This window comes from Bubalus kerabau, chromosome 1 (genome assembly GCF_029407905.1).
Source record: "Bubalus kerabau isolate K-KA32 ecotype Philippines breed swamp buffalo chromosome 1, PCC_UOA_SB_1v2, whole genome shotgun sequence".
Classification (NCBI taxonomy): Eukaryota; Metazoa; Chordata; class Mammalia; order Artiodactyla; family Bovidae; genus Bubalus; species Bubalus kerabau.
In genome coordinates, this window is record NC_073624.1 from 18272408 (window position 1) to 18334369 (window position 61962).

The 61962-nt window shown below is 42.1% G+C and overlaps 1 pseudogene; it reads right to left on the reverse strand.

The window, feature by feature from the left end:
• Positions 1-6663: 6663 nt before the first annotated feature.
• Positions 6664-49801, reverse strand: LOC129644261 (antigen WC1.1-like; annotated as a pseudogene).
• Between the last annotated feature and the right edge of the window lie 12161 nt (positions 49802-61962).

Here is a 61962-nt window from a genome sequence, read left to right on the forward strand (position 1 = left end):
CGCCGGCGGCTCAGTGTGAGTGCAGGTGACACTGCGTGCTTTGTAAAGACCAAGGCAACTTGCATTTACCGTCCTGCGCTTCCTCTGCATGTAATCTCCTCCTAGTCATCCTCTGTACTCTTACCCCTGATCCCTTCCAAAACACTTTCAATATGTCTGCTGTTACGTACTGTTTCACCTATAAAGCAACATATATATTAAAAACAGATTTGTTTGCAACCAAAAAAAGTGCTTAAAACCATCTTATGCAACTGTTTTCACTTCATTTTCAACCAAAAAAAAAAAAAATCAAACACATTTGGGTTTATGAATAATACTGAAAAAAAAAAAAAAAAACAGTGAATCTGATTATTCTCATAGATGTATTTAAAAAATGTGCCTTTATTCCCCATGTTAACTTACAGTAACTGACTCATTTCCATACCTTAATGAGTTGAACTCTTGCTTGGAAAATATAGAAGGTACAAATATACAGAACTTTTAGGATTAAAAAATTTTCTGAATATAAAAATGCTTTCTATGTTTCAAAAATAACACTTTTGGATTCTCATTGTAGTTTTGGGTTTGGTAACTTAACTGTTAAGTACCCAAGGGTTTTTTTAAAAAATAACATGGTTTTAAATACAAAGTTATCCAAGAACCACTCATATCTGTGGATCAGCCCCATGAAAAGTTTAGTTTCTCAACAAGAAAACCCCAAATATTCTCGTCATAAAACAAAATTCCATTATCAAAAAATAGCTTAAAATAGAAAACTGTATGCCTTAGTGATTGTGACCTTCTTTGTCTCTTTTCACAGCCTTTGTTTTAAAGTCTATTTTATCTGATATGAGTATTGCTACTCCTGCTTTCTTTTGGTCCCTATTTACATGGAAAATCTTTTTCCAGCTCTTCACTCTCAGTCTGTATGTGGCCCCTGTTTTGAGGTGGGTCTCTTGTAGACAACATATGTAGGGGCCTTGTTTTTGTATCCATTCAGCCAGTCTTTCTCTTTTGGTTGGGGCATTCAACCCATTTACATTTAAGATAATTATTGATAAGTATGATCCCATTGCCATTTACTTTATTGTTTTGGGTTCGAATTTATACACCCTTTTTGTGTTTCCTGTCTAGAGAATATCCTTTAGTATTTGTTGGAGAGCTGGTTTGGTGGTGCTGAATTCTCTCAGCTTTTGCTTGTCTGTAAAACTTTTTATTTCTCCTTCATTTTTAAATGAGATCCTTGCTGGGTACAATAATCTGGGCTAGGTTATTTTCTTTCATTGCTTTAAATATGTCTTGCCATTCCCTCCTGGCTTGAAGAGTTTCTATTGAAAGATCAGCTGTTATCCTTATGGGAATTCCCTTGTGTGTTATTTGTTGTTTTTCCCTTGCTGCTTTTAATATTTGTTCTTTGTGTTTGATCTTTGTTAATTTGATTAATATGTGTCCTGAGGTGTTCTGTCTTGGGGTTATCCTGTTTGGGACTCTCTGGGTTTCTTGGACTTGAGTGATTATTTCCTTCCCCATTTTAGGGAAGTTTTCAACTATTATCTCCTCAAGTATTTTCTCATGGTCTCTCTTTTTGTCTTCTTCTTCTGGGACCCCTATGATTCAAATGTTGTAGCATTTAATATTGTCCTGGAGGTCTCTGAGATTGTCCTCATTTCTTTTAATTCGTTTTTCTTTTTTCCTCTCTGATTCATTTATTTCTACCATTCTATCTTCTAATTCACTAATCCTATCTTCTGCCTCTGTTATTCTACTCTTTGTTGCCTCCAGAGTGTTTTTGATCTCATTTATTGCAGTATTCATTATATATTGACTCTTTTTTATTTCTTCTAGGTCCTTGTTAAACCTTTCTTGCATCTTCTCAAACCTTGTCTCCAGGCTATTTATCTGTGATTCCATTTTGATTTCAAGATTTTGGATCAATTTCACTATCATTATTTGGAATTCTTTATCAGGTAGATTCCCTATCTCTTCCTCTTTTATTTGGTTTGGTGGGCATTTATCCTGTTCCTTTACCTGCTGGGTATTCCTCTGTCTCTTCATCTTGTTTAAATTGCCGAGTTTGGGGTGTCCTTTCTGTATTCTGGCAGTTTGTGGAGTTCTCTTTATTGTGGCATTTCCTCACTGTGTATGGGTTTGTACAGGTGGCTTGTCAAGGTTTCTTGGTTAGGGAAGCTTGTGTCGGTGTTCTGGTGGGTGGAGCTGGATTTCTTCTCTCTGGAGTGCAATGAAGTGTCCAGTAATGAGTTATGAGATGTCTATGGTTTTGGAGTGACTTTGGGCAGCCTGTATATTGGAGCTCAGGGCTGTGCTCCTGTGTTGCTGGAGAATTTGCATGGTATGTCTTGCCCTGGAACTTGTTAGCCCTTGTGTGGTGCTTGGTTTCAGTGTAGGTATGGAGGCGTTTGATGAGCTCCTGTCAATTAATATTCCCTGGAGTCAGGAGTTCCCTGGAGTCAGGGTTTGGACTTAAGCCTCCTGCTTCCAGTTATCGGTCTTATTTTTACAGTAGTCTCAAAACTTCTCCTTCTATACAGCACCATTGATAAAACATCTCGTTGAAGCCCAATGCCACAGAAGTAGCTGCAGGTTCTTTGGAGTCAAAAAGGTACAGTCACTGGCTAAGGAAACTTTTTAGTCCTCTGGTTATATGTGAAAGCAACTGAAGAGCCCATAGGTTTAAGTTTCATTTGCTGCAAAAAGTATTTTCCTCCTTGACTGCAGAGTTCTCAAAATTTGATTTTCAAAAAGAAGGTGCATATCACCACCAGATACATCACAACAAACTCTGAAAATCTCTCTCTCTAAGGATACACAAGACAAACCACAACACACTCACATGTCTTCTTAGAGGAGACAGGGTATTGGGATGATTTATCATTTGGCAGTTTTTCAATTAAAACCACACAGGAATGTCACAGGATGAAAATTTGCAATTAAAAAAGTACAGCTGCACCATCTATATGATATAAGGAAGGAGATGAGGTGCAGAAAGATTTCTTTGGCTTATATAACAGACAGACTAATTAGTTTTTCACTTTGTGAAAGGAGAGTCCTCTGGGGCTGATCTTAAAGGATGCTGTAGAGAGCAGGACAACTCAACTGTTCTGTACAACAGTTAAAACTGTGAACTGATGATTTTGGATAATGATGTGCTTTGATTTTTTTCTCTTTACTTTTTGTGAATCTACTGTAGGTTTTTACATTTTTATTGCCACATGGTTCACATAAAATATCTTATAGATACAGTAGTCTCTATTACACTGATAACAAATTAATTTCAGTCACATAAAAAAGCTCTACCTTTTGATCCCCTCCCTACACTTTCTGTTTTTGATGTCAGAATTTACCTCTCTTTATATTGTATATCACTAACAAAATATTTTTCTCTATAGTTATTTTATTCTTCCCCCTAGACTAGAGCTAACTGGTTAACACACTACCATATTCAGTGTTAGAGTACTCTGTATTGGATTACACATTTACATTTACAACTCTGTTGTAAAATTTCACTTCTTTCATATAATGATTAACATCCTTCATTTAGCTTGAAGAACTCCCTTCAGCAATCTTATAAGACAAACCTGTGTTGGTGAACTCCCTCAACTGTTGTTTGTTTGGGAAAGTCTTTATCTCATCTTCATTTCTGAAAGACAACCTTCCTGAAAAAAAGTATTCTTGGCTGGCAGGTTTACTTTCATCAGTTTGAATATATAATCCCTTTCTCTCCTGGCTTGACAGGTTTCTTCTCAGAAGTCCACTGATATTCTTAAGGGAATTCCTTTTTTGTGAGCATTTGCTTTTATCTTGATGCTTCTAAAATTCTCTCTTTGTCTTGATTATAAATGATGTGTCTTGGAGACGATCATTTTGAGTGAACTCTGAGGGGTGACCTATTAGTTACATGAACTTGGAGGCCTAAGTCTCATCAAATGTGTAACTTATCTGGTGTTATTTCTTGAAGTACAATCCCTGTCTCCTCCTTCTGGGACTCCAATAATGTGCAGGTTGTTACTGTGAATGTTATCCCAAAGTTCGCACAGGTTCTTTCACACCTTTTCATTCTTTTTGCTTCTTTGTCCTCTGGCTGGCTAATTTCAATTTTCTTGTCTTGTGCCTCAAAGATTTTTCTGCTGTTGCTGATGCTGTCTGTAGCATTTTTTATTTTGTTGCATTTCATTCATTGTAACCTTAAGCAACAGAATTTCTGTTTGGTTCCTTCTCTTTTTGTGCCTCATTGCACAGCTTGAGGGATCTCTTTTTTTGCCTCATTGCACAGTTGCCTGACCAGGATAGAATACAAGCACAGCAGTGAAAGCATCGAATCCTAACCACTAAACCATCAGCAAACTCCCTGTTTGCTTCCATTTTTATGATTTCAGTCTCTGTACAGAAAAAAAAAAAAAACTGAATTTATTCTGCAGAGCAACTCAGAGCCTGTGCACCACTACTCTGTGCTCTAGGACCCGCAAAGTGCTAATAGGAGCCAGCATGCTACAAGTACTGAAGCCTGTGCACCTAGAGCCTATGCTCCACAACAGGAGAAGCCCCCATACAGTGAGGCCTGCTGTCCACAAAGAAGAGTAGTGCCTGCAAGCCGCAACTAGAGAAAGCCCATGTGTGTCAACAAAGACCCAGTGAAGCCAAAAATTGAAAACAATAATAATAATAAATAATTTTTTAGTCTTATTTTGTTCACATATTCTTTCCCTGGATTTGATTGTTTATCTGCATTTTTTGGAGCTCCCTGAGCTTCTTGGTGGGTATACTTTATTTCTTTCATCATATGTCATTTATTTCATCACTTCCCAGTGGTGAATAGCCATGTGAGCTGCCCTGGGAGAAGTCCTGGGCATCTTCCCATCCCCAAGCACAGCCTAGAACTATGAAGACTGCAAGCGTGACTGTAGGTCGGAGCCCTGGACACCATGCAGAGCCATCCGCCAGGAACTGGGTGGGTTCAACTCACAACCAGGCCATCACTCTCAGGTCTTAGATTAGTTCAGCAGCCTCTCCACATGTCCACAGTGGAATTGGGGGGGAGGGGGGTGTTGTGAAATGTAATCTTTACTTGGCCACTCCTACGTGACAGCTCTCTCTACCCTGAAGAATCACAGCAGGATCACGTTTACTTTTTCAGTAGTAACCATATTAAAGAAACATTGAAACAGTATGTCTTCAGAGGAGCCCATTAGTCTGAAATACTTCCTTTAAGAATTCAGTCATATCAGACCCCTCCATCCACATCTTTGAAATGTAAATAGACAAAGGTACCTGATTTTCACATCTATCCCTTCTTCTGGATCCCCTCTGTCTAGGTCTCACTTTCTTGCCCTCTTGCCCCACGTGGATGCAGGGTGTGGGTGAGCACAAATTTGCCATCCATCAACTAGAGAGAGATATGAGCTGATATAATTTGCTCAGAAGGATAGCTAATTGGACAGACGAGAAATGACAATGTTCTGAAGAAATAGTAGGCAGGGATGGGAAGAATGGATTCATAAGGATTTGATAACCAACTAGACATGGGAGAAGAGCAAGGAGGAAACTATATCTGCTTGAGGAATAAACAGATAAATTAACCTAGGGAATGAGAGATGAAAAGGCAGAGGTAGTTACCTAGAGTTAGAGTTTTAATTGACCCATGAACACTTAAGCAGGATAAGGAAAGCTGTATCCATTCTCTCCCACCAGCAAATTCCTGCTTTGAAACCCACACCCAAGTCTGGTGCCCAAGAATAGGTTAAAAACAGGTGATGTGACATTTCAGGGAAGAACATACAGGAATGTTCAGGATTGAGTTTTTTCCCTGAGTTTGCGAAATGAAAATATCTCCTGCCATATCAATAAACAAGAAATATCACAGCCATCAATGATTTCTGGTCTCCAGTTGTGACGGAGGGCTCCCAAAACTGGTCCAGGGGATACTGCCACCCCCCATGGTGACGGCTGAGGAGCTGGGGGATGCAAGAAGCAGCCATCTGCTGCTTCTTAAGGTGAACAGGGAAACAGGGTTGGCCCCAGATAGCTGAGCTGCATATGAAAGGAATGAATCCAGTGAGACCAGAGGCTTGCATCTTCCCATACATAGAACGCTACATTCCTTAACTTGGTACCTGATCTTTGATGTTCACATTCCCTGCCCCCTTTGCTGCAAACTTGTATACAGCCTGACTACTCCTGCTGCCTCTTTGGAGCAGTTTTCTCAGAAATACTGAGATGCTATATCTCCAGGGCTTCAAGTCTTAAGCATTCCCACCAAATAAAATAACTCTACCAGGTTCTGACTATACTTTTTGGCCAACAAAGTCATCTTGCTAGGAAGGAGGGTGTGAATGTGGACCAAGTTTAGATACTTTTTCTAAGCCAGAGTGACCTGGAGCATCTGTGATCTCGAACAAATTCATGCCCTCATTAGCCTTTGAAGAAGGTGAGAAAACAGGGCAGTGCACTCATCGTGTATTTCCTTTGAGGAAAATGGTGTTTGAGGACCAATCCTCTAAAAGCATTTGACATGGAATGTGGTAATTATTAACAAAGCAAAAAAAAAAATTTACTTTATTCAGAATATTTCATTTTGAGCAATTTCCATATAACACAGAGGTCAGCACTATTCTATTGAGATACAGGCAATTAGAATATCTGTGGCATGATCTTGTATTTAATACAACATCATGGAAAAGTCACTGTGGATGCTCCCAGGGCACTTAGTTCAACATCATCATACCCAGGGTCCCCTTTCTCCCCCTGGAGCAGCCAGGGGCTCTCTCCTCCTTCCCCAGGATCAGCTTCCTCTGTAAAGATGTTTAGAGAAGAGCCTGAAAGAGGAAAGAGAGGTATGATTTAGAACAGAGACAAGGGGGCCAGACAGTGAGGAGGAAGCTAGTTAAGCAAGTGGTGATGAAAAAGCATCCCTGGGACCCAGGGGTGGGCAGGGAGGCTCAGACTATTTCATATCAGCTACAGTGAGGATGGATCCCAGCTGTCCTCCCAGGTCCAGTCCATTTACTCTCTGGGGCCTCAGCTCATGTGGAAACCCTGCCTCACAGGAGACCTGTGCTCACACAGGAGCTCTGAGAAGACCTGCCTCCAGGCAGTGAAGTGCTAGTTATTCAGTTGTGTCTGACTCTTTGCATCCCTATGAACTGTAGCCTGCCAGGCTCCTCTATCCATGGGATTCTCCAGGCAAGAATACTGGAGTGGGTAGCCATTCCCTTCTCCAGGGGATCTTCTTGCTCGAGGGATCAAACCCCAGTCTACTGCATTGCAGGCAGATTCTTTACCATCTGAGCCACCAGGGAAGCCCATCAAATGCATGAGATTACCCATGTTTTGAAACTGTAGAAAGGTTTGGCATTGAGGAGCTCAAATTCACCCTTTCCTGGACAGAGACCAAAGATTACAGGGGATCAGCTAATCCCCACTCACCTGTCTGAGACCTCATCCCATCTTCTTTCTTTGGGAGCCCTTCCTCCCTGCTCCCCTGAGAGGCAGGAGGAGCCCCAGACACTGGTACTTCTTCAGCATCATCATAATCCTCACCAGGGGCATCAGTCCTTTGATCTGGGGCTTCTGAGGGCAGAGCAGGGATCAGATGAAACCACAGTAAGTGGGTTGATCTGGGAAATACCTAAGATCCCTTCTGACCCAGAGTTTCTGAGCTGCTAAATAGAGGCACCAGTCACTCCTTGTTTCAAATGATTTTTTTATCTGAGACCATGTTTCATTTTGATGTGTCCATAAACCAAAACATGATTTTACATATCTTAATATTTCCTGACTGAAAATATATATGTCAAAGCAACTCTCCCACCTTTGAGCATTATTAAATACTTTGACAAACTGTGCTTTACAGATGTTATTTTTAAAACCAGCATGTGTCACTTGTGATTCTGAACACAGAGAGCCCAGCCCCAAATGTGCAACATCACAGAATAGCCAGAGAAGGAGAAGGACAGACCAGATCCGGACACAAGGGATCCCTCTGGTCCATTCAAGGAAGACTGTAGAGGAAGACTTCCCTTACATCTCCTCTCTGTGAGGAGGGAAACTGTCCTCTGCAACACTCAGCTGAAGCAGGTCCACCTCTATTACCTGGAGCAGATCTGGAGTCAATTTTGTCCTCACCATCTGACAGGAAGCCTAAAGTGGAGACAAACATCACACAACACACAGAATGACCCTCCCACACCCACGGGACCAGTGTTCAGGCTGAGAAGGGATGGGTCTGGCTCTTGCAGTGTAGACAGAGGCTGGGGCTCACGGGGCTGTAAGAGGCCATCCTGCCACTTTGGAGAGCTGCCTCTGTGAGCCTGGGGAATGTGTGGGGTCTGCAGATGCTGAGAAAATGCACACACCCAGTGGGTGTGACAACCAGAGGTCCCAGGAGGGCAGACAGAGACACCCACCTGGGCTGCCAAGAAGACCCTCCTTCTGAGTCACAAGGTGATCAAGCTCCTCATACATGGCTTCAGCAAGAGCATCTTCATAGCTGGATAAGGCTGAGAGATCCCCAAGCAGGTCAGATGCTGCCCCAGACACCCTGGTCCAGCAGGCCCACCCTTTATCTCCCTGATGTTCACACAGAGGCTGCCTGGACCTCAGGAGCATCTCCCACCCCGTGCACCATGTCAGCACCTTCTTTCCTCGTCTGACCTGAATTCACAGCTCAGCCCCGACTCTCTGGTCTCATAGGAGAGGCTATGACTTATAAAAGTTCACACCCCAGTCCTAAGAACCTCTGTCTACTCACCCCTTAGAGCGCAGCACGGAGCGCATGGAGTTCTTCAGACTCACAACAGAGACCTGGCCTAGGTTCTCCTCCTCACACCTGCCCCATCTCCTGCTGCCACACATTCTCCCTGGTCACTGGTTCCCCCTGAAGCCCACCTCTGCACTCTGCTCTCCATCTGAACACCTGAGTCACCAGGATGATGAGGACCAGGAAGAGAAGGGACCCCAGGATGAGGCAGAGGTCCCCAGGCAAGGAGAAGATGCCAGGGAGAGGACTTGACACTGGTCTGGACCCTAAAGAGAACAAGGCAACAGGGTTGGGAGAAGGTCCTTGGCACAGAGAAACCCCCTGTGCCAGCATTTCCAGGGGCTCCAGACAGTGGCGTCCCAGCCTCAGGCACAAGTGCACTGACAGTGACCTGGCTCCCCCAGGTCTCATCCTGAGATGCGTCAACTCCACTCCGGCCAGTGTGGCCCCGAGGCAGAGCCGGGGATTGTCAGGGAGCTGCCCTGCCAGGACAGCCTCTGAGGACCCGGCTCATCTCTTCTCCTTGGACTTCAGGAGACAGAGCATCAAACGGTCCTGGGACCCGCACCTCAATGATGAGGAGCAACACTCAGGGGCAGGTGGGAGAACCTTAGATTCTGCAACACAGGAACCAGTCTCCCTTGGACCCCAGTCATGAGAAAAATGCGGCCCCAGGAACCAAGGCAGAGGAGTTCCCCAACATAATGCCCCAGGCTCCTCCCCAACAGCCAGGGCTCCTCAGGGTCTTTCCTCTCCTGAGCTGTCAGAGGGCCCACAGAACAGGTCCCCAGACCTGAGTATTCTCTCCTGCCCATGGGTGTTCACAGTACCTGCGGCAGTTGGGGGCAATGTTTTCCTTACACCTAAAGAGAAAAACAGCAGTATGAGGAAAAGAAATTGGCCAGAAAGCAGGGCAAACCCATTTTTCCCTCCTGAGCCTGAAATCAGACCTCAGTCTCCACAACACCAGTGTCCGTCCTCCCAGCTCCCCCGTCCTAGATGAGAGCCCCAGGACCTGGACACTGTCTGAATACAAACTCCCCACCACCGCCGGCCCAGCCCACTGTCCTTGTGCTGCCCCAGCTCACCCAGGGTGGACCCCGAGCGCCTCACTCACCAGAGCACCTCACACCAGCATCCTCCTCGTGCTTGCAGTCACTCTGACCCCAGGGCTCCGCAGCACAGTTCCACAGGGAGGACTCCCGGCCCCCGCACCGCACCTCATCCAGCCAGATGCTCGCATTTCCAGGACCAAATGCCGCGGCCTGCACAGCTTCCAGGGCCTGGCCACAGCCCAGCTGCTAACACACCACCTCGGCCTCTGCCAGGCTCCAGGAGTCATCACACACGGTGCCCCAGAGGCCACTGTGCCAGACCTCCACCCGCCCTGAGCACTTGCTGTCTCCTCCCCTGAGCCGGAGCTTCTCTCTGTCTGAAAAGGCAGCAGCCCCTCCTGTGACTGCCCTGGTGGGAGGAAGGAGCCCCTGGGAGCCACAGGGGAGGGGGAGGGGCTGACATACCTGTGCAGGGGGCAGCAGTTGGACAGCTCTTGGGTCTTCTTCCTGCACACAACGGGGAAACAGTGGATCAGGGACAGCTGGGGGTGATCTTGTCCCCAAATAAGATTATCTAAGGTCCATGGCTCAGTGCAAATGACACATGAAAACACAGGCTCATTCATTAACTCCTGGGCTGAAACTTTCACTGCATCTGATCACAGCTGAAATTACTTAAATATTTACTTGTTTATCAGTCTTCACATCCCACAGCAAATATAAACATGGACATCTACAAATGTACACATCAGTTCAGTTCAGTCGCTCAGTCGTGTCCGACTCTTTGCGACCCCATGAATCGCAGCACACCAGGCCTCCCTGTCCATCACCAACTCCCGGAGTTCACTCAGACTCATGTCCATCGAGTCAGTGATGCCATCCAGCCATCTCATCCTCTGTCACCCCCTTCTCCTCCTGCCCCCAATCCCTCCCAGCATCAGAGTCTTTTCCAATGAGTCAACTCTTCGCATGAGGTGGCCAAACTCTTAATGAAAGTTCCATTAGAAGAAGGACATTGTATATCTTATATGTGCCATGTTTCTGCTATTAGGACAGTGCCTGCACATTGTATGCACTCATTCAACAAATATGTATGGAAAACCTTTTCTAAATGCCTAGATAAGGGCTTCATAGTTATTGAATGAATGGATGAATAAAATTCAGTAAAATAAAACTTTAAATTCACACTAATCAGTGAAATAGTAACCAAATATAAGTGCATGGTAATAGTCTATGATAATAGCTCATATTAAAAATAATCAGTCCAGAAGCACAGAGTTAATTTATACTCAAAATCTCACATACGTAATTTTAATGGAAAATTATTAGATAGATTATAAGCTACTCTTACCTACTATTCAGTGTGACAAGTGGGCAAGTGAAGACTACTGTTGTAAAAGGAAACGCTTTTTTAAATTTATTTTTAATTGGAAGATAATTGATCTACAATGCAGTGTTGGTTGTGTGTGTGTGTGTTAGTCGCTCAGTCGTGTCTGACTGTTTGTGACCTATGGAATGCAGCCCACCAGGCTACACTGTCCATAGGATTTTCCAGGCAAGAATACTGGAGTAGATTGCTATTCCTTTCTCCACTGGATCTTCCCTATCCAGAAATCGAACCCAGGTCTCCTGCACTGCAGGTAGTTTCTTTGCTGTCTGAGCCACCAGAAAAGCCCATAGTGTTGGTTAGGAATCTCTTCAAAAAGAAATATACAGGAAAGACTTAGTAGAATTCTAAGAAGATATATGTACACATATATGTACACACTGAGTAAGGCAGAAATTTTTGCAATAGAGTAAAAAAAAAAAAAAAAAAACCTGCTGAGAAAAATTTGCATTGAGAAGATGCGGAAATAACAAACAAAAGACTGAAAAGTATATATAAAAGAATTGAAGCTGAGAGAAATAAATACAAATTCAAAGCAACACAAAAAACCAGAAGGGTAAATAGTACCTGTCATAAAGTATCAAAATTTGTGTATTCTTTCCAGATCATCCTATCAAACCTCATACCCACTCTATGCAGAGAACCTCTGAGAAAATGATGGCAGGACCTTTGTGAGCATGTTGCTCATTTTCATGGTCAAAGACTTTACCACCTCTCAATTCTCAGTGTTTAATTATAGGAAAAATATCATCAATGAAAGGTCTAATAGTTTAATGCCTCTTTGGCCTCAAATGGAAAAGACAAAGAGATGAAAAAAGAGGCAAGGAAGGGAGTGAGCCTCTGCTTTTGAAATATCTCTTGCCACAGTCTTAGCTGTGGGTTTCAGGCAACATTCAGCGTACCATTCAAGGTGTACCTGAATGGGGGGTATGTGTTTGTGTATGTGGAGGGGGAGGGAAGGAGAGAGAAAAACAGAGAGAGAAATGTTGAAGGAAGTAAGGTGCTATGGTTTAACTATTTGTCGCCCTCCCCAACATTTATTTATTTCATTCAACATTTATTTTCAAAATCCCAGTTCCCAATGTAACAATATTTAGTGGTGGGGCCTTCTCAAACTCTTCTAAAAACAGAAGAAAGAAACACTTCCAAACTCATTTTATGAGGCCAACATTATTCTGATACCAAAACTAGATAAGGACACCACAAGAAAATAAAATTACAGGCTAATACTCTGATAAATACAGGTGCAAGAATCCTCAACAAAATATTAGAAAACTGAATTTGAGAATACACTAAAAGAATCATACACCATGATCAAGTGATGTTTGTTCCAAGGATGCAAAGATAATTCAACATTCATAAATTAATCAATGTGATACACCAAATAAAGAAAATGAAGGTAAAAGTCATATCTCAAAGGATGAAGAAAAAATGTTGACAAATTCAAAATCCATTTATGATAAAAACTCTTTTACAAAGTAGTTATAGAAGGATTGCATCTCAATATAATTAAGGACATATGAGAAGTTCACAGCTAACATCATATTTGACTGTAAAAAAACAAAAGCTTTCCCTCTGAAATCAGACACAAGACAAAATTATCTACTCTCACCACTTTTATTCAACTTAGTTTTGGTAGTCCTATCCAGATCCATCAGGCAATAAAAAGAAAATCAAGACAACCAAATCTGAAAGGAAGAGGCAAAACTGACACTATTTTCACATTGAAAAGTGAAAGTGTTAGTCGCTCAGTCATGTCTGACTCTTCACAACCCCAAGGACTGCAGCCTGCCAGGCTCCTCTGCCCATCGGGATTCTCCAGGCAAGAATACTGGAGTGGATTGCCATTCCCTCGTCCAGGGGACCTTCCCAACCCAGGGATCAAACCCGGGTCTCTTGCATTGCAGATGGATTCTTTACCATCAGAGTCATGAGAAAGGAGACTCCCTTACATGATACTATATATAGAAAACCCTAAAGACTTCACCAAAAATATGAGAACTAATACACTCAGTAAAGTTGTAGAATGAAAAATCTATATACAAAAATCAGTTGCATTTCTATGCACTAACAACAAACTGCCATGAGGAGAAACTGAGAAAACAATTCTATTTACATTTGCATGAAAATGAATAAAATATCTAGGAATAAATTTAACCAAGGAGGTGAAAGACCTGTACACTGAAAACTATTAGATACTGATGAAAGATACTGAAGATGACTCAAGTAAATGGAAAGATATTCTGTGCTCGTGGAGTGGAAGATCTAATATTATTAACATGCCCATACTACCCAAAGCAATCTACAGATTCACTGCAATCCTTACCAAAATGTCAATGGAAATTTTCACAGATACAGACAAACAATCCTAAAATTTGCATGGAACCACAAAAGACGCTGAATACCAAAGCAATCTTGAGAAAGAGTAATAAAGCTGGAAGTGTCATACTTCCTGTTTTCAAACTATATTACAAAGCTATATTAATCAAAACAGTATGTTGTTGGTATAAAAATGGACACAGAGATCAATGGAACAGAATAGAGAGCCCAGAAATAAACCCATATTTGTATGGTCAATTAATTTTTGACAAAGAAGCCAAGAAGATACAATGAGGAAAGGACAGTTTTTTCAGTAAATGGCATTGGGAAAACTGGACAGCCGCATGCAAAAGAATGAAACTGAACCACTATCTTACACCACACAAAAATCAACTCAAAGTAGATTAAAGACTTGATCACAAGTCCTGAAGCCATAAAATTTCTACAGGAAAAAACAGAAAATAAAATCGTTGACATCAGTCTTCATGAGGATTTTTTGGATTTGACACCAAAATCAAAGGGAACAAGAGTAAAAACAAGCATTTGGGACCACATAAGGCTACAAAGCTTCTGCCCAATTAAGGAAACCATCACCAAAATGAAAAAGCAACCTATGGAACTGGAGAAAATATTTACATATTATATTTCTGATAAAGATTATTATCCTAAATATGCAAGGAACTCACACAACTCAGTAGCAAAAATCAAACAATACAACTTTCAAACAATGGGCAGAGAAACTGATAAATATTTTTTTAAAGAATACATACAACTTGACAATAGGTACATGAAAATGTGCTCAACACTACTAATCATCAGAACATACAAATCAAAACCACAATGAGATATCACCTCATATCCTCTAGAAAGGCTTTTATCAAAAAGAAGAAAGAACAGGAGTTAAGGAGAATGTGAAGAGACAGGAAAGCTTTTGCACAATTAGAGGGAATGTAAGTTGACGCAGCCCCTATGGAAAAAGTATTGAGGTGCATCAAAAATTAAAAATAGAATTGCCATACGATTTAGCAATTTCACTTTGGGGCATTTGGGGCTGAAGGAAACACTAACTTGAAAACCCAATGTTCAATGCAGCAATATTTGTTCGGTTGCTAGGTTGTGTCTGACTTTTTGCAACCCCATGGAGTGCAGCATGCCAGGTTCTTCTGTCCTTCACTATCTCCCAAAGTTTGCTCAAATTCATGTCCACTGAATTGGTGATGCTAACTATCTCATCCTCCGTGGCCCACTTCTCCTTTTGCCTTCAGTCTTTCTCAGCATCGGGGTATTTTCCAATGAGTCAGCTCTTCTCATCAGGTGGCAGAAGTACTGGAGCTTCAGCTTCAGCATCAGTCCTTCCAATGAATATTCAGAGTTGATTTCCTGAATGGACTGGTTGGATCTCCTTGCTGTCCAAGGGACTCGCAATTCATTTGTGGCATCCAAGCACCACAATTCAAAAGCATCAACTCTTTGGCACTCAGCTTCTTTATAATCCAACTCTCACATCCATACATGACTACTGAAATAAACATAACTTTGACTATATGGACCTTTGTCAGCAAAGTGATGTCTCTGCTTTTTAATACTCTGTGTAGGTGTGTCATAGCTTTCCTTCCAGGGAGCGAGCCTCTTTTAATCTCATGGCTACCATCACCACCAGCAGTGATTTTGGAGCCCAAGAAAAGAAAATCTGTCTGTATCCACTTTCTCCCTTTTTATTTGCCATGAAGTGATGGGGCCAGATGCCATGATCTTAATTTTTAGAATGTTGAATGTTGAGCTTTATGCCAACTTTTTCACTCTCCTCTTTCACCCTCAAAAAGAAGCTCTTTAGTTCCTCTTCTCTTTCTTCCAATAGAGTAGTATCATCTGCATATCTGAGGTTGTTGATATCTCTCACGGCAATCTTGATTCCAGCTTGTGATTCATTCAGCCTGGCATTTCCCATGATGTATTCTACATATAATTTAAATAAACAGGGTGACAATATACAGCCTTGACGAATTCCTTTCCCAATTTTGAACAAGTCAGTTGTTTATATTCAGTTTCAACTGTTGCTTCCTGACCTGCATACAGGTTTCTCAGGAGGTAGGTAAGGTGGTCTGGTGAATTTTCCACAGTTTGTTGTGATCCACATAGTCAAAGGCTTTAGTCTAGTCAATGAAGCAGATATTTTTCTGGAATTCTCTTGCTTACTCTATGATCCAACAAATGTTGGCAATTTGATCTCTGGTTCCTCTGCCTTTTCTAAACCCAGCTTGTACATCTTGGAAGTTCTCAGTTCACTTATTGCTGAAACCTAGCTTGAAAGACTTTGAGCATAACCTTGCTAGCATGTGAAATGAGCACAACTGTGCAGTAGTTTGAACATTCTTTGGCACTGCCCTTCTTCAGGATTGGAATGAAAATTGACCTTCTCCAGTCCTGTGGCCACTGATGAATTTTCCAAATTTGCTGATATATTGACTGCAGCACTTTAACAGCATTACTTTTTAGTATTTTATAGCAATATATACAAGAGCCAAACAAGGTAAGTCTTCACTGATGGATGAATGGATAAAGAAAATGTAATATAGACATATATCCACCCATAAAAAAGGAGAAATTTTGCCAGTTTCAACAAGGATGGACCTTGAGGGCATTATGCTAGGTGAAACAAATCAGACAGAGAAAGAAAAATACCATAAAATCTCATTTATATGTGTAACCTTAAAACAAAAAGCAAGTTCAGAGATGTGAGTAGTTGGTGGCTGCCAGAGGTGGGGAATTTGGTGTGGCAAATGTAGTCAAAAGGTATAAACTTGAGTTGTAAAATTAATAGGTGAAGAGATATAACATACAGCATGGTGACTATAGTGAATACCATACTGTCTATTTGAAAGATGATGAGAAAATACATCTTAAACATCCTCATCATATAAGAAAAATATTTAACTATATATATATGGTTATGGATATAACTAGACTTACTCTAGTGATCATTTATCAATATATAAGCATTATGTTGTACACAGCAAACAATTATATCAATTAAAAACTTTTAATAAAGCAAGTTTGGAACATGTGGATTAAATTAGCTCCATCATTTTAGAAACTCAATTTAAACGTATCACTTAGATTTTAAAATATCAAATCTCAATACTATCCTACAGGGTTGGGACAGACACAGAAACAGATAGTAAGTCACCTGCACATGAGATGTAGGCTTCCTCCTTTGGAGAGCAGGAACTGTATTTCCAAGGGTCAGAAGGACACTGCCAGAGAGAGGTATCAGTTTTCCGACATTGGATTAAATCTACCCACTGGGGTCTAGAACCTTCCCTGAGACTAACAGAAGAGTTGAGGGTTCCACTGTCCCACAGCCAAGCTGTCTGCAGATCACGGACACAGTGATGTCTTCCATGGGGCTGCGGCAGACACTGCCCCAGGTCCCGTTGTAGAAAACTTCCAGCCACCCAGCACACTGCTGGTCCTCGTTCACCATCCTGAGGGCCAGGAACTCTGAGATTGAAAGGGAGGAGATGGGACACAGTGAGCACCCCACTCAGTGCTCTGGGTTTTCCTCTCTCCCCAGAATTGTGAACACTCATCTCTGACTCAGCTGAGGAAGCAAATCCACTAGATGACCAGAGTGAAATCTGTCTCCTTTTTATCTGATTTTGTCCATCTGTGTCTGTCTTTCTAAATATTTCTACCACCATGATGTAGTGGTTATGAACTGAGAGGAAGACCAACCTGGACACCTTCAGGGAGTGGAAGCTGATACCTGCTTCCTGACAAAACATCAAAAAGAGTGTATGAAAGGGGTGTGATGTGGACAGTGTGGAGGCAGATAGAATAATGGACCTGTGGCTGCTTCCTTATCTGGCAAAAGGGACTTTACAGATGTGATAAAGGTAAGGACCTTGAGATTACCCTGAAATATGATGGATTAACCACCTGAGCACAATCTAATCACAATCTTAGACTCACTATCCTTTAGAGTGGAATACTTTTCCTCGTTCTGGTTAGAGGGAGATGTGAATATAACAGTTAGAGATGTGGAGTGTTGCTGGTCTGATGATGAACAGAAGCAGGTTATGAACAAAAGCAGGCAGGCAGTTTTTAGAAGCTTGAAAAGACAAGAAACAGATTATTTCCCAGAGGCTGAGAGGTGATGTGACTCTACTGAAACCTTGATCCCCATCCTGTGAGATTCCTGCTGGACATCTAAGCTACAGAAGTGTAAGGAAGTACATGTGTTGTTTTAAACCATTAACTATGTGGAAATTTGATACAAAACAAAAAAACTAGCACCTTGGCTTTAAGACTTCTCTACCATATGTACCAGAAGAGTGAGCCCTGATTTCAAGGAAAACTGAGAAAAGGCTCTGCCAGCAAACACTGCTGAGGAGAAAGGACCAGAATCTCAGCTGCTGCAGGAGGCAGTGAAAGCACCTCGTCTTCACGTCTGCTGGAAAGACAGGTTCTATGGGAGGAAGCCTCCTTCTCTGATGCTTTCAGCATCTCTCCCTCAGGGATCAGACCCCCGTCCTCCTGGGCCCTCCCCTCCCCTAGTCGGTGGACAGTGTGGAGTGCTGACCCGGAGCAGATGACCCCCGCGTCCTCCTTGTGTCTGCAGTCGTGCCGCCCCCAGCCCCGGGAAGGGCACCTCCACACGTGGGACTTCTTTCCTGTGCAGTTCAGGTCGTCCAGCCAGATGGGCCCTGATTCTGCCCCGAAGTGAGCAGACCCCGAGGGCTTGTCCACAGCCCAGGTGCCTGCACACCACGCGGGCATCGTCCAGGTCCCAGTTGTCATCATAGATGGTGCCCCAGGAGCCCTGGTCAAGGATCTCCACTCTCCCGGCGCAGGGACCGCCCCCATCCACCAGGCGGAGTTGTCTGCTATCTGAGGAGAGAGAAATGGGACAATGAGGCGTTGACCTGGGGAATGAAATGGTCTTCTGTCCTGTGGGACCTTCACCTGAGCAGTAGGGGGCGCTCTGCTCTGAGGCTGCAGACCCTGCTTGTTCAGACAGGGAGTCATTGCACTGGGGCAGCACCTGGGTGCGGTTTCCTGAAAAAAGAGCGATGATTAGAGGGTTGGGAGGGTTGAAGAGCAGGAAATTCAGTTAAGCAAAATAATTTTTAGGAGGGGAGGGGAGTTTGGGGGGAAACAGTCCCTGGCTGTTCACCTGAAACTGTAATAACATTGTTAATCGGCTAAACCCAATACAAAGTAAAAAGTTCAAAATAAAATAATAATAATAATAATGACCTAGTGATGGAGCTGAGATGAAAGCTGTAACATACCAGTAAAGTTACCATAATCTTAGTGTTTCCTTTCTCTATGAACAGCCCTGGTCCTGACAATGCCACGATTCCTGCTTTAAGCCAAGCTTTGCCCTAAGAATGAGTTAAATTAGTTGCTCTATCCTTAATCTACCCCTAAATAGAAGAAGCAAAACAAAATCCTTTCTGAAGGGTTTGTTCAATTTTTTTATCTACAATGTTTGTGATTTTAAAAATACTTCTATAAAAGAGATCTCAAAAAATAAAAATAAAAGAGCTCTCATGGAAAACAAAAGGAAAAAGAAACATTAAAAAAATTTCCCAGGGTATTTGGCTCTTAAAGTTACCTGACAGAGAGTTTATTTTATTTATTTTTATTAATTTTTATTTGAGCATAATTGCTTTACAACGTTGTGGATGCTTCTGCTGTACAGCAAATTCAATACATTATATATACATGTAAGGGTTTCCTAGGTGACTCAGTGGTAAAAAAATCTGCCTGCCAAATAGGAGACCAGGGTTCCATCCCTAGTTGGGAAGATCCTCTGGGGAAAGAAATGGCAACCCACTCCAGTATTCTTGCCTGGGAAATCCTATGGACAAAGGAGTGTCGCAGGCTACATCCATGAGGTCACAAAAGAGTCAGACAAAACTCAGCGACCAAACAGCAATCACACACACACACACACACACACACACACACACATATATATATATATATCTTCTTTCTTGGATTTACTTCCTATTTAGGTCACCAGAGAGCACTGAGGAGAGTTCCCTGTGCTATACAATAGGTTATTATTTATCTATTTTAAGTGTTCAGTTCAGTCTCTCAGTAGTGTCCGACTTTTTGTGACCCCATGAACCGCAGCACACCAGGCCTCCCTGTCCATCACCAACTCCCAGAGTTCACCCAAACCCATGTCCATCGAGTCGATGATGCCGTCCAACCATCTCATCCTCTGTCGTCCCCTTCTCCTCCTACCGTCAATCTTTCCCAGCATCAGTGTCTTTTCCAATGAGTCAGCTCTTCACATCAGGTGGCCAAAGTATTGGAGTTTCAGCTTGAACATCAGTCCTTCCAATGAACACCCAGAACTGATTTCCTTTAGGATGGACTGGTTGGCTCTCTTTGCAGTCGAAGGGACTCTCAAGAGTCTTCTCCAACACCACCGTTCAAAAGCATCAATTCTTTGGTGCTCAGCTTTCTTTATAGTCCAACTCTCACATCCATACATGACCACTGGAAAAACCATAGCCTTGACTAGATAGACCTTTGTTGGCAAAGTTTATGTGTGCGTGCATGCTAAGTCACTTCAGTCGTGTCTGACTCTGTGACACTATGGATTGTAGCCCATCAGGCTCCATGTCTACGGGATTCTCCAGGCAATATCTATTTTATACTTAGTATCAATAGTGTAGGGCTTCTGAGTCTGGTGGCTGAGGCAGTAAAGAATCCACCTGCTGTGCAAGAGACCTGAGGTGATCCTTGGGTTGGGAAGATCCCCTGGAGGAGGGTATGGCAACCCACTCCACAATTCATTCCTGGAGAATCCCCATGGACAGAGGAGCCTGGCAGGCTACAGTCCATGGGGTTGCAGAGTCAGATACAACTAAGTGCACAGCACAGCACATCAATAGTGTCTATATGTCATATATGTCAATCTCAATGTCCCAATTCATCCCACTCTTCATTTCCCCTCTTAGTATCCATATGATGTTCTCTATGTTGGTGTTGTCTCTATTTCTGCTTTGCAGTAAGTTCATCTCTATCATTTTTCTAGATTCCACATATAAGTGATGTTATACAGTATTTGTTTTACTCTTTCTGATTTACTTCATTCTACATAACAATCCTATTTCAAACCCTAAAGATGATGCTGTGAAAGTGCTGCACGCAATATGCCAGAAAATTTGGAAAACTCAGCAATGGCCACAGGACTGGAAAAGGTCAGTTATCATTCCAATCCCAAAGAAAGACAATGCCAAGAATGCACAAACTACCACACAATTGCACTCATCTCACTAGCAAAGTAATGCTCAAAATTCTCCAAGCCAAGCTTCAACAACACGTGAACCGTGAACTTCCAGATGTTCAAGCAGGTTTTACAAAAGGCAGAGGAACCAGAGATCAAATTGCCAACATCCACTGGATCATCAAAAAAGCAAGAAAGTTCCAGAAAAACATCTTTTTCTGCTTTATTGGCTATGCCAAAGCCTTTGACTGTGTGCATTACAATAAACTGTGGAAAATTCTAAAAGAGATGAGAATACCAGGGCACCTGAACTGCCTCTTGAGAAATTTGTACGCAGGTCAGGAAGCAGCAGTTAGAACTGTACATGTAACAACAGACTGGCTGCAAACAGGAAAAGGAGTACGTCAAGGCTGTATTTGTCACCCTCCTTATTTAACTTCTATGCAGAGTACATTATGAGAAATGCTGGGCTGGATGAAGCACAAGCTGGAATCAAGATTGCTGGGAGAAATATCAATAACCTCAGATATGGAGATGACACCACCCTTATGGCAGAAAGTGAAGAGGAATTAAAGAGCCTCTTGGTGAAAGTGAAAGAGGAGAGTGAAAAAGTTGGCTTAAAGCTCAACATTCAGAAAACAAAGATCATGGCATCCAGTCCCATCACTTCATGGGAAACAGATGGGGAAACAGTGGCTGACTTTATTTTTTTTGAGCTCCAAAATCGCTGTAGATGGTGACTGCAGCCATGAAATTAAAAGATGCTTACTCCTTGGAAGAAAAGTTATGACCAACCTAGACAGCATATTAAAAAGCAGAGACATTACTTTGCCAACAAAGGTCCTACTAATCAAGGCTATGGTTTTTCCAGTAATCATGTATGGATACGAGAGTTGGACTATAAAGAAAGCTGAGCACCAAAGAATTGATGCTTTTGAACTGGGGTGTTGGAGAAGACTCTTGAGAGTCCCTTGGACTGCAAGGAGATCCAACCAGTCCATCCTAAAGGAAATCAGTGCTGAGTATTCACTGGAAGGACTGATGCTGAGGTTGAAGCTCTAATACTTTGGCCACATGATGTGAAGAACTGACTCATTTGAAAAGCCCCTGATGCTGAGAAAGATTGAAGGCGAGAGGAGGCGGGGACGACAGAGGATGAGACGGTTGGATGGCATCACCAACTCAGTGAACATGAGTTTGAGTAATCTCTGGGAGTTGGTGATGGACAGGGAGCCCCCTTGTGCTACAGTCAATGGGGTCGCAAAGAGTCGGACATGACGAGCGACTGAACTGAACTAAACCGAACATAACAATCTCTAGGTCTATCCATGTCTCTGCAAATTTCACAACTTTATTCTTTTATAGCTGAGTAATATTCCATTTTATATATGTACAACTTCTTCTCTATCCATTCCTCCTGTGAGGACATTTAGGTTGCTTCTGTGTCCTGGATGTTGTAAATAGTGCTTCAGTGAACATTAGGATGAATGTGTCTTTTTGAATGATGATTCTCTCCAGGTATGTGCCCAGGAGTGGGATTGCTGAGTCATACGATAGTTCTATTTTTAGTTTTTTGAGGAACTTCCAGACTGTTCTCCATAGTAGTTGTGCCAATTTACATACCCATATGTAGGAGGTTTCCCTTTTCTGCACATTCTCTTCAACATTTATTGTTCGTAGATTTTTTTAATGATAGACATTCTGACTGGTGTGAAGTAATACCTGACTGCAGTTTTGCATCTCTCTAGTAATTAGTGATGTTGAACATCTTTTCATGTATTTGTTAGCCATCTGTATGTCTGGAGAAATGTCTGTTTAGGTCTTTTCCCATTTTTCAACTGGGTTGTTTGGTTTGTTGATATTGAGTTGTTCGTGCATTTTGAAGATCAGTTGCTTGTTAGTTGTTTCATTTTAGTTGCAAATATTTTCTCCCATTCTGACAGTTGTCTTTTTGTTCTGTTTATGGTTTCCTTTGCTATGCAAAACCTTTTAAGTTTAATCAGGTCCTATTTGTTTATTTTTGTTTTTATTTTCTTTACTCTAGAAGGTTGGTCAAAAAAGATCTTGTTGCAATTTATGTCAAAGAATCTTCTGCCTATGTTTTCCCCCAAGAGTTTTATAGTCTGACAGAGAATTTAAATAGCCATGATTAAAGTCCTCAAAGAATTAATTAACAAGATGTGTGTCTTGGCAGAAAAACGATAATAAAAACAAGTGAAAATTCTACAGATGAAAAAGTTAACAGCTGAAATTAAGAACTAGAGAATTAGTCTATCAGCACATTAGATCAATATAAAGTAGAAATAGTAAAATGGAAGATGAGAGGATAAATATTCCTCTATATAGAAAAGCTAGTTACATGGTAAGTGCCTGGTTAAACAATACTGTATAACAAAGTTTCCCCCCAAATTTAGCAGCTGAAGGAATTTTTTTTTTTTAATTTTGATCATAATTTCCTGGTCAGTAATTTGGGAAAGAATCAACTTGGCAGTTCTATCTTTGGGGTCTCTCATGTGGTTGCACTTAGATGTTATCTGGGGCTGATATCTCTAAAGGTTTGATTGAACTGTGGTTATGTAAGGAAATTTCCTGAAGTATTTTTTTGGTTGGGGATTAGGAGGGATAAAGGAGCATCCTGTCTGCAACTTAATCCAGAAAGATTTTACATACTCAAGGGTAAATGGGGCAGGAGAGGGACAAAGGAGGAGAGAGAGGGAAAGCTAGAACAAGACAGAGAAAGAGAGAGAAAACTAGAGAGAGAGAGAGGGGACAGAGAAAGAGAGAGAAAACTAGAGAGAGAGAGGGGGGGAGAGAAAATAAAGAAAGAAAGAAGAATTAAAGCAAAATACTAACCTAACATTTGGGGAATCCAGATAAAGTTCAGAGAGAATTCACTCCTAGAAAACCTTCACTAAAGGAAATACTAGTAACATCAAACCCATGAAATGCCTAGGAGAAAACCTAGGTAAAGATGTGCAAAACATCGGAGAGAAATTCAAGACCAAATTGAATGAAGGGATATATTTTGCCAATGATTTGGGACACTCAATGTTGTCAAAATAAATCATTCTCAAATTTATATACAGATTAAAGCTAACCTCAATAAAATTCCCTGATGCTTTTGTGTGTGTGAAACATGACAAGATGATTCAAAGTTTATGTTGTTCAGTCACTCAGTCATGTCTGACTCTTTGCAACCCCATGGACTGCAGCACGCCAGGCTTCCCTATCCATCACCAACTCCCAGCGTTTACCCAAACTCATGTCCATTGAGTCAGTGAGGCCATCCAAATATCTCATCTTCTGTTGTCCCCTTCTCCTCCTGCCTTCAATCTTTCCAAGCATCAGGGTCTTTTCTAATGAGTCAGCTCTTCACATCAGGTGGCAAAGTATCGGAGCTTCAACTCAAAAATGTATACAAAATACAAAAACCAAGAATGACCAAGGCAGTTAGGAAGAACAGCAACAACATAACTTCTTAAAGTTACCCAGACTTACTATGTGTTTTTAGTCACTCAGTCATTTCTGATTCTTTGTGATCCAGTGGACCATAGCCCAGCAAGCTACTCCCTCCATGGGGACTCTCCAGGCAAGAATACTGGAGTGGGTTGCCATGCACTTCTCCAGGGGAATCTTCCCAACCCAGGGATCAAACCCAGGTCTCCTGCCTTACAGACAGATTCTTTACCATCTGAGCCACAATGGAAGGTTCAAGATTTACTATAAAATTACAATAATTAAGAAAATGTGGTACAGGTGGAAGGATAGACAAATGACACAGTAGAAGTACACCATACCATTAAGAAAATTAAAATATAAGACAGAATTAAACACAAAAAATAATAATAAATATTTATTCCAAAAGTCATCATCATGGTAATTTGCACCTTTGTATTTGTAATAGTCAAAACCTGGCAACAAACTCAAATTTCTGCCACTAGTTGAATGGATCAATGCATGGTCATGTGATCATTCAAAGGAATACTCTATAGTAATAAAATTGAATACAATGTTGCCATAAACAACATCAGGAGTGAGAAATTAGACATGAAAGAAAACATTCTGTATGGTTACACATAAAGTTCAAAAACTGGGAAAATATTCTATGGCAGTACAAGTCTTAGGTAAGCGGTCTTCCCTGGAGAGGAGGAGAACACATCTATTGGGAGGCGATAGTGATTCTGTGGTGCTGTGCATGTTCTCTTTGTAGATCTGGATTGGGGAACATGACCCTAGGTATACACTTATTGTTTGTACTTTGTTCTCTATTATTGTCCTTAAATAATAATGTTTCATAAAAATATTATTCATCTAAGCATTTCTTTCCTGACATAGCACTTCTTAGCATTTCTTAGCACTTCTTTCCCCTGAAAAAAAATGAGTAAACAATGAGAATGCTATGGAGCAGGACCTTACGGAGCCTTCTCAGGACAGACCACCCTCATGTCCTGCACCTGCTTCTGTCTGTAGAAAAGCCTTAGCCAAAGAATAAATTTAATCACAGAAATGAAAAATTTTCAGAAACATAGGAAAACAGTCAAATAGGATAAAATAATAATAGTTTAGCCCTAAACAAAGTCAAGGATTTTTAGTTCCTCCTCATGGGCTATAGCTAACATTCTGAGCCATATCCTTTGAGTTGTTTTGCAGATGCTGAAATCCCAACCAGGAGGTAGAAGTAAATTACATGATGACCAGACTAGTGGGGTGCCATTTTCTTCTCTAGGGGATCTTCCCACCCCAGGGATCAAACCTGAGTCTCTTGCATTGCAAGCAGATTCTTTACCATCTGAGTCAACAGGGAAGCCCATAATCTTCTTCATCTTGCACAATTCCAAGAATTGGCCTCAAGGAAATGGGAACAGATCAACACTAGAACTGATGATTAACTGTATTTCAAATAATAAAGGTGACACTGATCAGACCTATTTCAAGATGACTGTCGGGGCTAGCTGTGCTATTCTGTAGGTAGCCTGTCCCCTACCTCCACCTGTGCACTCCTAAAATTCCCATTTAAAAACTCTTGTCCCTGATCAGCAAGGGAGAGCTGGTTCTTTGGTACATTAGTCATCTGTCTCCCCAGACCTGCTGGTTTACTCAACAAAGCTATCTTTAATTTTACCCCACGCTTGTCTCTCAGTATTGGATTCTTGAGTAATGAGCAGTTGAAACCTGAGTTCAATAATTTCACTACATAATATCTTCCTTTTGAAGCCTGTTTTCGCTTATTCTCTGCTCTGGGGAAATTTCACTCCAGGAGCATCCTAAGTATAGTAGCCTTTCCCTGTCTTACCTGAGCAGATCACAGAGGCCATGTTGCCATGGGAACAGTCAGGATCACCCAGGGCAGTCACAGGGCATTTCCACAGGAAGGACTCAGTCCCTGAGCAGTGAAATCGGGCTTTCCAGAGTTGATCACTTCCTTCTGCTCCATTTGGGGTGGAGATGGTGACTCCACAGCCAAGTTGACGACAGACAACATTGGCATTGGCCAGACTCCAGTGGGAGGCACAGAGTGCTCTCCATTGTCCAGAAATATACATCTCCACCTGCCCCATACACTGAGAGGTGTCATTTTTCATAAGCCGGACTTCTGTGTACACTGATAGAAAAAGACAGGATTTCAGCACAATCTGATTTCTTTTTTAGCTTGAACTGAGTGTACACGGAGGTTAAGTCCTGATGTGCATCTCAACTGAACAGACAACCTGAGCAGCTCCACTGTGGTGACAAGTGCCCCCTGGACAGGGCACTTTGGGGCAGGACCAGAGCTCAGGCTCCTCCCCCTTACACCTGAACGCTTCAGCCCAGACCTGGTGATCTGACTCTCTGAATGGCACATGTCCCAGGACAGACACAGCCTTACCACATCCCAGCTCTGCACAGATAACCTGGGCAGTGAGGAGTGTGAAGTTTCCATCCGACACTAGGGTCCAGGCTTCTCCAGAATGCACTTCTACTCACCTTGAGCAGGGTCATCCCCTCAAGCCAGACACACAAAACCTAACAGAAACAAAGAACAATAAACACAGTGAGTGTTCATGAACCTGGCTTGACAATTGGAAACAACATTCACAGGCATGAGATGGAGTGAAAGCTTTTCTTTCCAACAGTGGAATAAGAGGGGACAAGAAGAGAGAATTTGACTATCATTGTCAAACTGCATTTTCATGAGCAAGTTTCTGAAGAGATATCCAGAAGGATTGAAGGATCAGTTCGGAATGGCTGAATCCCGAGAATATATATCGGTTAGGATTGTTAATTCCTATCTGGGGCATGGAAACTACAGTGCCCAAAGAAACCGCACAGTGGTAGTCATTCAAACGTGGGTGCAGAGCTGAAGTGAGAGTGAAAAAGGTCCATGGGGTTCAAGAGCTTACAGGCCTAAGAGCCAGAGAAGTTTAGAAGTTTAGAGGACCATCCTGAGATTTCTGGGGCTAAACTTCTGGCCAGTTTTCTCTCAGAGCCAATATTCAAGTCACTGAGGACAGGGAATATCACACGGGCTGGATCTGAGTGCAGGTATTATAATCTAATTGTGAAAGAAGTTGTCCACAGGTAAGTTTAGAAATGACAAAAGCTCAGAGAGTCATAGGAGAGGGAGGGAATGGCCCTAGCCATATTTCTTAAAAACCTAGGATTTATCAAGACACCTAGGAGAAAGTGAGGTCTCAGTGGGATTATGCAAGACATTTGAGTTAGTTGATTACTTCATACTAGACATGAGATTCTCAACAAATGTGAAAGAGTAATGATAATTTAATGTATTCTAACCTTATCTATATGCTAATTGCATATGCCTTTCCTATTTGGATTTTTGAGATAAGAAGCCAGCAACCTATAAAAAAGGAAAATGAAAGGAAGAGAGCAGACAGCAAACAACCCAATATACTTTCAGTTCAGCCACTCAGTCGTGTCCGACTCTTTGCGACCCCATGAATCGCAGCATGTCAGGCCTCCCTGTCCATCACCAACTCCCAGATTTCACCCAAACTCGTGTACATCGAGTCGGTGATGCCATCCAGCCATCTCATCCTCTGTCGTTCCCTTCTCCTCCTGCCCCCAGTCCCGCCCAGCATCAGGATCTTTTCCAATGAGTCATCAGGGTCTTTTTGCATGAGGTGGCCTAAGTATTGGAGTTTCAGCCTCAGCATCAGTCCTTCCAATGAACATCCAAGACTGGTCTGCTTTATAATGGTCTGGTTGGATCTCCTTGCAGTCCAAGGGACTCACAAGAGTCTTCTCCAGCACCACAGTTCAAAAGCATCAATTTTTCAGCGCTCAGCTTTCTTCACAGTCCAACTCTCACATCCATACACGACCACTGGAAAAACCATAGGCTTGACTAGATGGACTTTTGTTGGCCAAGTAATATCTCTGCTTTTTAATATGCTTTCTAGGTTGGTTACTAGGTTGCTGTCTAGGAAGATTACTTTCCTTCCAAGGAGTTAACATCTTTTAATATATACTTTAGAGATTTCTAAATTGCAAAAGCCTCAATAGGAATGAAACATAAAAAGATTTGGGGGAAAAAAGACTTGTTCAACAAGATTTTAACACTTTTTATCCCCTGTGCTCCTCCCATTTACCACATAACCCTGCTACCCTTTCTGATTTCTCCCAATGCAGAAAAGAAAAAACAAGCTTAAGAGCTACAAATAGATGGCAAGGAGACTCCAAAAGGAAAGAACTTCTGTAGGGAGTGAGGTGGAGTGAGTGGCAGGTTAAATGGGGAGTGGATGGAGTATGAGAGAGAGAGACCAAAAAAAGACTGATGATAATGATTTCATCCTTCAGAGACCATATTTTGGATAGAGAAAAGGTAATCCAATAAGAAAAAAACCAGCACATCATAAAGAACAACTTTTTAAATAATTTTTCTGGTTTCTGAGCGTGTTCATAATTATTTATGTACATGGTGGAATTTGTTCTGGTGAAGGACTCTGATTGCATAAGTTTGTGAACTTGAAGTCTCAAAAAGAATGATGTAACAGAATAAAAATCTACTATAGAGAGCAGGTGGAGAAGGCAATGGCAATCCACTCCGGTGTGCTTGCCTGGACAATCCCAGGGACAGCAGAGCCTGGTAGGCTGCCGTCTATGGGGTCGCACAGAGTCAGAGATGACTGACGTGACTTAGCAGCAGCAGCAGCAGCAGCATAGAGAGCAGGAGAGAACAGAAAAGGCACTGCAGAAATTAAAGAATTGAAGGGTTAGCTTGACCACTCATACAAGAATGAATGATGAGAGAGAGGATGATCTGCTTGCCTTTTATTATTTATCCATTTCCATCTCCCCAGAGAGGCCCAGGTTAAGCCCCCTAATCTATTCTGGCTGGTAGTTTGGTCACAGGCTACACATCCTAGATAAACCATTTTCATTTAACTGGTTGTTGTTGTTGTTGTTGCTCAGCCACTCAGTCGTGTATGACTCTTTGCTACCCCATGGACTGAAGAATGACAGGCTTCCCTGTCCTTCACTATCTCCCTGAGTTTGCTCAAACTCATGTCCATCAAGTCGGTGATACCATCTAATTATCTCATCTTCTGTCGTCCCTTTCTCCACCAGCCTCCAATCTTTCCCAGCATCAGGGTCTTTTCCAGTGAATCCGTTCTTCATATCAGGTGGCCAAAGTATTGGAGCTTCAGCTTCAGCATCAGTCCTTTTAGGGAATATTCAGGGTTGATTTCATTTAGAATTGAGTGGTTTGATCTCCTTGCAGTGCAAGGGACTCTCAAGAGTCTACTCCAACACCACAGTTGAAAAGCATCAGTTTTTCAGTGTTCAGCCTTCTTTATGGTCCAACTCTCACATCCATACATGACTATTGAAAAAAACCATAGCTTTGACTAGATGGACCTTTGTCTCAAAGTAATGTCTCTGTTTTTTAATATACTGTCTAGGTTTGTCAGCTTTTCTTCCAAAGAGCAAGCATCTTTTAATTTCATGATTGCAGTCACTGTCCACAGTGATTTTGGAGCCCAAGAAAAAAAAGTCTGTCACGGTTTCCATTTTTCCCCCATCTGTTTGCCATGAAATGATGGGACAGGATGCCATGATCTTAGTTTTCTGAATGCTGAGTTTCAAGTCAGCTTTTTCACTCTCCTCTTTCACTTTCATCAAGAGGCACTTTAGTTCCTCTTCACTTTCTGCCATTTAGGGTGATGTAATCTGCATATCTGAGGTTGTTGATATTATATTAATTCCATGAGATTAAAGATTTAGAATAACAAAGAGAGAAGTATTTCTTGTATTCTGTTTTATATACCCTGATAAAAGTTACATATTCAAATATGTGCTGGATAATCAATAAAGTCTTCGGACATATTAAGATAGAGACTTCTGAGATATCTTATTTCTTTTTTATTTTCTACTTGATTTTAAAATTTACATAGAAGAATAAGTGTGTGAAAATTCTAAGAAAATTATTAAATAGAAGGCTGAATAGGAAAAGGAGTACATCAAGGCTGTATAATGTCCCCCTGCTTATTTAACTTATATGCAGAGTACATCACGAGATATTCTGGGCTGGAAGAAGCACAAGCTGGACTCAAGATTGCTGGGAGAAATATCAATAACCTCAGATATGCAGATGACACCACCCTTATGGCAGAAAGTGAAGAGGAACTAAAAAGCCTCTTGATGAAAGTGGAAGAGGAGAGTGAAAAAGTTGGCTTAAAGCTCAACATTAAGAAAACTAAGATCATGGCATCTGGTCCCATCACTTCATGGGAAATAGATGGGAAACAGTGGAAACAGTGGCTGACTTTATTTTGGAGGCTCCAAAATCACTGCAGATGGTGATTGCGGCCATGAAATTAAAAGACACTTACTCCTTGGAAGGAAAGTTATGATCAACCTAGATAGTATATTCAAAAGCGGAGCCATTACTTTGCCGGCAAAGGTCCGTCTAGTCAAGCCTATGGTTTTTCCAGTAGTCGTGTATGGATGTGAAAGAAGGACTATGAAGAAAGCTGAGCGCTGAAAAAATTGATGCTTTTGAGCTGTGGTGTTGGAGAAGACTCTTGAGAGTCCCTTGGACTGCAAGAAGATCCAACCAGTCCATTCTGAAGGAGATCAGCCCTGGGATTTCTTTGGAAGGAATGATGCTAAAGCTGAAACTCCAGTACTTTGGCCACCTCATGCGAAGAGTTGATTCATTGGAAAAGACTCTGATGCTGGGAGGGATTGGGGGCAAGAGGAGAAGGGGACGACAGAGGATAAGATGGCTAGATGGCATCTCATGGCTAGATGGCAACTCAATGGACGTGAGTTTGAGTGAATTCCGGGAGTTGGTGATGGACAGGGAGGCCTGGCATGCTTCGATTCATGGGGTCGCAAAGAGTTGGACACAACTGAGTGACTGAACTGAACTGAACTGAACTGAACTGAAATGTATTCAACATTTGTTGACACAACATGACTAAATATGCTAAAATTCTAGAGTGGAGATTATTTCAATGTTAGCCAAGGATCTACAGCTTCTTTTTCACTGGGAATTTGCTGATTCATTGCATAATTTAATGATTCAGAATCTGGGCTTGGGCAAGCAGAGGACTATTGGGACAGGAAGCCAGCATAATTTGGGGGTTACCTGGTGCTGGAGTGACAAAATTAGAGTCTTGAGAGCCTTTCTCACACAGCATGTTTTCTCCTCAAATATCTGCCCATTATATAAGCTGTGAAAGATAGGAGGCTAAAGAACTATATAAAAAGACTTGGAAAGCAGAGTCTTTCTCATTCTCTTGGGTACTGAGCTACCATAGAATCTAAGCTCTGAACTGAACTCTCTGAAAGCCCCTGTCATAGGGACAGAAAAATCAGAGGTGGACTCAGTGCTACCAAAACTGCAACCTACACTTATTACAGCTCAGTTTTAGGTTATATTTAGATGTTTGAGTGATATACACCCCTTCCCCCTATCTGCCTAGCAAATCAAAGGGTAAATCCTTTCAGGTATTAGAAAATGTATCAGGAGTATCTTACTTTTTCATATATAATTTATAGCATTCAATAAAACATGACATGATATTTGACAAGTTAGGATAACATGACAAATGACCAAGGTGAAAAAAAGAGATAAGAGAATGCAGAGACACACATGATAGAAATGCATAAGGATTTTAACTATGATCAGTGTATTTAGGGGAAAGGAGAGAAGGGGAGAATATACAGATAAAAAGATGAAAAAATTAACAAATAATCATAAACAAATAAAAATAGCAATAGAACCATTGCCAACCTAAAATAAAATATCTAGGTTTTAAAAGTGAATGAATACATCAAACACATTTTAGATAGAACTTAGCATATAGTGATTTACAGGAGTCCTAAAGATGAGAGATGAGAAGGAAAATAAAGAGTAGGAGAGGGAGAACAGATACAGAGACCGAGAGGCAGAACTACTTGAAGATGTAATAATAGAGAATTTTTTAATTATAAACTAAAGAGTATGAAAAGCCCCACTCCTAGTAAAGCTGCTGAAAATCAAAAGGAAAAAGGAAAATCTGAAATAATAACAGATTTATTTAATACTAAAGGAAGGGAAAAAAAGGGAGAGAAAAAGGAACATAAAGCATGTGGATCAATTAAAAGCAAATGGCAGATACCAACACATCAATATCAGTAATTGCATTTACAGTGAATGGGTTAAGATAAAACAAAACTGATGCAAATGTTACTTGCAAAATGATCACCTTATATTATGAAAACAAAGAAAGGTTGAAAGTAAAATGATGGAAAAAATGTACTAACTATAAGAAAACTCGAGTAGCTTTATCGATGTCCCAGAAAGGAGACTTTAAGAAAAGATATACTAATTGACAGTAGTGCTGAGAGGGCATCAGAGGGCAGACAGACTGAAACCACAATCACAGAAACTAGCCAACCTGATCACATGGACCACAGCCTTGTCTAACTCAATGAAACTAAGCCATGCCATGTAGGGCCAACCAAGATGGACGGTTATGGTGGAGAGTTCTGACAAAATGTGGTCCACTGGAGAAGGGAATGGCAAACCACTCTAGTATTCTTGCCTTGAAAAACCCCATGAACAGTATGAAAAGGCAAAAAGATAGGACACTGAAAGATGAACTCCCCAGGTCAGTAGGTGCCCAATATGTTACTGGAAATCAGTGGAGAAATAACTCCAGAAAGAATGAAGGTAGGGAGCCAAGGCAAAAACAATACCCAGTTGTGGATGTGACTGGTGATAGAAGCAAGGTCCAACAGTGTAAAGAGCAATATTGCCTAGGAACCTGGAATGTTAGGTCCATGAATGAAGGGAAATTGGAAGTGGTCAAACAAGAGATGGCAAGAGTGAACGTCAACATTCTAGGAATCGGTGAACTAAAATGGACTGGAATAGCTGAATTTAACTCATATGACCATTATATCTACTACTGTGGGCAGGAATTACTTAAAAGAAATGGAGTAACCATCATAGTCAACAAAAGAGTCTGAAATGCAGTTGCTGCTAAGTCGCTTCAGTCGTTTCCAACTCTGTGCGACCCCATAGACGGTAGCCCACCAGGCTTCCCCGTCCCTGGGATTCTCCAGACAAGAACACTGGAGTGGATCGCCATTTCCTTCTCCAATGCATGAAAGTGAGAAGTGAAAGTGAAGTCGTTCAGTCGTGTCTGACTCTTAGCGACCCCATGGACTGTAGCCCTTCAGGCTCCTCCATCCATGGGATATCCATGGGATTTTCCAGGCAAGAGTACTGGAGTGGGGTACCATTGCCTTCTCCGCTGAAATGCAGTACCTGGATGCAATCTCAAAAACAACAGAATGATCTCTCTGTTTGTTTCCAAGGCAAACCATTCAACATCATGGTAATCCAAGTCTATGCCCCAACCAGTAATGCTGAAGAAGCTGAAGTTGAATGGTTCTATGAAGACCTACATGACTTTTTAGAACTAACACCCAAAAAAGATATCTTTTTCATTATAGAGGACTGGAATGCAAAAGTATGAAGCCAAGAAACACCTGGAGTAACAGGCAAATTTGACCTTGGAGTACAGAATGAAGCAGGGCAAAGGCTAATAGAGTTTTGATCATAGCAAACACCCTCTTCCAACAACACAAGAGAAGACTCTACACATGGACATCACCAGATGGCTGACACCAAAATCAGATAGATTATATTCTTAGCAGCCAAAGATGGAAAAGCTCTATAAAGGCAGAAAAACAAGACCAGGAGTTGACTGAGGCTCAGATCATGAACTCTTTATTGCCAAATTCAGACTTAAATTGAAGAAAGTGGGGAAAAACACTAGACCATTCAGGTATGACCTAAATCAAATCCCTCATGACTATACAGTGGAAGTGAGAAATAGATTTAAGGGACTACATCTGATAGACAGAGTGCCTGATGAACTACAGACAGAGGTTCCTGATACTGTACAGGAGACAGGAATCAAGACTATCCCCAAGAAAAAGAAATACAAAAAAGCAAAATGGCTGCCTGAGGAGGCCTTAAAAATAGCTGTAAAAAGAAGGGAAGCAAAAAGCAAAGGAGAAAAGGAAAGATATACCCATGTGAATGCAGAGTTCCAAAGAATAGCAAGGAGAGATAAGAAATCCTTCCTTGGCAATCAGTGCAAAGAAATAGAGGAAAACGACAGAATGGACAAGACTAGAGATCTCTTCAAGAAAATTAGAGATACCAAGGGAATATTTCATGCAAAGATGGGGTCAATAAAAGACAGAAATGGTATGGACCTAACAGAAGCAGAAGATATTAAGAAGAGGTGCAAGAATACACAGAAGAACTGTACAAAAAAGATCTTCATGACCCAGATAATCACGATGGTGTGATCACTTACCTCGAGCCAAACATCCTGGAATGTGAAGTCAAGTGGGCCTTAGGAAGCATCACTATTAACAAAGCTAGTGGAGGTGATGGCATTCTAGTTGACCTATTTCAAATCCTGATGATGCTGTGAAAGTGCTGCACTCAATATGCCAGCAAATTTGGAAAACTCAGCAGTGGCCACAGGACTGGAAAAGGTCACTTTTCATTCCAATCCCAAAGAAAGGCAATGCCAAAGAATGCTCAAACTACCACACAATTGCACTCATCTCACACGCTAGTAAAGTAATGCTCAAAATTCTCCAAGCCAGGCTTCAGCAATACGTGAACCGTGAACTTCCAGATGTTCAGGCTGGTTTTAGAAAAGGCAGAGGAACCAGAGATCAAATTGCCAACATCTGTTGGATCATTGAAAAAGCAAGAGAGTTCCAGGAAAACATCTACTTCTGCTTTATTGACTATGCCAAAGCCTTTGACTGTGTGGATCACAATAAACTGTGGAAAATTCTTCAAGAGATGGGAATACCAGACCACCTAACCTGCCTCTTGAGAAACCTGTATGCAGGTCAGGAAGCAACAGTTAGAACTGGACATGGAACAACAGACTGGTTCCAAATAGGAAAAGGAGTACCTCAAGGCTGTATATTGTCATTCTGCTTACTTAACGTATATACAGAGTACCTCATGAGAAATGCTGGGCTGGATGAAGCACAAGCTGGAATCAAGATTTCTGGGAGACATATCAATAACCTCAGATATGCAGATGACACCACGCTTATGGTAGAAAGTGAAGAAGAACTAAAGAGCCTCTTGATGAAAGTGAAAGAGGAAAGCGAAAAAGTTGGCTTAGAGCTCAACATTCAGGAAACTAAGATCATGGCATCCGGTCCCATCACTTCATGGCATATAGATATGGAAACAGTGGCTGACTTTATTTTGTGGGCTCCAAAATCACGGCAGATGGTGACTGCAGCCATGAAATTAAAAGACGCTTGCTCCTTGGAAGGAAAGTTATAACCAACCTAGACAGCATATTAAAAAGCAGAGACATTACTTTGCCAACAAAGGTCCATCTAGTCAGAAGCTATGGTTTTTCTAGTAGTCATGTGTGGATGTGAGAGTTGGACTGTAAAGAAAGCTAAACAATGGAGAATTGGTGCTTTTGAACTGTGGTGTTGGAGAAGACTCTTGAGAGTCCCTTGGACTGCAAGGAGATCCATCCAGTCCATCCTAAAGGAAATCAGTCCTGAGTGTTCACTGGAAGGACTGATGTTGAAGCTGAAACTCCAATATTTTGGCCACCTGATGTGAAGAGCTGACTCATTTCAAAAGACCCCGATTCTGAGAAAGATTGGGGGCAGAAGGAGAAGGGGATGTCAGAGGATGAGATTGTTGGATGGCATCACTGACTCAATGGACATGAGTTTGGGTAAACTCTGGGAGTTAGTAATGGACAGGGTGGCCTGGCATGCTGCAGTCCATGGGGTCACAAAGAGTCGGACACAACTGAGCAACTGAACTGAACTGAACTGAACACTAATTGAATTAAAGAGGGAATTTTCAAGATTATAATGAGATGCACCCTTAATAAAGATATAGACATCAAAATTCAAGAAAGGTAACAGGACATAGCTTTGAAATATACTTGACAGAATGAAAAGAATAAATAGGCAAAATCACAATCAAAATGGGGGATTTTTACTGTATCTTTTTCAATAGCATACAAACCAGACATACAAAAAACAAAGAATACAGTAGATGTACAAGAAAATAATCAGCACATTTAACTAAGTAACACATAGAGCAATGCACCCAACAATGCAAGAGTTCACATTATTGTAAATGCACTAGGAACATTTATCAAAAATGACCACATAATAGGACAAAATATTTCACTCTTTGAATTCAAACAGAGTATTTACTCTGGACACAGTGGAATAAAATTAAGAATTAAAAAGAAAATATTGTTAGCCATTCCTATTTTGGGAAATTCAGCAACACCGTTCCAAAAAACACCTGAGTCTGGAAATAAATTTAAAATTTACCCAATATTGTGAAATAATGATAATAAAAATACAATAATAATGATAATAAACACAAAATAATGATATTATCATAAATTCTTCTAATGAAACTCAAGTAGTGCCTAAGGGAAATTTATACCTTAGATTTAGAGAAGAGGAAAGACCAAAAGTGAAAAAAATGTAAGCTTCAATTAAGAAACTAGGAGATGAGAAATCCTAAAGAATATAGAATGTTGGGGTTAATTAAAAAAGGAACAATATTGTTACCATCTTTCTAAATTCCATATGTATGTGTTAGTATACTGTATTGGTGTTTTTCTTTCTGGCTTACTTCACTCTGTAAAATAGGCTCCAGTTTCATCCACCTCATTAGAACTGATTCAAATGTATTCTTTTTAATGGCTGAGTAATACTCCATTGTGTATATGTACCACAGCTTTCTTATCCATTCATCTGCTGATGGACATCTAGGATGGTAACAATAACCCTGTGTACGAGACAGCAAAAGAGACACTGATGTATAGAACAGTCTTATGGACTCTGTGAGAGAGGGAGAGGGTGGGAAGATTTGGGAGAATGGCATTGAAACATGTAAAATATCATGTATGAAACGAGTTGCCAGTCCAGGTTCGATGCACGATACTGGATGCTTGGGGCTGGTGCACTGGGACGACCCAGAGGGATGGAATGGGGAGGGAGGAGGGAGGAGGGTTCAGGATGGGGAACACATATATACCTGTGGCGGATTCATTTTGATATGCGGCAAAACTAATACAATTATGTAAAGTTTAAAAATAAAATAAAATTTTAAAAAAAATTAACAAAAAATAAAAAAGGAACAATAATGAATGGAAAAGAAGGTAAGCATAAGATAGAAAACATACATCGAACCTGGACTGGCAACTCATTTCATACATGATATTTACATGTTTCAATGCCATTCTCCCAAATCTTCCCACCCTCTCCCTCTCCCACAGAGTCCAAGGGAGGAGGGAGGAGGGTTCAGGATGGGGAACACATGTATACCTGTGGCGGATTCATTTTGATATTTGGCAAATCTAATACAGTTATGTAAAGTTTAAAAATAAAATAAAATTAAAAAAAAAAATAAAAAAATAAAAAAAATAAATTAAAAAAAAAAAAAAAAGATAGAAAACATAGGAAAAAACCCTTTAAACATGGCTCATTGAAAACTGATGAACACTGATCAATACCAATGAAGAGCAGAGAGTAAAGGAAGTTAACAATACCAAGAATGAAAAGGGACATCACTATAAATCATACAGATTTTTTGGTCATAGTTTTTGTGTTGTTGTTTGTTTGTTTTTGGCTGTGCTGTGGCTTGTGGGATCTTAGTTCTCAGGTCAGGGATTGAACCTGGACCCATGACAGTGAAAGTCCAGAGATTTAACCCCCGGATTGCATAGCTTTATTAATAAAATTTATACATTTAATGTGGATAAGTACACGGAAAGTGTCAATTTCTCCACAGCCTTGCAAACACTTAGGTGTCTTAAAAAAAAAAAAAGTCATTCTGACATGTGTGAGATGATATCTCTTTCTGGTTTGATTTACACTTCCCTGATGATTGACAATGTCAAGCATTTTTCATATACCCGCTGGCCATTTGTATGTCTTCTTTAGAGAAATGTCTATTCAAGCCCATGGCCAATTTTTTGGGTGTGTTCTGATTATCTACTCCTGAAGTTCTTCCTGATAAAGGACTGCTTAGTGATGCCCAACATCCAACCAAAAAATTATTAGAATTTCCAAGAGAGAAATGTAACCTATAACACATTTTTTAAAAACAATCATTTAAAGTAGGTTCAGAAATTACAGAAATGATTGAATTGACTGAAGAGCTCCTTAAACCCCTAATATCAATATGCTTAATGAACAATAAAAATAAACAGGGAGGAAAACTAGGAAAAATAAACAAATGAGACTTCTGAAACTGAAAAATATAGTATTGGAATGAACAGTCATCTGGATTAATTACACAAGAGACTAGACATTGCAGAATAAAAGAACTGGGAAGTAAGACACAGCAGTAGAAGCTAGTTAAAGGGAACCAAAGAGTAAAAAGGCAGAAAAATAAGAATGGAAACTCAATGACACGTGGGATAACATCAAAATGTATAAAATATGTGTATTTGGAGATTCAGAATAAGGGATGTGCAGAAAAATATTAAGATAAGATAAATGACATTTTCGCAAAGTTATTGAAAACTGTAAACCCACTAATCCAAAAAGCTAAACAAATCCCAAACAAGATAATGAAACCATTCTCAGAAAACTTGACAATGTTATTACTGAAATTTATTGGTAAACAAACCAACAAAAATATGTTAAGAGTAGCCAGGGAAGTTTGACATATTATATACAGGGAACAAAAGGAAAAGTATTATTTACTGACATTTTGTTGAAGGCAATAAAAGTCAGATGACAATGTAAGAACATATTTAAAGTATTGGGATTGGGCATTTGTTACACTAAAATTGAATCAGCTATGAAAATACTTTTCAAAACTGAATGAAAATTAAAATGATTTCAGGTAAATGAGAGATGCTAGAATTGGAGGCCACCAGACACACACTACACAAAACTGCCTCAGAAAGTTCTTCAAGCTAAAGGGAGATGACAGCAGATGAAAACATGGATCCTCTCAAAGCTATAGAGACCGTGCTAAATGTTGGTTCTCTATTAGAAGATTTAAGCAAAAATATTGGCAACAAACTATAAGATTCATAATAAATTTATAAATAGAATGTATGACAATGATAGCACCAATGACAGGGACAGGAAAGTGGAAGAAAAGTATAGTGACTGACATTGCGTGTTGTGACATTATATCATTGCAAGGTAAAATGTAATTGAAGATTAATAATTCAACATTGGGCTTTCCCGGTGGTTCAGCGGTGAAGACTCCACCTGACAATGCAGGAGACGTGGGTTCAATCCGTGGTCTAGGAAAATCCCACATACCTCAGAGCCACTAAGCCTGTGCACCAAAACTAGTGAGCCTGCACTCTAGAGCCCAGGGGCCACGACTACTGAAGCTTGTGCACCATAGAGCCTGTGCACTACAGCAAGAGAGGCCACCGCAGTGAGAAACTCATGCCTGCAGCTAGAGAGTAGCCTCTGATCTCCACAACTAGAGAAAAGCCCATGCAGCAATGAAGACCCAGCCAGCAAAAAATAAAAATTACTTAAAAAAATTTTTAATTAAACATTATAATCACCTAAAAATCTGATGCAATTAATAAACCAATACAGTATTTAAATTAAAATGATAAAATATACTCGAAGATTAAAATAAGAACAAAGATATAACATATAGCAGCAGCTGCTGCTGCTACTGCTGCTAAGTCACTTCAGTCATGTCCAACTCTGTGAGACCCCATAGACAGCAGCCCACCAGGCTCCCCGGTCCCTGGAATTCTCAAGGCAAGAACACTGGAGTGGGTTGCCATTTCCTTCTCCAATGCATAAAAGTGAAAAGTGAAAGTGAATTTGCTCAGTCGTGTCCAACTCTTAGCAACCCCATGGACTGCAGCCTACCAGGTTCCTCCGTCCATGGGATTTTCCAGGCAAGAGTACTGGAATGGGTTGCCATTGCCTTCTCGGACAAATAGCAGGCAAGTACACTTAAACCCAATTATATCAATAATTACATTAAATAAATAACTTAAGTACTCCAAATAAAAAACAAGATAATCAGACCAGATAAAATAAGACAAAACAATATACTGTCTACAAACTTCTATGTGTTTAAATATAACATAGAAACATATTAAAGAGGTAAAAATTAAAACCATGCAAACACAATTCAGAGAAAACTCTATATAATATCTAAATTAATATCATACAAAGTCAGAGTATAAGACAAAGAATTCATTCAGAGAAAAAGAAACATTTTATGATAATAAAATACAAAAGAAATTATATAGTATTGAAACTGGTGGGTTAAAAATAAAGTGATGCTTAGAGGAAAATTTAGAACCTTGATGCTTCCTTGATGACTACATTAGAATAAAAATAGAAACAGAAGGAAATGATCCAAGACTCCACAAAAGCAACCACAATCATAACTGAAAAAGAGAAATGAAAACTGAGCATAGAAATCAATTAAGAAGAAAGCAAATACACGATCAAGAAAATCAATACAGTCCATTAGTGATTCTTTTAAAAAGAACATTAACACTGATAATCTTCTAGCAAACCAATTAAGAAAAAGAGGGAACACATTAACAGCACCAGTAACAAAAGGAGGAATATCATTGTAGATCTTCCCAACATGTAAAGATATGAGATATGAACCAGTGTTACTAACTTGAAATTTTTTTGTAAAATGGGCCAAGTCCTTAAAAACACATTACTTGTGAAACACAACTCACCAAAATCTGATACAGAAAAAAGAGAAAAATATGAGTAAACTTATTTGTTAAATAAACAGAATCCATATTATAAAAATTTTCCACTAAAAAAACTGCCAGCTACAAATGCTAGCACTTCCACAGAGCTGAGAAATGACTCCCACAACAGGATAAAGGAAGAGAGGGAGGGAAGGAATGAGGGCAGGAAGGAAGTGTAACACAGAGGCTGTGGTGAATGTACGAACTGACCTGCATCTTTCCAACCCTCCCCTCCTGCAATCCTTGCATCTTTATCCCATCATCATTTTGCACTTCAGTACTGTAGTCCCTGGTGGCTCAGAAGATAATCAAGACTCTGCCTGCAATGCGGGAGACCCAGATTTGATCCCTGGGTGAGAAGATCCCCTGGAGAAGGAAATGGCAACCCACTCCAATAGGGTCACAAAGAGTAGGACAGGACTGAAGGAACTTGGAACGCTTGCACCACAGTCCACAATTTGTGTGTTCCCTCCCAGATCTTCCACCTGAACTCCTTGAAATCTCATTTTTTCAAACAAACTTCTCTACATTCTCCTCTGGTCATTGTTTCCACTCTGCTGCTGCTGCTGCTGCTACTGCTAAGTCACTTTAGTCGTGTCTGACTCTGTGCGACCCCATAGACAGCAGCCAACCAGGCTCCCCCATATCTGGGATTCTCCAGGCAAGAACTCTGGAGTCGGTTGCCATTTCCTTCTCCAATGCATGAAAGTGAAAAGTGAAAATTGAAAGTCAAGTCGCTCAGTCGTGTCTGACTCTTCGCGACCCTATGGACCACAGCCTACCGGACTCCTCCATCCATGGGATTTTCCAGGCAAGAGTACTGGAGTGGGGTGCCATTGCCTTCTCCTGTTTCCACTCTAGATTTCTCCTAAACACGGTACTTCACTTCCAGCAATCCACTACTTAAGCTGGAATTTCTCTTCCATACCTGACTGCTAAGGATGAGCAGAAGAAACTCCGAGTTTTGATTAAGATAATGAAAACACATGCGATTCTAATCTTATTTCTGCTACATCACTACCACTGACTTATCTTCACATCATTAAAATATGTCTGAAAATACAGAAAAAACAGACCAGGAAGAGGAAACTAGTGACAAAAAGAGAAACAGAAGGAACCTGGAACCCTTCATAAAAATGTGAGAGTCTAAGTTAGAGCAATGGTAGTCAGGGTGTACAAACCACAATCAGGGTTTAAATATTAGTTCAGTTCAGTTGCTCAGTCATGTCTGACTCTTTGTGATCCCATGAATCACAGCACGCCAGGCCCCGCTGTCCATCACCAACTCCCGGAGTTCACTCAAACTCATATCCATGGAGTTGGTGATGCCATCCAGCCAACTCAGCCTCTGTCATCCCCTTCTCCTCCTGTCCCCAATCCCTCCCAGCATCAGAGTCTTTTCCAATGAGGCAACTCTTCGCATGAGGTGGCCAAAGTATTGGAGTTTCAGCTTTAGCATCAGTCCTTCCAATGGACACCCAGGACTGAACTCCTTTAGAATGGACTGGTTGGATCTCCTTGCAGTCCAAGGGACTCTCAAGAGTCTTCTCCAACACCACAGTTCAAAAGCATCAATTCTTCAGCGCTCAGCTTTCTTCACAGTCCAACTCTCACATCCATACATGAGCACTGGAAAACCATAGTCTTGACTAGACAGACCTTTGTTAAATATCAGAGCACTTCCAATTCTCTACTTCTAAGTATATCTTAACTGGAATTAATAACAAGACATCAGTTTTCTTAAGATAACATTGGGAGTTCTAATTTCACACAAAGTTTCAACATCACACACTCCATTTTAATTCAGATGCTGATTTATCAAAATATGGTAGACACACCTGTAGTATTTCCACAAATTTATCTTCAGTTGGAACCATGATTATGACATTGTGACAATGAGGAAGGTTACCTGAGATGCCAGAAAACAGGTTTGTTTAAAACAAAAGTTTCTAACTAAAATTCAAATTCACCTTGAAAATAATTATTTTTAATAAGAATGATAAAGAGAAAACATTTTGAAGAGATGAATAGATTTATGACATAAGTGCTGTAGTGGTTTCACAAATGCATACTTATCAAGCAGTTTTGTATGTCAGACATACCTCAATAAAGTACTTTTTAAAAAAGAAAAGAATTGTTTCTTTAAGGGCATCAACTAGAATCATCAAAGATCTGCTGAAGGTGAGATTAGAAAAGATCACTTTTCCAGTGATCTTCCTGTACATAAAGACCCAAGAGCTGATTGGCTGTGGCTGTTAAGGACCTACTGCAGATGTCTTCAGGGCTCCCCTGTCCAACCATCCCATTAGATGGGGTGGTACTATCCTAAGACCAGCCTTCTATCTTAGGGAATTCACTGTGATAACTGACAATATCTTCCTCCAGTCCAATTGTTCTGATGTGATTAATAACCTGGACATCCAATCTGCAATTGTGATAACAACTAGAAGCATCTCTGCCAAACACTGTGAGCACCCATTCACACCCTAGCTTCACTTCTGTCTTTCCTGCATCCACCTTGGCATAGGTCAAACACACTTAGGTAGCACTGAGTACTTCTTAGGAGTCACATCAGGTCCTCTTAGCTTCAATTCAGTTCAGTTCAGTTCCTCAGTCATGTCTGACTCTTTGCATCACCATGGACTGCAGCATGCCAGGCCTCCCTGTCCATCACCAACTCCCAGGGTTTACTCTATCTCATGTCCATTCAGTCGGTGATGCCATGCATCCACCTCATTCTGCCATCCCTTTCTCCTCCCACCTTCAATCTTTCCCAGCATCAGGGTCTTTTCCAATGAGTTGGTTCTTCACATGAGGTGGCCAACATACTGGAGTTTCAGCTTCAGCATCAGTCTTTCCAATGAACACCCAGAACTGATTTCCTTTAGGAGGGACTGGTTGGATCTCCTTGCAGTCCAAGGTACTCTCAAGAGTCTTCTCCAACACCACAGCTCAAAAGTATCAGTTCTTCAGTGCTCAGCTTTCTTTAGAGTCCAACTCTCACATCCATACAGGACTACTGGAGAAACCGTAGCTTTGACTAGACCGGTCTTTGCTGGCAAAGAGATGTCTCTGCTTTTTAATATGCTGTCTAGGTTGGTCATAGCTTTTCTTCCAAGGAGCAAGTGTCTTTTAATTTCATGTCTGCAGTCACCATCTGCAGTAATTTTGGAGCCAAAAAAAAAAGTCTGAAACTATTTCCACTGTTTCCCCATTTGCCAGGAAGTGATGGGACCAGATGCTATGATCTTAGTTTCTGAATGTTGAGTTTTAAGCCAACTTTTTCACTCTCCTCTTTCACTATCATCAAGAGGCTCTTTAGTTCTTTGCTTTCGGCCATAAGTGTGATGGAATCTGCATCTATGGTTATTGATATTTCTCCCGACAATCTTGATTCCAACTTGTGCTTTATCCAGTCCAACATTTCTCATGATGTACTCTGCATATAAGTTAAATAAGCAGGGTGACAATATACAGCCTTGACATACTCCTTCCCCAATTTGGAACCAGTCTTTTGTTCCATGTCCAGTTCTAACTGTTTGCTTCTTGACCTACATACATATTTCTCAGGATGCAGGTCAGATGGTCTGGTATTCCCATCTCTTGAAGAATTTTCCAGTTTGTTGTGATCCACACAGTTGAAGGCTTTGGCATAGTCAATAAAGTAGAAGTAGATGATTTTCCGGAACTCTCTTGCCTTTTCAGTGATCGAACGGATGTTGGCAATTTGACCTCTGTTCCTCTGTCTTTTCTAATTCCAGCTGAACATCTGCAAGTTCACAGTTCATGGACCACAGCCTTGTCTAACTCAATGAAACTATGAGCCATGCCATGTAGGGTCACCCAAGACAGACGGGTCTTAGTGGGGAGTTCTGACAAGACGTGGTCCACTGGAGATGGAAAGGCAGACCACTTCAGTATTCTTGCCTTGAGAACCCCACGAACTCTTAGCTTCACTGCCTCTTAAATGTGATGTGCTTCAGCTACTGTGTTGTAAACTTCAAGACTTCATTTTCCTGCTCCCTCAACATCCCTGCAAATGTGGTGTGAGCTCCCCACTCGATTCATCAGGTACACCAGTGTGATGAGATTTTCCCTGCCACAAGTCCCGCTTCTGGCCTCCTCTGACTGTGACCTAGGGACATTTAAATGCACCACTGAATTTCTCTCACAGCTTTTCCTTGTGTAACTGCACCATGACTTCGGGTATGGTCACCTGTCCATGGGTCTTCACATGCCCTTGTGGGGTCACCATTGCTTGGTTGAGCCTGTTCTATTGGCACATCACCCACATACCAACCTGATGGAGTGTGGTGACTCTGACTTTTAGGACCAAGGAGGATAATGAACCTTGTTGCCTACAACTCTCCTATGACACCACCCCCCCATCAATGTAGCCACACCCTACTGACCATTATGTCAAAGAATACAGAACAATTACCATGCTGAGACTGTGTCACAGAGGTCGAATCCAGAAGCTGAATCTGTATGAAACTTTTGACCTCACCTCTGCCTCCTGTGACATCACAAAGACCCTTCACCCAAGTATGTTCTAAAGGCTGTATCCGTAATCTCGAGTCATTCTGGTAATAAGACAGAGGCTTTTCCTGCTAGAGATCACCACACAGACCAGACAGGACTTACCTGAGCAGACTACTCCAGCATCCTCATCTTGGGAATGGCTATTATTATGATAGTCTTTAATATTAGAATGCCTACAATCACTGACAGTTGACTCCACCCCTTTACATGAAGTATACAAAAGCCAAATGGGGCCAAGTCCTGGCCCAAAATAAGCCCCTTCAGGAAAACCAATGGCAGCTCCACACCCCAGCTGTCTGCACACTACAGATGCATCCTTCAAGCTCCATTCCAGATTATCCACTGTGCCCCATTCTCCTTGGTGCTTCACTTCCACTCTCCCCTCACAGCGGTGGGCTCCATCCTTCAGCCTCAGCTCCAGAGCTGCAAGAGAGACACACAACAGGAAAGATTTTAGGAGACTTAGAGTGGCATAATATTTAAAACATTAGCTGTCTGAGGAGAAAAACAGTGCATAGGATATAGTATTTCCTGACCTCTGTGGTATAAGCATTCCCAGTGTGGCTAACTCTAAGCCCCCAGTGTGCCATCACTGAACACAGAGCAGGAATGGAGGCACCAAGTATTTCTCAGGAGCCTATAGAACCAGCTCCAGGGACACCACCGAGGACAGGCCTTCAGAGACTCTGGATGTTGCCCTCCCTGTAGATATGCCCAAGGATACTAGGGTCCAGCTTCTCCATCTCAGTTGCAGCTCATGGCCCGGGACCCAGGGAGGAATCCTCCCTCTCCTTCCCTGTCCATAGGAAGCATCTCATCCAGCTCAGGAACAGAGGGCTGGGGTAACAGGCTCTAAAGTGTCCTGCTTATTCCTTCCATCTGGTGTTCATATCTTTGCGTAATTCCACACTCCAATGTACCTGTAACACGCATCTAACAGATGGAATTTGACAAAAGTGATGAGATGTCACTTTAGCAATTAAATCATAAGATGACTCTGGTTTCTGTACATAAAAAGGAGTTCATTAGTAGGAACATCATAGATGGAGACATTCCCAGGGTTCAGTTCAGTTCAATTCAGTCACTCAGTCATGTCTGATTCTTTGAGACCCCATGGACTACAGTACACCAGGCCTCCCTGTCCATCACCAACTCACCGAGTTTACTCAGACTCATATCCATTCAGTCAGTGATGCCATTCAAGCATCTCATCCTCTGTTGTCCCCTTTTCCTCCCACCTTCAATCTTTCCCAGCATCAGAAGACTCTACTTAAAAAAGAAAAAAAAAAGAGCTAACCAGATATTTTGCAATTCTCTGATAGCTCAGTTGGTAAAGAATCCATCTGCAATGAAATGAAGGAGACCACGGTTCAATTCCTGCATCAGGAATATCTGCTGGAGAAGGAATAGGCTACCCACTCCAGTATCTTGGTCTTCTCTTGTGGCTCAGTTGGTGAAGAATCAGTCTGAAATGCTGGTGACTTGGGTTTGATCCGTGGGTTGGGAAGACCCCCTGGAGAAGGGGAAGACTAACCACTCCAGTAAGGCCTGGAGAATTCCATGGACTGTGTACCCATGGGGTCACAAACAGTCAAACATGACTGAGTGACTTTCACTTCTTCAATTCTTCAGATATTTTGAAGCTGAATAATGAATGAATGGGCTTCCCAGGTGGCACTAGTGGTAAAGAACCTGTCTGCAAGTGCAGGAAATCTAAGAGACTCGGGTTTGATCCCTGGGTCTGGAAGATCCCCTGGAGGAGTGCATGGCAACCCACTTCAGTATTCTTGCCTGGAGAATCCTATGGACAGAGGAGCCTGGTGGGCTACAGTCCATAGGGTCACAAAGAGTCAGACATGACTGAGGCAACTTAACATGCACAATATAATGAGTAAACTGAAGAATTCAACACAGAGATTCAACAACAGACTTGACCAAGGGAAAGAAAAAGAAAAAGGAATCAATGTGTTAGAAGAAAGATTAGTTGAAAGCATCCAAATAGAGGAGCCAAAAGAGAATGAAAGGAATATAGAAAGCCAGTGGACACCATAAAGAGAAACAGTGTATGGACTGGAGTCATAACAGAAGAAGTGAAGGAGAAAAGAATTAAGGGCTGAGGACTTCCCTGGTGGTGTAGTGGTTAAGAATCCACCTACCAATGTAGGGGACATGGGTTCAATCCCTGGTCCAGGAAGATTCCACATGCCGCAGAGCAACTAAGCCAGTGTGCCACAGCTGCTCAAACATGTGCACCTAGAGCCTGGGGTCTCCAGCAAGAGAGGCCACTGCAGTGAGAAGCCTGTGCACTGCAGAGAGGAGTAGCCCCTGCTTGCCACAGCTAGAGAAAGCCCGCATGCAGCAAGGAGACCTAGCACAGCCAAAAATAAATAATTATAAAAAAGAAAGAAAGACAGGCTGTGAATTTCCAAACCTGGGGAAAAATCTGGGCATCTAAGTTTAAGAAGCTAATAAGTCACCCCAAAATCTCAATCCAAAACAACCTTCTCCAAGACTCACAGAGTAAATTGCTCAAATGCAAAGAGAAAGAGAGAATTCTGAAAGTCTAAAGAGTAGAAAAAAATGCTGTCACCCAAGAGAACTCCCATAAGGAGGTCAGCGGATTTGTCCAAAGAAACCTTGCAGACCACGACAGAAGGATTGGTAACATACTCCGCCCTCACTCAGGGGAAAACAGCTCCCAGGGAGTGAGGGACAGGAGAAGGCATGAGAGAAAGTGCTCCCTACAGAGTCACAGCAGATCCTGGGAGGGGAAAGACCATCCCAAGCCCCCAGCACATCAGGAAATGAGTCACGGGGACCGGGGCAGGGACTTGGGAACTTATACACGTGGGACTGCACATCAACTGATCTTTACAAACAGAGGGACAAGTCTTTCATTGGAAGGACTGATGTGGAAGCGGAAACTCCAATACTTCGGCCACCTGATGTGAAGAGCTGACACATCTGTAAAGACCCTGAAGCTGGGAAAGAGAGAAGGTGGGAGGAGAAGGGGACAACAGAGGATGAGATGGTTGGATGGCATCACCGACTCAATGGACCTGAGTTTGGGTAGACTCCGGGAGTTGGTGATGGACAAGAAGGCCTGGCGTGCTGCAGTCCATGGGATCACAAAGAGTCAGACATCAGTGAGCGACTGAACTGAACTGAACTGAACAGACAAGAGGTCCCCTCTCCTGAATGCAGGCTTCTCTGCTCCTTAATGGACACGTGGTGGGAACAGGTAAGGCCAGCAGGCAGAGCCTCTCACAGAGCCCAGTGCTGGGCAGACATGGCAACAAGCAGAGGGGAGCCCGAGAGATGGGGGACGGAGCCAGAGAAAGGCATACAAGTGCATGATTATCTCTGATCCAGTTACATGCAGCGGCCATGACACCCAGCTCTATGGACACCCCTTGTGCTTCACAGACCAGCGGACTCACTCCCTGCTCAGCAGCTCTGTTCCTTTCACACAGACAGGCTCCACCTCCCCTCACACAGACACACACACAGCCTCACACACCCTCATACACTCCTCACACACTCCTCACTCACCCACACTTACCCACACATACTCCTCACACACCTTAATACATCATTTGAACACTCCTCACACACTCCACAAACACATACACTCTTCACACCCACATACACCCTCACACATACACACCCTCACATACTCACACACACACACTCTTCATACCCTCACACACACACACCCTCACACACCTCTCACCTGCACACATACACACACACACACACACAATCACAGAGCCTACAGGAACGAAGACACAGGATACACGGGGACCCAGGGGCAGTGCTCACACACCAGGCACATGGAGCATGTGGGAACAGCCCAGAGTCCCAGCTGAGCTCAGTCACTGGACCTTCCACATACTGGGAGCCACTGGGACTCCTAGAAGCTCCCTGAAAACAAGGAAGACCGCGGAGGTGACTTAGGCTGACCCAGCTTGGTCCAGAACAAACCTTACTGCTCTGTAAAATCTGCTGCTATGACCAATGGACCCCCCGTAGGAGATGGACCTGTATTCACATCAGCTTGGTTCTTTTTTGGTCAAACACACTGAGGCTCGGCTTGAGAACTCCAGACAACTTTCCCTTCACCAAGGAATTCACTCCCTGCTGTGGACCCAGGACAGAGGGGCAGCTCTTACCTTGACCACCCACCACGGTGCCGAGGAGGAGGACACAGAGTCCCCACAGGGAGAGGTGTCTGCCCGGAGCCATCCTGACCCCACATCCTCAAGGTCACAGTCCCAGCTGCAGGATCAGCCTGTGAGGAGGCGTCAGGGTGATGACTGGGGTCTATATAGACCACCCCTTACACCCTCCCTCCAGAGAACCAATAGCGACACCTTTCACCATTTCAGGCACTATTGGAGGCTGCATCAGCCACTTTCTGAAGCTCAGACACCAATGAGCTTCTGAATCTTCAACATCTCCTTATATGAGCAACACAGTCCTTTGACCTCCTGCTTCCGTAGTCCTGACAGCTGGGTCCCACCAGTGGGACTAGGGTAGAAACGGTTCATCAAAAACCATGAGTGCCTTTCTCTCCCCTGATCACCCTGGTCAATATCTTCAGACTGTGAGATCTCACAGGGTCTGGGTGTGGAATCTGTTGACCCGTGGAGAATAACTTTTATAGAATCGAGTATTGATCTTCCCCGGCACTGAGCTCAGTGTGGAAGCAGAGAACTACAAGAAGTCTTGAAATACAAAAGTATTTATCAGGTCAGCAGAAAATGAGGACCAAGAGTACAGGAATTCACAGGTGACTGTGGAGGCATGAAGTGAGACCCATCAAGTTGGGGGGATGAGATTGCAGGGTTTTCCCTCTTCTCAGAATGATCTGGAGACTTGGTCCTGGAGCAAGTGCCTGCGTGCTCAGTCGTGTCTGACTATTTGCAACCCATGGACTGTAGCTCGCCAGCCTCCTCTGTCCAATGGATTTCCCAGGCAAGAATACTGGAGGGGGTTGCCATTTCCTTCTAAAGGGATCTTTCTGACTCAAGGATCAAAACCACGTCACCTGTGTCTCCTGCATTGGCAGGCGGGCTCCCTATAGGGACATTCAGACGAGTTAAATCCCTTTCTGTTTATTGCATTTCATTTTATGTGAAGTAGCTCTTTCAGCTAGTCACTAAATGATGCTGACAGAGAGAAAGAGATTTCTATTACAGGAAACAAAGAGAAATTAGGAGTCGTCATTCAACTCTAGCCCACCAAATTAGGAGCAGGGATCTCTAGAAGAAAACATGGGGCTTCACTGATGGCTCAGCAGTAAAGAATCCACCCACAAAGCAAGAGACGTGGATTCGATCCCTGGGTCAGGAAGATCCCCTGGAGAAGGAAATGGCAACCCACTCCAGTATTCTTGCCTGGAGAATTCCATGGACAGAATGGCCTGGGCAGCTAAGTCCATCGTGTCAAAATGAGTTGGACACGACTAAGTGACTAAACAACGAAAACAAAAATAAAATTATACTTTGGAAAGACTAAAGTTTTCTAAACTTCACATGTACCCCCTTTATATGCTGCGAGTATGGTTTGATAAGATTCAGAATACATTTGTATTATAAAACCATAACTAAAGAAGATGCAAAATATAATTTAAGGGAACAGTTCCAGAGAGATGGGGAAATAGAAAGTCTGCTACATGATAGATGCAGGCAGGGGGTAAAGAAGGGGTGAGTGAAGCAGAGAAGAAAAAGGGGTTCATGCTGCCTGAAACCACCAATGAACCCACCTCCTCTGTTCTGCATTTAAGAAGAAAGGTGGCGGCAAGAATGGAATCCCAGGTGGGTTGAGGGGACAGATCCAAGCAGAAGGGATGATGTCCAGTGTAGCCATTGCTGCCTTGTTCTGTTTCCACTCATCAGAGAAGCTCCCAGATGCTCCCCCAGAAGGTACCCCAGGGATGAATAGAGAGACTGAGAAGGGCCATAAGTGATGCAAGATAGAGCTCCCCCATCGAAATCCAAGGTCACTAATGTGCTGCCCCCTTTCCTCGTGCCCCCTCAGGCTCAAGATTCCCATGATGCAGCCCTGTGGTCCACACAAGCCCACCCTGAGGCCCCCTCACCCTGACTCCATCTTTTCAGCACAGACGTGGAAGGAAGCATCTGTGACACACAGGCCCGAGGGTCCCCACCAGAGCTCAGAGACAGCTTCAAGACCACCCACGGCCCACCTTAAGGTCTCAGTAGGGCCAACACTGAGGGCAGCTGCAGGTTAGTCCACAGCCCTGCCACATCCCCCACCAGAGGGACCCCTCATCCCAGTCAGCAGACACAACTTCTCTGTCCTGCCATGCCTGTCCTTCATATTTGAGACGGGAGAAAAGACAGTTGAACACATGCTTCTCTTCCTCTAAATATGCTAATATTTATCCACTATTTATTCAAGAATAACTTCCTTGTCATCTGGTCCTCTCACTCTCAAGCCCCGTGACTGTACCTGACCCCATCTCCTTCTATATCTGCAGCTTTACCACATTAATGATAAAAACTTATTATAAATATCAAAACCAAAATTTACACTCAGTTGCTGAAGTAAGACCAGGATCTGCTCAGTCACTTAGAATTGATGCTGTACTCCCTCTGGGCCCAGAGTCATCATTCCTTACCCAGTTGTGGAGTCCACACCATCACCAGAAACCACCAGCCAGACACCAAGAACACAGGACGTGCTTCCTGAAGTCTAGTCATCCCTCCCACAGGGTGACACAGGGATGTGTTTACTGAACCAGGTACATATACACATGGTCTCAACTTGGGATGGAGATCTCACAGGTAAGATGCTGTTAGCAGCTCCAGACCCTATATAGAAAGGGATGGGCTATAAGGAGCGGCAAACTCAGGACTGGCAGCCTGTCCCCACCCTGGCACCCTGGTGCCCCACTGGCACCCTGACCCTCTACCCCAGAGCTGGGGGTGCAGGGTCAACATGGACCAACTCACCCTTGGAAGAAGCTACATTTTTCTGACACATAAAGAAATCTCAGTATCCGATCTCATCAAAGATTTGAAGGAGGAAAGTTTTAGGGAGGACACTAATCCAGCTGTGTCCACAATGAACATGAAAGAGTGCAGTACAGGGTCAGGAAAACAGGCTCAGGAGCCAGACTGTCTGGTCTTAACTCACAGTTTAGCCACAGGTCAAGTGTGGGCCTTGAACAGGGTTCTTACACTCTCTGATTAGTAAAAGGAGGGTGATGATCCCACCAAGATGACTGATTTTGGTGAGGATTAGGTGAGTTGGCATTAGCACGTGATATTACAACACTAGTTAACAGTAGTACATGTGCTGATGCTGATGTGCTCAGTCGTGGCCAGCACCTTGCGAACCCATGCCAGGTTCCTCTGTCCATGGAAATTTCCAGGCAATAGCAGTAGTGCATAGTCGTAGTATTATGTACTACTGTTAACTTGCTTTCCTGATGGCTCAGATGATAAAGAATCTGCCTGCAATGCAGGAGATTTGAGTTAGATCCCTGGGTCAGGAAGAGTCTCTGGAGACGGAAATGACAACCCACTTCGGTATTCTTTCCTAGGAAATCCCATGGACAGAGGAGCCTGGAGGGGCTACAGTCCACAGAGTCACAATGAGTTTGTCACAGCTGAGCGACTAACACACACACATACTTATACACGTAGTAGTAGTAGAGAAGCAGTGTTAGGGCATCTCCCACCATCTCATCCCAGGAATCCCAGTACTCTAGAACAGGAATTCAATTCTGTGACCTGGAGCCTTGACTGAGGCAGTCAGAACTCTCCCAGGAACCACATGCTGTGATGGTCATTGGTGCCAATCAGAGCTGTGAGTCTTCCACACATCACTCCTTCTCTCTGTGCCCCATGTAACTGCTCAAGAACCTCGACCTTACCACTGGTGAGCTTTTGTGAATTAAGTTGTTTCCTTAATCATTTTACTTTATAAACTCAGATATACTTGGTAAAACATTTTGTGTCTAATTCACCTCCATATCCCCAGTGCTTGGCTAACTAAAAATCGTAATGATGTCTCTTGTATACCTGAATGAATGAATGTCAGCCTGGTATTTTACACAAATTATTTCAATAAAAAAGGAATCTTTTGAGAAATAATTTAACTTGTTGTGAGGATGTAACAGCACAATGCAAGCTGCATCATTTGTTTTAATGATACTTCAATACTATTAAATGGTATGACCTATATATGGTTCACTTCAACGCCTTTATGCAATGAATGCAGTAAATTTCAGTAACTAGAAACAACATAGCCCCAGTACAAGAGCAGTGCTGAGACAGCCAGTTCTAAACATGTATAAACGCTGCAAATTTCTTTACATATCTGAAGATAAAGAAGACAAACCACAGAACACTGACAGGTGAAGACCATGAAGCCTCCTGTTCTGGTCTTAATCAGATATGGCCAAGTCGTCAGGATGTTTATGTATCGGTCATTAGGCATATTTTCAATTCAAACCACACACAACTGTAACAGGAAGAAATTTAGTTATAAAAAAATTTAAACATCTTCCACCTTGAATTAGAAGTACAGAAGTAAAGAGCAGAAACTTGTTCTTTCACTTAGGCTAACTATTTGTCCTTATGGATTGTGAAGTAATACAACATGTAGCATTATTATTCCCAAATCACCATGAGAAAATGGTGGTCAGAGGTTCAGTAATCTCTTTGCTAGGAAAGTTAATAATTAAACCTGCTTGCTTGAGGAAAAGTTCCTCAGGACCAATCAGACAGACTAAAATACAAAATATTTTTAAATTAAAAAAGACGTGTACAACTCTAAAGGAAAATGATTAACTGAGTTGTTACACCAAAGCGTTGGAGACCCCCTTCACCATCTGCGTTCCTTGCATGGATGGGACCAAGGTTAGTAAAGACTCCTTTACCAAAGACCATTTCATCACAAGAGCATGAAGGAAAGAGCAAGGTCATGAGCTGGCTGATGTCCAGCCCATCATCTCTCTTCAGCCCTTTACAGTCTATAACCAGAAACATCGAACAGAGTGTGGAACTGAATTGGCCTCATTCATTCCTCCATAGTGCAACATCAGATACTCAGAGACAAGAGCAGATCAAAGCTAAGAAATCAAAGACAAGCAGATTCTAAGTGGAGAGCATGCAGACAAAGGGTCCTTCCCTACTGCTGTTGGAAAGGAAGAAGCCCTCCGACCCCAGGCACCACCTGTGGGAGGAGAGACAAGAAGATGCCTCCTGAAATAGAGGAAAACCAGTCTCAGCAGGGAGCTTGAACTAGAAATGACAAGACAGTTATTACCATGAACCCAAGCTAAGTTGAGGGATAAATTTTAAATGGGAGAGTCTGTGTTAACTTTATGGAACTTTCAATCCACACAAATATCCCTTGCTAGTGCACAAAATGAAATCCATGATAAAAATAGAGCATATTACATTTATGTATATTTCAATTCTAAGCTAGGCTAAGGCTAAGTCACTTCAGTCGTGTCCAACTCTGTGCGACCCCGTAGACGGCAGCCCACCAGGCTCCCCCGTCCCTGGGATTCTTCAGGCATGAACACTGGAGTGGGTTGCCATTTCCTTCTCCAATGCATGAAAGTAAAAAGTGAAAGTGAAGTCGCTCAGTCGTGTCCAACTCTTAGTGACCCCATGGACTGCAGCCCACCAGGCTCCTCTGTCCATGGATTTTCCAGGCAAGAGTACTGGAGTGGGGTGCCATTGCCTAGGGACACATTTTTAAGCCCATTACAGAAAGAAAATTCATAAATCTTCTCTTGTTTTTAAAAGCACAGAGTTGTCACGTCTATGAACTCTTTCTGATTCCTCCAGCTCAAAATTACTGCTGTGTTTATTTAATCTGTAAAACTTTGCTCACTGTCTCTAAGGTGGGTGCTTCTTGAGAGGAAGTATGTGTCTTACTCTTCAATATCTCCTTAAAGTCAAGTAAAGACACATAGAGAGAGCTTAACAAATAGTGGATAAATAAAGTAATGAATGCATAAACAAATGCTGAAAATCACCCTGCAGTTAGTGATACTGAGTGGGGAGGATGGTGGGGGCAAGGGAGACACGAATCTGACTACTCCCACTCAGCACAGACAGAAGTGCAGTAAGGAGCCAGAGACACACCAGACGAAGCAACCAGATACAGAAGGCCTTCTTCAAATCCCATTCTGGGGACGGTCTAATGACATTTAATTTCTGCACAAAATTGTACCTCAGAAACTTCACCAAGGCAAGAAAAAAAAAAAAAAAAACAAACTGACAGCATTGCTACCAAGGGTGTGGCATCAATAGTAATATTCATCAAATCGCTGTTTTTCTATCTCCCAGTGACTCATTCTGGCCAATGAAACGTGGGTGTTGTCACCTGTGTCACTTCTGAGTAGAGGCATGAAAACCCCATGCGACTCTGGTTTCTCTCTTTCCTGCCCCAGAAGCTGCGTGTTCCACATGGTACACTTGTAAGCTAGTGGAGCCTCACTGACCACAGTACGTTTGCAGGTTGGTAATGAATGTGTGTATGCATGTGCGTGTTCCTTCTGAGATTTGGGAGTCAGTTGTTCCAGCATCAGAACAGAGCCTATTCTGAAGACGTGAAAGGAAGACAAAATCTGTCACATGAAGCAGGTACTTTTCTGGATCTCCTCTTCCTTCTGTGTCTTCATCCCAAGCTGCTCCCTCAGGTCTCAACTTGATTCCTCTTTGGGGCTTGGTTGATTCCTAGTCACCATCACTGATTGACCAACAACTAGACCTAAACTTCTGCGTAAGAGCATCCACACCTGGTGCAGCTCCTCCTCCCTTTACATCAATCTGTGCTGACAGTTGTGTTTCCATTTCCCCATTTTTGTCTCTGAGCATCTTGACCTTCATCCTTAAACAGCTCTCCTTTGCTCTGAGTTAGTCAGTTCATCATCTTAGATCTTATTTTTACATTCCACCAATCCTGTACTAATGAAAAAGCAGCATGTACTTTCCAAACCTCTTCTGTTTCTTCTTGATTTCTGGAACAAATCTGATTCCTGGATTTAGTTCTCCATGTAGTTCATTAAATTCTTCACCTTTGGGTAAGAAGTAATTTTGCCGAATTTTTTTTTCCCTCAACTGAAGCAAATGGCACATTCAAAACCTATCTCCTTGTGACCATGTAACCGAAAGGTATGTGTGAGGGATCCGGCTGCTAACCGCTCAAAAGCCAGTATACAGGCCAGGTTGGTGGAAAGGAAAGTTTGTTTTATTCCAGATGCCAGCAACTGGCGGGGAGGGTGGTGGACATCTGTACAAGGGCCGACTCCGCCCATCCCATGACAAGAAGAGGGTGAGACCTTCTATAGCAGAGCTGGGATTGGGGGAGGTTATATGCAGAAACAGCACAGTCATCTCTAACAGTCATCTTCAAATTGGTCATCAGTGGTCTGATTAGCATCATCTTGGTTGTCTTCAGTTCATTTCAGTCCCTCAGTCGAGTCTGACTCTTTTCGACTCCATGGGCTGCAGCACACCAGGCTTTCCTGTCCATCACCAACTCCCAGAGCTCGCTCATACTCAAGTCCATCAAGTTGGTGATGGCATCCAAAGCATCCACTGGTTGTTTTAGGTACAGTTGATCTTTAGTGCCTGGGTGTACTTGTTCCCATGTCTTTGTGGTCAGTTCTCAGAATTGTGGACGCTCAAGTCCTGGGTACAGTGTGGTCATCATGTAGTCCACTGCTCCACCTGGTGTTTTGTGTCTATAAGACAGCTCACAGGACACGGCTCAGAATATCATCTATAACCCTTGAGAAAGAACTAAAGGTCCTTGACTGTGCTTAATGACTACATTATTATTATTTAGTCTCCTCTGACTGTTTTCCTTTGTTTCCACATTTCTCGCTTCTCCAATTCAACATATTCTTTGACTAAAGTTTTCCACAGGCAAAAGGCAGGCAGAAGACACGGTGAGGGGGCAAGGATCATAGAGTCCTCTCTGCTTCAGCCGCAGCCCTAGGGCCCCCCTCAGGGCTTGGAAGGGGCTGGTGCAAGGAGAGGCTCTGAAGAACATGCTTCATTAACTTCATGATTAACTCACCTCTGCTCAGAGCTGATGTAATTACCAACTGCAGAGCTATTGAGTTCTTGTGGGTGGTGATTCTTAAACCACTTAAACCTAAGGTTAGTGCCTCTGGGATGGCACTCAGAGTTCAAAGCCTGAGTGATTGCCCAGACTCAAAGTCTATGAACTGAGGCTCTATTGCACATGGAGCTTTGGTGCAGCTGAGTCCTGCCCGCAGACCAGCCTAAGAACACTGGAAATACAGCAAAATGTGTTCCTCCTTTAACATCAAAGACTCTGTGAACAGACCTCTTTTCCTTGTCATCGAATGCTTCCCAATCTGGGCATGCTAACCAAGGTGCCTGCAGTCTGCAAGCATTGTCTGAGGCCTTGCCAGGGCCCAGGATTGGAGTGAGGCCTGTGCCTGTGTATAAGCTCTATATTTCCCCTCTCTGTAACTTCACAGATGCTCAGCTAATATTTATTGAATGGCTGAATGGCACTGTACTAAGTATTGAAGATAAATTGTCTTAAATATAAAGAAATCTTTCTGAGAACATCATTTAGCTAATATTTTTGTTTTAAAGACAAATGTTTCTGGCAATTAGCAAGGCAAAATTTGATTTTCATAAACAAGCAGCTATCACCAACAAATATGTCACAACGAACACTGCAAATCTCTATCTCTAAGGATACACAAGACAAACCACAAAGTACCTACATGTGGCTTCTTAATAAGTCTTAATCAAACCCAAGTGAGGAGACAGGATATTCATATGATTTATCATTGGCAGTTTTTTCATTAAAACCACACAGCAATATCACAGGAAGAAAATTTTCGATTAAAAAATACAGCTGCACCATCTATATGACATAAGGAAGGAGATGAGGTGCCCAAAGATTTCTTTGGCTTAAAATAACAGACAGCTTAATTAGTCTTTCACTTTTCTAAGGAGTCCTCTTTGGCTGATCTTGAAAGATGATGTGGAGACCAGGACAACTCAACTGTTCTGCACAACAGTTAGAACTGTGAACTGATAAATTTGGATACTGTTGCTCTTTGAGTCCCTTCTTGTTACTTTTTGTGAATCTACTGTAGGTTTTTACATTTTTGTTGCCACATGGCTCACATAAAACATCTTAGAGGGACAACAGTAAATACTACACTGATAACAAATTAATTCCAATGACATGCAAAAGCTCTACCTTTTTATCCCCTTCTACGCATTTTGTTTTTGATGTCACAATTTACCTCTCTCTATATTGTATATCCACTAACAAAATATTTCTCTTTTTAGCTATTTTAATACTTTCTTTAGACGAAAGCTACCTGATTAGCACACTACCATATTACAGTGTCAGAGTATGCTGAATTGGATTCAGTATTTACCTTTACAAGTCTGTTGCATATTTTCACTTCTTTAATATAAAAATTAGCATCCTCATTTAGTTTGAGGAACTCCCCTCAGCAATCTTGTAAGACAAGCCTAATGTTGGTGAATCCCCTCAACTGTTGTTTGTTTGGGAAAGTCTTTATATCATCTTCATTTATGAAAAACAACCTTCCTGAGAAAAGTATACTTGGGTGATAGGCTTTTTTTTTTTTTCATAAGTTTGAATATATCATCCTTTCTCTCCTGGACAGTCAGGTTTCTACTAAAACGTCCACTGATATTTTTAAGGGAATTTCTTTTTTGTGAGCATTTACTTTTCTCTTGGAGAAGGAAATGGCAACCCACTCCAGTGTTCTTGTCTGGAGAATCCCAGGGACGGGGGAGTCTGGTGGGCTGCCGTCTATGGGGTCTCACAGAGTCGGATGACTGAAGTGACTTAGAAGCAGCAGTAGCACTTTTCTCTTGCTGCTTGTAAAATTATTTTTCTTGATTACAAGCAATGTGTCTTGGGGATGATCATTTGAATCAACTCTGAAGAGTGATCTATTAGCTACATGTACTTGGATGTCTAAATCTCATCAGATTTGGGACTTATCTGGTATTATTTCTTTAAGTACAATCTGTGTCCCTTTCTCCCTCTCTTGTCCTTCTGGGACTCCAATAATGTGCAGGTTGTTTCTGTGAATGTTACCCCAGAGCTCACACAGGTTCTTTCACTCTTTTTCATTCCTCTTCTTCTTTGTCCCCTGGCTGGGTAATCTCAATGGTCCTGCCTTCTAAGTTACAGAGTCTATTGCTGTTGTTGTTGATGCTCTAGGTAGCATTTTTCATTTTGTTGCATTTCATTCATATTAGTCTTAAGCAACTGATCTAACCAGTCCATCCTAAAGGAATTCAGTCCTGAATATTCATTGGAAGGACTTATGCTGAAGTTGAAACTCCAATATTTTGACAACCTGATGCGAAGAACTAACTCATTAGGAAAGACCCTAATGCTGCGAAAGATTGAGGGCAGGAGGACAAGGGAACGACAGGGGATGAAACGGTCGGATGATGGCATCACTGACTCAATGGACATGAGTTTGGGCAAGCTCTAAGAGTCGGTGATGGACAGGGAAGCCTGGTGTGCTGCAGTCCATGGTGTCGCAAAGAGTCGGACATGACTGAACCACTGAACTGAACTGAATCTTAAGCAACTGAATCTCTGTTTGGTTCATTTTTCTGTTTTGTTTCTTTTGTTATTCTCTTTGCCTCACTGCAAAGCTTAAGGGATCTCAGTTCCCCTACTGGGACTGAATCCAGGCAACAGCAGCAAATGCATTGAATCCTAACCACTAAACCATCAGCAAACTCCCTGTTTACTTCCTTTTTTATGGTTTCTATCTCTGTTTTGAAAAAAACTCTGAATTTATTCTGTGAAGTAACACCCTAGCTCAACAATTACTGAGCCCTAGCTCAATAATTACTGAGCCTGAGCTCTAGGACCCACAAATCACAAATAGGAGGCGATGCTGCAACCCCTGAAGCCTGGGTGCCTAGAACCTGTTCACAATAAGAGAAGGCCATGAATGGAGAAACCTGCTGTCCACAGAGAAGAATAGTGCCTGCTTGCTGCATTTAGAGAAAGCCCATGTGCAGCAACAAAGACTCATGCAACCAAAAATTAAAAACAATAATAATGATGATGAGAAATTTTTTAAAATCTTATTTTCTTCATATATTGTCTTAATGAATTTTATTGTTTATCTGTGCTTTCTTGGAGTTCACTGAGCTTCTTCATGTGTGTGCCTTATTTCATCATTTGTCATTTATTTCATCACTTCCCAAGGGAATAGACATGTGAGCTGACCTGGAAGAAGCCCTGGGCATCTTTCCATCCCCAAGCACAGCCTAGAACTATGAAGACTGCAAGGGTGAGTGTAGGTTGGAGCCCTAGAAACCATCCAGAGTCATCAACCAAGTAACTGGGTGGGTCCAGCTCACAACCAGGCCAGCACTCTCAAGTTTTATATTAGTGCAGCAGCTTGTCCACATGTCCACAATGGAATTGGCCGGGGGTGGGGATAGGGGTGGGGGGCAGCGGGGTTGCGGGGGTAGTGCTGTGTAAACGCAATCTTTACTTTGTCACTTCTTCATGACAGCTCTCTCTGCACTGAGGAGTCACACCATGATCACAATTACTTTTTCAGTTCAGTTCAGTCACTGAGTCCTGTCCCACTCTTTGCAACCCCATGAATCACAGCACGCCAGGCCTCCATGTCCGTCACCAACTCCCGGAGTTCACCCAAACTCATGTCCATTGAGTCAGTGATGTCATCCAGCCATCTCATCCTCTGTCGTCCCCTTCTCCTCCTGCCCCCAATCCCTCCCAGCATCAGGGTCTTTTCCAATGAGTCAACTCTTCGCACGAGGTGGCCAAAATATCGCAGTTTCAGCTTCAGCATCAGTCCCTCCAATGAACACCCAGGACTGATCTCCTTTAGGATGGACTGGTGGATCTCCCTGAAATCCAACGGACTCTCAAGAGTCTTGTCCAACACCACAGTTCAAAAGCATCAATTCTTCAGCACTCTGCTTTCTTCACAGTCCAACTCTCACATCCATACATGACCACTGTAAAAACCATAGCCTTGACTAGATGGACCCTTGTTGGCAAAGTAATATCTCTGCTTTTGAATATGCTATCTAGGTTGGTCATAACTTTCCTTCCAAGGAGTAAGCGTCTTTTAATTTCATGGCTGCAGTCACCATCTGCAGTGATTTTGGAGCCAAAAAAAAAAAAAAAAAAAAGTCTGACACTGTTTAAGCAACCTTGAAACATCTGAAAAATAGATGTTTTCAAAGAAGCCCCTTGGTCTGAAATTCTTCCTCTAAGAGATCAGTCATGTCAGATGCCTCCATCCATATCTCTGAAACATAAATAGCCAAATGTTCCTGATCTTTCTATCTACATTCATTCTTTTGGATCCCCTC